At 36.4% G+C, this 65,874-nt stretch overlaps 1 protein-coding gene across 2 annotated transcripts; it reads right to left on the minus strand.

Annotated features, from left to right (window-relative positions):
• Positions 1 to 21,648: 21,648 nt before the first annotated feature.
• Positions 21,649 to 59,526, minus strand: RBM26 (RNA binding motif protein 26). 2 transcript variants are annotated; one of them, XM_087726600.1, is made up of 22 exons: positions 59,051 to 59,526; positions 52,071 to 52,189; positions 51,289 to 51,425; positions 50,253 to 50,341; positions 49,190 to 49,407; positions 48,172 to 48,453; positions 46,531 to 46,770; positions 43,209 to 43,346; positions 41,842 to 41,982; positions 40,768 to 40,876; positions 39,545 to 39,704; positions 38,153 to 38,317; positions 37,170 to 37,301; positions 36,200 to 36,271; positions 34,867 to 34,995; positions 33,515 to 33,589; positions 32,092 to 32,259; positions 31,137 to 31,241; positions 29,743 to 29,952; positions 28,720 to 28,806; positions 25,330 to 25,443; positions 21,649 to 22,487 (listed from the first exon to the last, which is right to left on the minus strand). In XM_087726600.1, the coding sequence occupies exons 1-22, from the start codon at positions 59,119 to 59,121 to the stop codon at positions 22,398 to 22,400; spliced, it is 3,051 nt and encodes a 1,016-aa protein (XP_087582726.1). In that variant the 5' UTR covers positions 59,122 to 59,526; the 3' UTR covers positions 21,649 to 22,397. The 2 variants fall into 2 exon arrangements, with proteins under 2 accessions (XP_087582726.1, XP_087582727.1); XM_087726601.1 differs by having other exon boundaries at positions 48,172 to 48,432; positions 59,051 to 59,525.
• Positions 59,527 to 65,874: the final 6,348 nt, after the last annotated feature.

Raw genomic sequence — 65,874 nt, forward strand, 5'->3', positions numbered from 1 at the left:
AAACATGGATGCCATAAATATTTTCATAATGCTTCCTGATACTTTGAATGGGCACATTGAAATAAAAATAAGTCATAGAAATTTTGGTTTTCCAGGTTGGACTTAAAACCAGTGGAATTCTTATACAGAAAAACGAGTACTCCCGCATACTGTGATACTGTCTTCATCTGAGAAAGAAAAATCAAAGAAATATGAATATGAGATTGCCATATGGATCATCAGCATAAAATGTCAACTGGACCATACATAACATTACGTGAAAGAAGTAGAGTGAGTATAATATATATGTGTGTGTGTGTGTGCGTGCGCGCACGCGCGTGTGTGTTGTATTTGTGCTGATAAATAAATAAAGGGAGACTAGCATAGATCTATTTCAAGCTATTTAGCTCTCATCAGCTAGCCATACCCTTACTGGGATTCGAACCTGTGCTGTATTGCATCTTAGGCAGATGTGTTAACCACTAAGCCACGGAGTTCGACTCCTTATCAGCCAAGCCAGGGTGAAAGGTATCTATTTAGAGTTACAACCCCCGGTATGCCCAAATATGGGAGGAAGATCACTACTTCCATTCTCTGTCCATCGGCTCATCACAAGAGACCATCCAGACAGAAACCCAATACTTTTACTGTTGCCTTTTTGTTACATTTGTGTTGTGTTTGTGCTGATAAATAAATAAAGGGAGACTAGTATAGATCTATTTCAAGCTATTTAGCTCTCATCAGCTAGCCATACCCTTACTGGGATTCAAACCTGTGTTGTATTGCATCTTAGGCAGATGAGAGCGAAATAACTTGGAAGCACACAAAGTACTTATTCAAAACACTCTTGTTGAATAAATTCAGTTGTCACAAATCCATAAGCAGGTTCCAGAAATGAAATAAATTTACTTTGTTCTGTCTGTTGTATAATTGGTCACCAATTATTAAGGGCCATCATACAGCTCGCCCTGCTCATTCATGTTAGTGCTTTCGTAATTAAGGAGAAATTATTTCCTAGGGAATATCAGTACAGGGTTGAACGCAATGTGCTGAACGCAATGCAAAATGCAAATGCACGTCGCCGTGCAATGCAAAAATATAGACCAATATTCTAAATATAAACCAAAGGAAGCTGGAATGCTTTGATTGGATTGCCTGAATCCATCCTACTTCCTAAGTACTGTAAAATAAAAGTTAAGGGCATTGGTCTGAGAAATTAAACCTTAGGAATCCAACCTGATTTCTTACATTAAGAGCGAGACTGCCTTCAAGGCAATTTGTAACAAGAACATCAGTGTTTGAGTTGGCCTAGATAAGGCGGAAGCATTGTGATCCTTAAGATTCATAACCTATGGATGAGACATAAGCGATAAGTCAGAAATGTGACTGAAACATTCAGAATTCTTCAAATTGGTTTGTTAGAAGAGTTTATAAAGCTTGATTGCATAACCCAGCCTTCTCATAAACAGACAACCATTCATCTAAAATGTAAAATACAGATGCAGCTTCCTTTTCTATAGTTTTCTGTAGAAAATCAATATAACACAGGGCATTGGCTTTAGATTGGAAAGACATGAATTCATATTCTTATTAATCTGCTAATCTTGATGAATAATTATTTTCAGTTTAATGTATGTTCAGTGATAGGAAGATAGCTTCCTGAACCCAACAGAAAAAGATGAGGATATCAGTATTAGTAGTCGTATTCTGACAAAAAATACAACTCTAAAAGGTGTATGTTGTCCTTCATTTATTGTATTTCCTATAATTCACTGTTATTTAAACGGCAACATGTGGGCTTAAGACTTTTTAGTTACATCTATTGATCAAGAGATTAAACATAATTGGATTTATTTTAAGCATGTTATGCTTCTGGTCTGCGCTATATTTTCCCTACAAAAGGATTGCAAAAGGGCATTTTTGTCCTCAAAATAATAACAACACTCCAGATTTAACAATTGTTAAGAATGGCAAAAGAATGACTGCCAAACAAAGCAAAAATAATATCAATAATAATGACCACTTTGAGTACAATTTCAAAATATCCGGAGCACCACTTGAACCCCATTGGCATTGACAAAATCAACATCACTCAACATCTGCCTATCTCAGCTTCTTGAGAAGAAAGAGGAGGAGGAAGAGGAGGAGAAAAGTAGTAGTAGTAGTAGTAGTAGTAGTAGTAGTAGTAGTAGTAGTAGTAGTAGTAGTAATAGTAATAGTAGTAGTCAATCCTTTTAGTGGACTTCATGCTGGCCAAATCTTTGATTATCAAATGTTCTAAAATAATTTCCATTGCTGTTATGAAGTTGCAAAGAAAATTTCCCAAGTAATTGGTCTTGACCAATGTAAATAATGCCCATCCTTTTTATTTACATCGGATTCTCCTCCTGAACTGCCTACTGGGTTGCGTGGAAGTCAGAGCATAGCAAAAAAACGAATCCCCATCTATCAGTATTAATCTCACACTTTACTGAGGCGCCATCCATTTATCTTTCCGACACAAATTAGAAATTCAAGAGTTTTAACAAATGAGCCTGCAAATGTAAACTTATTAGGCCATATATTTTTACTACACACTGTGCAGTGCCCTCCACAAAGCTGTCCCTTCAGAGGGTGTTTTTCTACTTTGTGTTATTGATGGCAGCTAACTAATCACATTTTTAATGTTGTCTTTGGGGAGGGTTGTTTGAGTGCATGGGCAAACTAAACTACCCAGAATAAATCTACCTTATTAAATGGTTGAAATTATGTGTCTTTTACGATGAAGAAACTCCCGAGCATTGTTACATTTGCTAACCTGCTTTTTCTCCCCTCAGAAATCAGAGACTTGGATTAATTAAAATAATACATCAAAACTGGGGATTGTACAGAACATGTCTGGGTATGTGAGAATAGACAAGAAAAATTGGTTAATTGGTCTCTTTATCCCTCTTCACATGCCACCTCCATTGTAACTGGAGAAAAGCTTAAAGCTCACCAAACTATCATTCTGGCCAAAGGATTAAGGGGCCTAGAAAGCTACAACTTCTCACCCTCAAGACCATGTCAAATGGAGGACCAACTTGGCATCTTTCACTGAACAGGGAAAAGGCTTTGCTTCCTCCAAGGAGACAGAATATTAATAATTCTTGACATTTCACATTATCTATCTATTTAAAAGCCAAATACCACTCACTCATCATGAAATCTCTAGAACCGTAAAGCCTACAGACTTGAAATTTGGCATGTACGTTTCTCTTGCTTCTAGGTGCTTGCTAAGAAAGGATTTTTTTTGAAATGACCATCAGATCATTAGTATTTTATACAGTAATTAACACGCTCTGATGCTAAGGCGTTCTACTCCCCCTCCCCACCTGAAACGAACTCTGTTCCAACTGCCAGTTGTTTTATATTAATACGCTCTGATGCTAAGGAGTTAAGACATTCTACTCTCCCTCCCCACCTGAAAAGAACTCTGTAGTTGCCTCACATTCCGTTACCTCAGTTCAAACTGGCAGACATTCCACTGCTTCACTCGAGAGCGGTCTGGTGCTTCTTACAGCACTAAACGTCGGTACCTCACCAAAATGTCTAGTGTCCAGCCTAGTGAAACCATAAAGCCCTCTCCTTTCAGAGAGGTTCCCCTGAAAAAGTTGACTCTCTTGTTGCAGTTACATGAGTCTGAAAATCTGTCATGCGAGGGTTTGATTCCTCAGGGGACCAAGTCGGTTCCATAAGGATGGATGGATCAGAAGGTTGTACCTTGAGGTTCCTCAGCTGCTGCTCTTCTGGCCTTGCACTGTGGTTTGAACCTGAACAGAGTGCTGGAGATTGTCTGTCCTTTGGCATTGCTGGATTCAAATCCAAACTGCTATTTCAGACGGAGTCCATCAATCATCCATTGCATTGATTGCATTGGGAAGAGAATCCTTTCTATATTTGAAAAATGTGATAAAGTTCTTGAGGAATTGTACTATTAATTTCAAGTAGAAGTTTGCACTAAAAAATTGTGTGTGTGTGTGCGAGAGAGAGAGAGAGGGAGAGTGGGAAGGCGAGAGAGAGAAATTTAACATATTATTTCAGCCTTTTTAAATCTGATTCCTTCATATTTGTCTTGAATTAATATCTAGGCTAATGAAGGCTTCCACTCACCACAGCTTCCAATAGCCTTACTCTCACTTCCCTGAAAGTAATGCCTCTAGAAGAAACAGTTTAGCTTTTTATCCTCACCTTTCCTGTCATAATCCTAATATGCCTGATTAGAATTTATTCAAATAGCAATTAGAATTTACTTTGAGGATGGATGTTCTATTTTTGAATAAATTATTCTCAAAATAGCTAGCCAGTGGACAATACTAAGCTTCACTCACATTTGGGTTTACACATCATGCTCACATGGCTTGTTTTGGCTTGGCATAGTCTGCTATGAATGCATGTGGTACAATTTCAAACAATCCCTTATAATCATGAAGCCAGCCAACTGTGGCTTATTAAGCAAACTTCAGCTTATTGAAGTGTGTAAGTCATATTCATCTCAGACCTCTGCTGAATGGATGGGACCAGGTGAGCTACCTTGTGGTTGTGCCATTAACGGGCAGCTGGAAAAATGTTTTCTGGAAATGAATATTTGTTTGGTTTGGATGGGGTCATAATGACCTCCCTTTTACTTCAATGCTCTTTTAAAAGACAGAAGATGTAAGTGGCTGGGTCTTCTTGATCAGCAATGTAGGGTATGCTATGCTTCTGTTGTCCAGGGCAGCCACAAAAATACTTTATAGAAATACCTCATCCATGTTGAGAAGAATGCAATTGAAAAATTGGAATCACTTGTTGGAAGTGACTCAAACAGAGCCACTCAGGGTTGTCAGATGTACATCTTTGTATTTTGATTAAAATCCTCTGATAATGTCAATGCCTCTCAAGGAGAACATTTTTCTGCACCCTGGTGGCGCAGTGGTTAGAATGCAGTATTGCAGGCTAACTCTGCCCACAGCTTGGAGTTTGATCCTCACGAAGCTCAAAGTTGACTCAGACTTCCATCCTTCCGAGGTCAATAAAATGAGAACCAAGATTGTTGGGGGCAATATGTTGATTCTGTAAAACCGCCGTGAGAGTGCTGTATACCACTATGGGGCGATATAGAAGTCTAATAAGTTATTGCTATTATTTTATTGTTGAATGTTTCTGTGATCCAATCACGTCCTTATAAAGTCCACTGTAAAAAGCTTGAATTCTTCCAAATCATCCTGAGATCCTGTTAGTCAGAACTCACTCCAATCTCTGCATATATTAACTGCAAGAAATGGATGCCCTTGCCTCAATTAAGACGAGCACAGGTGCATATTTTTTTACATTTTTTAGTTCCACACGAATTTCTTTTTGAATTGCATTTTGTGAAAGCTGGAAAGCTTTGGATGTGTGGCCTATTATCTAGCTCTCCCAATTGACAAAAATGGGAGTGATTTAAATAAAATTGATTTTACTATCCCTTACTCTTACAATGTAGCATTTAATCAACAGCTGTGATTAATAAGGGAATCATGAAGTTAGTTTAAGATTTTTAAAGATACTATTAAAAATGGGAATTTAGCAAACTGAGCAAAACTTGAAACATAGAAATCAAGCCAAGTCAAACTTTTATAAAAGGGCACTTGTTAGGAATACAATCTTTGCATGCTTTTTATATCTTTTCAAACAGGATGCTTAATAAAATTCTCTCTTCAGTTAAATTAATTCATTGTAAATCGAGTGTATAGGCTTTATATAAATCTGCAGCATCCACTAATGTGTCTACTAAATTAAAAATGTAAATGTTTTGTGACTTATCTAACAACTGGATTATCACTTCATAATTTTTGTATCTGAGTTATGCCATATTTTCCAAGTTCACATTAACCCACATGAGCTAATGAGTTAGCATTATGTTCACAATATGACCCAGGAAATGCAATATCCCTTCCATTTTTTTAAAAAAAATATTTTGGTGGTTTACTGTTTGTTGCTAAGCCTCTTCCTGGTTTTTGAATAGATTTTTACTATGTGTTTGTACTTCCCAAAAGGTTTTTCTAGCAGCCAGCTGGTTCTTCCTATGACAGCAGATCAGATCTGCTGTCATCAAGGGAGTTGTAGGATGAAAACCATACTGTCAGTGGAGTCTGAAACGTTATTAAGAAAAAATATTAAGACTTCCCAAAGTGGAAGATCTTATGTTTGTTGGAGGGCTAAGATTTCTGAACTTCTAATGGGAATGGGATTGTCTGTAGAAGTACCCCTTCTTCTTCAGAAAAATCTTTGTTGAGTTAGCGTTAATTCCTCAATAAATTTATGTGGTACAGACGGTCCTCAATGACTGAGCCCCAAATTTCCATTGTTAAGCGAGACAGCTGAATGCATTTTATCCCATTTTAAGACCTTTCTTGCTAGAGTTGTTAAGTGAATCACTGCGGTTGTTACATTAGTAAAACGGGGGCAAAGTGCAATCTGGCTTCCCCATTGACTTTGCTTGTCAGAAGGTCACTAGAGGTGATCACATGATCCTGGGACACTGCAACAGTCATAAGTATGAGCCAGTCATCAAGCGACCGAATGTTGATCTTGTAACCACAGGGATGCTGTGATGGTTGTGTGAAAAAACGATCATTCGTCACTTTTTTCAGTGCCTATCTCACTGTAGCTTAAGTTATTTGAATATGAATGCCTTTGAAATTACTAGGACAAGGTTTGAATGAGTTGTTAATTCCAATTTAAGTCAGCTAAGTAGATGTAGATTCAACCCTTGGAATCCAGTCGATGGTTGGCCAAAGATTTATGTTGCAATTAATACTGAGAAGGTAGATTATGAATATATCTGAGATCTAGTGTAAGCAAAACTACTTTGACTTTTTATTTTTCCATCAATTGCTTCCCCCAAGTTACAACACCCATTATAACAGCACATTAAGCACACAGGGTTATAGGAGGAGAGAAATAGTAAAGCTTTATTCTAGAAGTAGAACACCAGCACAACAACATTCTGATTGCATTCTGGTCAGTGATTGTAATACAAATTTCCATACAAATTTTGTTAAAATGAATCACTGCAGTTGTTAAGTTATGAACATGGTGGCGATTCATCAGATTCACCAATGGGGAATCTGGCTTCCCCATTGTCAGGCGGTCGCAAAAAGTGATCATATGATCTCAGGACACTGCAATCGTCAGAAATACACGCGGGTTTGCCAAGCATCCGAATTTTGATCACATAACCATGGGGATGCTGCAACGGTCGTTAAGTGTGAAATGTGATCTTAGGACCCCTTTTTTTCATTGTCATTGTTAACTTTGAATGGTCATTAAACAAACTGTTGGAAGTCAAGGGTCACCTGTATTTCATAACAATGCTGTCATGATACCATTTTTATCCAGTCAGTTGCACCAGGTTTCTGATCAGGTTAACTAGGAGCTAGTTACAAGCAGGCAAACTTTCAATGTAACTTGGCGTGGAACTTCCAAGTTTTTAACCAGCGAAGAGAGTTCCAACAGTGAGTAGATTTCTAACAAAGAATCAATCATAGTCCGTAGCAATCAAGCTGTATGTGTGTGGAGGCTTTCCATTTTCATACCCAGTCAGAGAGAGTAAGCCTTGGGGAGGGAGAATATTTGCGCAAGTGGACAGGGGCAAATGAGAAAAATCCCAGCACAACGCACAGGGGTACTAATGGAAGCGAGGGAAAGAACTGCTGTTAATCAAATGTCAATAGTTGTCTAATAGGAGGGTAAGAGGAAGCTGCAGGCTTGAGACCTAAGGGAACGGAACAAAACAGTTTCCCACTAATATTTGTTCAAAAATTAAATAGATTGCTAGACTTGGTACATATCTTATGTCACTTCTGTACAAACACTCTGTCGGACAATTTCATACTCTGGACAAGAAAAAAATAGAGTCCATCTAAAGATACATCTGATTCATTAGCTTTCGGAAACTCAGTTCATTATGAAAACTAACGTTCTGCTACCTGAGGTGGAAAAATGAATGCATGTACAGCTCAAATGATGGCATCGCCTGTCTCTGAAAGACAGTTAAAAATTCAGCCCTTATAGGTATAATATCTACATTTTAATTAAGTTCTTTCATTTAACCATGGGTTTTGAACTAATAGGGAAGAGACAAGGTTTTTTCCCTAACATTGTATATTCTCTACAGCATCATACTTCAAAGTATGGTCTGGCAACTCCCAGGAATCCTTCAGGCCCTTTCAAAGTAAAATATTTTTAAAAATTCTTATTTTTAACTTACACACACACACACACACACACACACACACACACACACACGGGGCAGGATGGAACCTGTTTCAGATATCTACTATACATTGAATTACTTACCAAGTATACTTAGAATTAGCAATTACAGATAGAATATTATGCATACATGTTTCATACATACATGTCCAGTGGATTCAGTTCACATAATGAGCTCAATTAAAATGTGAGATAATGAAGACAAGAGTTTCAACTTGCATTCATCTGAACATACTTGTAAGTCTTCTTGGGCTTGTGACTGCTGTTTTATTACATTTTCCGAGGAAGGTGTAAAAAAGACTCTGATTATAGAACATGTGAAAACAGCATTCCTTAAAATTTGTTTCAGATTGGCAGTGAATTATTTTAGCTGACTATGAATGAAAGTACCACTAATATATCAATAGTACCATGTGGAAATTTGCAGACTCATAACAATTTTATTTTTCATGGAACACATTTTGGTGATGAGAGGCTTAAAGCTTTAAAGAGATCTGTCACACTTCTACAGAAAATAATCTATAAAGTCAAGCCAATTTGAATTCAAAATAATTCATACAGGGGAAAACTATCCATTTATATCAAAATAGCGTAAGACAGAGGAGTGAGGAGTGGAAGAAGAGAAGCAACTGGATTTCAACACACAACTACAAAAGGAAAAAAAAATCAATTTAAGAGATGTGTCTGCAGTTGTCTTACCCGGGTTTTTAATTATGTGTTTGTTTGCCATGGTGGCCTAATTTAGTCAAGTAGATGAGGCAACATTAAAAGCTAGTAGAAGAGGTAAGTAATCCCTTGGGTGACCAGCTTGTGTGTATAGTTTAGAAGGTACATGCCCAGTAGCAGAAAGCTACAGCAAATTTGAGATGGGGGCTCGCATGATGAACAGCAAAAAGCTAGCAAATCAAATTTTTCACAATTAGTTGAACAACAACTGTGACAGGTTTGGCGCTTAGCATTTTCATTTGTGCACTCAAATTTGGTTATCTGTCCTCTTTTATGCAAATGTGATGTGACAGGAGAAGCTGAGAGCACTCAAGCAGGCCGATCACTCACAACAGGAGCTGGAGTCATACAGCTGAGAAGCTTGGATTAAATGGACTGAGAGCTGATGGAGAAGTGACAAGAAACAGGCCTGGAAATCTCATGAACTCATTTAAAACTTCTTCAAAAAAAAAAAAAAGACACATAACTTACAATTATCTTTCACATTCGTACATCAAAAACATAAAGATAAGAAACGAAAACCAGTTCAAGTCTGTTCTTCATTAAATCCAATACATTGTATTAAAAATTATAATTGGGTTATGCTTTGCTTTAAGAATGGCGTTGTGTATCAATGTCTAAAGAAACAGATGAATGAAAGAGAAAGGTTGGAAACAAAGAAAAACATGGCAACTTGAGGTTTACTAAACTATAATTTGTAGAGCAATTCACCTTCCCTCTATGTATACACAAATAGAATTTGCCAAATAAATCTCAACGGCACTTGAGAGAACACAATTGCAGCAAGACCCAATTAAGCTGGGAATTATGCTTCCAGTCTAAAACCTCTCTATTCAGAAATTAAACCTAGAAATTTAGCTAAGAACTGCAATGTTAGATATCTGTAAATTTTTACTTAGGAAAAGCTGATGTAATTTTGTTTGAAAATTATAGGCTTATTACTTGCTCTTTTATTTAATAAAAAACATCTCTTTGGGAATGCAAACAGTCTATTTGTAAGTATCAATTTACATATCCTGCTGGGTGGCTACCAACTCAGATATGTTCTAAAGAGAGGAACTGAATTTCAGATGGTGCAATTTTACTGGGGCAGAGTCATCTTCAAAATTAAGTGATCAACCAACTGCCTCTTTCTCCAGCTTTGGGAGTTCTAGCTGCATCCTGAATCTATCTCAAGACTGCTCTGATTCTCAATATATCATCTTGAATTCCAACAACCATTTTTTTTGTCTTCCATCACTTTTCAAACATTTTGGTTTGTTCATCATCACCTGAGAACTGTCTGGAGAACAAGACAGTTAACACCATTATCTGAGCCTGAGCTTGCTTTAAGAGTAATTACAAAATCCAAATTAGGACAACGTAGCCAAGTTTGGATTTAATTTAGTAAGTAATGTTTTTCATAATCCATGGAAAATAATGTTTATGTAATACCAATAGTCATTCTCTAATTGTGGGTGTGTTTGCATATGTCAGAAACTTTACCAGAAAAGTAGTTTTAATAAAATAGCATAACATTAATTTAAAGATTTCTGTACTTAAATTGTTGAGCCATTTCCAGGACCATAAAAATGATAACAAATTCCATTTGCTTGGCTCTGTAGTGATCCTGTCAGCTATTCATGCCAGTGAGACCTAGAAGGCATCAGCAAGTATTAACAAGAGACTTGGCACCTTCCAACAAAGATCTCTTCGTTGAATCCTAAAGATTCAATATTTTGACCGTGCTCCAAAAGGGTTTCTCCTGCAAATTACCATATTTTTCAGACTATAAGACACACTTCCTGCCCCCCCCCCAAAATTGGGTGGAAATGTTGGTGCGTCTTATAGACCGAATATGGTCCTGTTTTTGGCCTCCCAAGACACACACACACACACATCCTGTTTTCATCAAAAACGGGATGTATGAAGGGTTTGAGAGGGCTGCAGAGTGCTCCTGGGGGATGGGGAAGAAAAAATAGTACGTGTGGGGGGTTCAGCAGGCCAAAAGGGGCCCAGTTTTTGCAAAAATAGGACACACAGAGGGTTTGGGAGGCCTGCAGAGTGCTCCTGGGGGCCGGGGAGGGCAAAAACCGGACACATGGAGGCTAAAAACTATTTTTTCTTGTTTTCCTCTTCTAGCTACGTCTTATACTCTGAAAAATATGGTACATAACATAGTAGTCCCCAAGAGACTCCAGCTTGCAGGTCATATATTCCATATGGAGAATGACTGAATTCCCAAGATGGCAATGAGATGGATCCCCTTGATGCTGAAGGACACCCTTGAAATACAGGGCGAAGAACATTCATAGACGACTTAAAAGATTTGAAACTTCACATGGGAAGATGTTGATGTACTCACCCATATCTGACATTACTGGAGATCCCTTGCTGTCCGATGTGTTACATAGCACACAGGAGGATCTAATGTTTGTGCTAACATTTTTAGGACAGACTCAACCAGTGCGCACAGAAAACAAAGCAGATTTTATTATACTTGAGAAATCAACACTACGACAATTGAAAGACACGTGGTCTTACTCTTTTACTGTGAACCTTTTCTTTTTAATTTTTTGTTTTGTTTTGAAACTGAGCATCTAAATAATCTAGCTTTCCAATAACTGGAAAGGTAACTGTAGCTAAGGGAAACAATGACAATTTTCAGTTCGGATGTATTCAGTGATTTTGATAGCCAAGGATCTAAAGCACTGTTTCCATATCTAAGTCAAACACAAGGACAGAGGGAGCCGGGAAACAGAACAGAAAAGAATAACAGAGTTTGAAGGGACCTTTGAGGTCTTCTAGCCCAATCTCTTGCTCAAGCAGGAGACCCTATACCAGTTTCTTTTTAAAAGCCTCCAGTGATGGAGCATCCAGAACTTCTGAAGGCAACCGGTTCCACTGGTTACATTATTTTTACTGTCAGAAAATTTCTCTTTAGTTCTGGGTTGGTTCTCTCCTTGGTTAATTTTCAACCATTGCTTGGCCACTCCAGCCTCCAGATCATCTTTGTTGCTCTTTTCTGCAGTCTTTCCAGTCTCAACATCTTTTTTATACTATGGCGATCAAACCTGGATGCAGTATTCTAAGTGTGGTCTTACTAAAGCTTTATAAAGTAGTACTAATACTTCTTGATGATACTTTGTGATCTTGATTTATCCCTCTGTTAACGCAACCTAGCATCACAGGCAGAAATGAAAATAAAAGGATGCTTGAATTTGCCCATCTAAATTTTTTAATTACATAAACTATTTTTCTATGGCATGCATATTAAGCATGAAAAGTAATCTGAAGATATACTGACTTGACGTAATAGCCCATAAAGCTGGATCTGTAATTTTCCTTCATTGCAAAAATCAAATCAAACTACAAATTAAAGTTCTGATGCTTGCTATTTCTTTCACTGGAAGAGAAGGAAACATGTTTTAATGCATCCCTAAGGAAAACCCAAGACACATTAAAAACAAATATTAAACACACTAACAACATATTGTTGCGTATTTATGGTTATTTTTAGATACTTAGATTAATCTATGATCTTCTTTAATGAATGTGGGGAAGTTTTGTGCAACTCTGCCTTTTTCTCCTATTTTCTGTCACAGATACTGTGATGATGAGTATGATAATCTGTCTCATGAGAACAAATGGGACAACTTTGCCATCAGCTAAAAGTTAATTTCTTGTTCTTGTTGTAGTAAATGTGCTTTGCAGGACCAGATTAAGTGTCAGCTCATCTTTCAGTATCCTTGTTATCAACATAAGTTTCAGAGGAAGAAAGGGGGAAAAAACCTCCTCTTGAACATCCATAGGATTTTGGAGTGTGTTAAGTGGAAAAAGTTTTTTAGTTTGTTAACTAGGAATAAAAATGATTACACTCCAATCCACTGATCAAAGGGAACAATAAAATTAGATTACAAATATGATTAGAACAATGAGGACCTACTAGAAAGGTTCAGAGTCACCTAGTGTTCCTTTATGTTCTCACTTGCAAAATGTACCGGTACTCAAATTTTGACTTCTCTTTAATTTCTGGAAGTGGGTGTGGAACATCTATTATTATTTTTTAAAAACACTTAGATTTTAAATAATTTCTACATGTGGAATCTTCCCATGGTTAGTTGAGATTGCCTGTGTTACCTGCGACCCATTCTTCCTTCATTTAATTAGCATTTAATCATAATCAGCTACACAACTAAGACAGCGATAACTACTAGCCCAAAGATAGTACGGTAATCTGGATAGAAGAATGTGTATAAACATCACAACAAAGAGCAACGAAAGTGATTAAGGGGCTGCAGGCTAAAATATATGAAGAACGGTTGCAGGAATTGGGTATGTCAAGTCTAGTAAAAAGGACTAGATGCGACAGGATAGCAGTGTTCCAATATTTGAGAAGCTGCTTCAAAGAAGAGGGTGTCAACCTATTTTTCCAAAACACCTGAAGGCAGGACAAGAAGCAATGGATGAAAACTAATCAAGGAGAAAAGCAACCTAGAACTAAAGGAGAAATTTCTTGACAGTGAGAATCATCAACCAGACTTCGGAAGCTGTGGGTGCTTCATCACTGGAAGCTTTTAAAAAAGAGACTAGGCAGCCATTTGACTGAAATGGTATTTGAGAAGGGGGCTGAATTAGAAGACCTCCAAGGTGCCTTCCAACCATATTATTCTATTAAATACACAATTCCATTATATGAAAAATTGAATCACATTTAGTAAATTAGAAAGAAAAAACACACTAGGTTTTGGACCTTAAGAGCAACCATTTATTATCAATTATTCTGTAGGAAACAATAGGTAAACAAATCTTCAACTATGTAACTACTCTTGAATCACCTGGGACTTGTCCCTCATGTTCAAAATAATTAAACAAAGAATTGAATTTTAATATCTATTGTTATTTTCTGGGAAAACAGAACTATACCATCCTCAAAGATGAAAGATCAGCAATATAAATGCTACTATGGAAAAGAGAAAAGTGTACTTAATTATTTTCAATGATAAGAAGGCTCAAATAAGAAAAGCAACGTAAACATAAATTTCAATTATGACAACCATGTGTTCATTTAAAAAAACAACAACAAGTGTTTTGTTTAGAAAGGCCAGTGTAAAATTCCCAATTATGATACATTCTAAACATTCACTCGAGAGTTTCTATCGAAAATAGAGAATAGAATCAATTCACATCTTAAGACATTACCGAGCTTCAGAGTTAACTTTGTTCTTTCAACTGTTAGAAAGGCTGTAATCTTAAAGATGATCACAAATCCATTACTTCACATACAGTTGCGCATTAATCACATAATTAATTTTAAAAAAATCCAAACTTTGTAGCAGGGAAGTTGCAAAGTGATGTTGATCTAAAAAAAGACTGCAGCAGGACCGACTGACTTATAGGAAGAACTACAAAGAATGTGATTGTAATGTTGACCTTGTGCACTGATTTTTCTATTTCTTCCACATTATTAGCTGGCCTTACCTGTCCAAATTGGCAATTAATTTACTACAGACTAGGAAATGAATCACAACACATAGAGGAAGGAGCAAAACACCCCACATCCCTACTTCATACATACTAAAAACAAGTTAATGTTTGCCTTCATGCATAACAGCTACTTTATTCTATACCACCTGCCGATCACCTCCCATAGACCGATTAGATCTCACAGGTTAGGTCTTCTCCGGATTCCATCTGCCAGCCAATGTCGGCTGGCGACTCCCCAGGGGAGAGCCTTCTCTGTCGCAGCTCCAGCCCTTTGGAACGACCTCCCCGTGGAGATCCAGACCCTTACTACCCTCCCGGCCTTCTGCAAAGCCGTTAAGTCCTGGCTGCTCCAGCAGGCCGGGGGGCTCTCGAAATATCCAGCCCCTCGGAAACTGTGACTGTTGTGTATTTTAAAGTGTTGTTTTGGGAATTTATCCCCTTCCCTTGTTTATTGTAAGCTGCCCGGAGTCCTTCGGGAGTGGGCGGCATACAAGATCAATAAACTCAAACTCAACTCACTGAAGTAACATTTATAAAAGAGAAGTTGTTTCTATCAGATAAGTATAGGATTGTGACACCAAATTTGGACCCTTGCCTAATATTTATCCATTTTAGAAGTTTTTAGACATTATCATTAATGCCTATTACTGAATTAAAGACAGTTTTCACATATATAACAACGTCATTCTTTTCAGCTGAAACTATTGACAATCACACATACATTTTTAATGTAAAAATGGAAGTACACACAATTTCTTTCAGGAATACAAATAGCAGCACTTGTCCACTGTGAGAAGAGTGTGAGTGAGTTAAATGGTATTGGTGCCTCAGTCTTACTGGGACAATTTGAAATAGGAGAAAAACAGTGTCTCTTATAGATAATTTACTGTAGCCAATTGGCAGGTGGGAATTCTAGGAGCATGGAGAAATGGAGAAAAAAGTCCTGAAGAGGATAACGAAGAAATAAATTTTATAAACTACATGGGCCATTTATCTTACCATTAGGCAACAACTGGTATGCAGTCACACTATTAGAAAGGAGACGAAAACAGGGAAGGAGGAAAATAATCAAAAGCATAAGCAAATTATTGTACTGTTAGCAGACTCCTGCTAAAAATTTAAAGAGTGTCAAATAGCAGAGTTCTCCGATTGCTCCCCTATATAAGTCCAGATGTACTATTTTTCAAATACAATGATCTGAATATTAAATTGGAACTGATTGAAAAAAGAGAGAAATGGAGAGAAAATATATCCCAAATAAATCCTTGCTTTACTAGGCAAGATTGCATATACTAGCCTTATTCTACTTGGCCAAACTAAGATTTAGAAAGGTACCCATATACATACACATATAAAATACACATAAAAATAAATAATTCTGGAGCACAAGAAGGCTACAATTGGGCGATTGTATGCCCAAAATCCTGCTAGGTCTCACTTTGGGAGAAATGAATAAAGGCCTCAAATGATCTTAAATGAACTCAAATGATCTTAAAGGAAACCAATAAATAAATAGTTTATTTATACGATTTATAATACCTTTTCTGCTTTATTTCCATTTCTTTCAAATTTAGGATGATGAAGTAAAAATAGAAAAGGTACTATGATTCTGCACACTAGAGATGGCAACATACAAGATATCTTAGAAGACACGATCTATTTACAAAAAACTTGTCAGACTAAAAAATAAAGTTGGATCAGTACTTTGGACACTGCCAAGCCAGAAAATTGCAGCAAATGATGGAATAGCTATAGAATATGGCAAACAACTAAAGAAGAATCAGTGAAAGTTCAACTAAACTAAACTTATGCCTGCAAATAAGTTTGGAAGTTTGGATACCCATCTTAGCAATGCACTATCGCTGGTTCACATAGAGCCCACCTTAGAATAGGTATTTTGTTCATGAGCAATGATCTTGTCCAAGAACAATCACATCTTTTCAAATGCAATTTCAAGAAAAATGATTGCAATGTATTAGGTACACTGTTCCTTGCTTTAGTCAGTACACACACACACACACACACACACAATCACACAAAAAATAGTTAAGTTAAAACTTACAGTAGTAATTGCTACCTTTTTTAAAAAAGGAAAAGAATAAACTGGAAGTGGAAATATTAATTGCGAGAACAAGTAGAATAATGAAGCAAAAATTAACTATATACAAGACAAGAATTAGCTCAACATTAATCAACATATTTTTCTCTGAGATGTTAATTAACTATTTAATCTCCTCGATTACAGAGATCATATTTCAAAACCTTATCATCTAAATATGAAAAAGTTCTGTTAAAAGCTGGATGTTGAAACCATCAAAAATTGTACAATACAATATCATTTTTTTTAAAAAAATATTTATATTAAAATCAGAAATATTTAGCGAACATTACGACATAAGGAACTAATCTTTATTGCCAAATGTTGGCAAGTAAGGAATTTTCTTATGGTTATTTAGAATAAAATGCAGATCGCTAAGGAGATAACGGGGAAATAAATCTTTTTAATCAGAAGATAGGTAACCATGTTAAGACTATTGCAACCAGGCATCCGAACGTAAATTTAATCAGACAACATATAGACTATCACATATAATTTTGCAGATTGAACAATACTTTTGACTGCATTTCTCCTCAAAGCATGAAAATGCTCCTTTTCTATTTTTCTTATTTTCATTTCAATGACTGCTTCACAATTTGACCACCATGCTCGCAAGCATTCTGTGCAGCTTCTATTTTCTAAGATGTTAATATGAACATCTAAAAAATAGGGAAGAAATGTCCATATGGTTTATTTTGAAAATGCCCGAAAAAGGAGTAAAACATTGGAAGCAGCTGCTAAATGAAAAAGTCAGGTTTATCATAATTGAGAGATTATGAACAAATAAAACTGTGACAATTAATTGGAAAACTTGTACTTTTTTAAAGAAGGAAAGTCGTTGTGGGCTCTTCTCCAGAATGAAATGCTTTTCTATGATTCATTGAAGTCTTCTGAATTTCTTTCACTAATGTGCATGAAGAGTAATGTACATGATTGTAATGTAGGTGAAGCTTGCATTTGCTAAGGGATATTAGTATGAGTTCCATTAATGATTTCATAATAATGATCTTAAGCAATGATGGATCCCTGAGAGGAATACACCGGCTTAGATAAAAATAGTTTTAAATGAGTTCTTTGTAGGAATACATACCGTATTTTGCATAGCAAAACATAAACATTCGTTTGTTAGATTGTAAAGGTCTGATGATAAACTGACGCATAAAAGAAAATGAAATTAGCTTTAGTTATGTAGACAGTGCCCCCTAGCCTCCAATGTGCAGAATTCTTTTAAAAATACATGCAGCATTTATAAAGTGCTAGCTTTTTATTTCATTCTCAAATATATTACCAAGAATAATTACTTTTGCTATTAACAGAAAAGCTCCCCCCCCCCCCCCCGCAATTACAAAAGTCATGGAAATATGAAAATGATTGAAATTAAGCATTCTTATCTGCTTTTCTATTTTTGCATAACCTGCATAAAAGGTTATACTAGATTGGTGATTAAAACTTTCATTTAGGGAAAAAAATGTTGCTAATGTGAAAGTTAACTACTAGATTCATTAATATGTCTATCAGTCAAGTATATTTGAGTTGTTTTAGAAATTGTTTTATCATTTGAAAGAGAACTGAAGATGTCCATTTAAATCACAAGATTACATCTTTCCATTTACTTGTCAATAACATTTAGCAAGTTTTCTCAGTAGTGCAAAAAACCAGGAGAAAAATCATCAATCTACAGTAAAGCTCTCAGACTTGTAACTGTGCAAAAAAGCCATACTTTTTTCATATTAGCCTCAATACTGTAAACAATATATTTATCATTCTTACGCCCTTAGCCGCAAAATAGACTGGGAATAAAAATAATATTTCATGCCTGCAACTCAAAAATAGTCAGAGAGTAGATGCTATATTTGCATTTTTGAAAACATTTTGAATATTTCTGCCAACTTTGGCAGGAGGCTGAAAATATAAAAACATCTCTTTAAAAAACCTGCTTCAGCAATACAAAAATATATACTTTTAGATCAATTCCACACATTTCATTCAATGCATGCATTTTTATATCAAGCTTGTAAAAAGACAACTGGCTAGACTTTGAAGTTTATAAAACCACTTCTAAAAACGTTTTTTCCCCTTAAAGATACTTGAAAAGATTTATGGACAAAGATAGCTGTGATTTTTGTTCATGGAACAAAAACTGGGTAAAAGAAAATAACACAATAAAAATTATTACAATTAAAACAAGCAACTCCTGGTAAAGTAAATTAGCATTAAGCAAGCAAAATAAAAATGTGATTCCCAAGATTGAAAAGAAAAAAAGGCAGATTGCTAAACACCTTTTCCAATAAACTGTAACTGAACTTGATTAATTGGGTCTTTTTCATCTCTTTAAAGATGGATCAAAAACCACCTGATTCAAAATGTGGCATGTCAAGAGTTTTACTGTAGGCCATTTACAATCAGCCCATATAATTCGAACTCTATGTAAACTTATAACATAAAATAAACATTTGCTTTTCTATCACACCGATGTCTTAAAGTTGGCAATCTGCTATTGCTAATCCGCCTTGTGCCAGCCTTTGGACTCAAGGGGGAAAAGGAGCATGGGGGGGACAAAATGGCTACTTACCAGCAACTCATTATGGGAACTATTTCTTTTCACCTAGCTACTCTCCAGAGCTGCAGTAGGTTCGTATGAAGACAAGAAACTGCCAACAGATGTATTCAAATAAATAAATATAAGAGGTTAAAATAAGATAGACAGATAGAAAGGCAGATAGATATAGACAGACAGACAATCACCTTATTTTTCTTTGTCTGCAGGTGTATATATGTATCTATATATCTGAAGGATCTTTCTTCCTCCAGTTTAAAAATAATCTCTTTTTCTAAACAATATTTTATTCCTCCAAATTTTACACACTATATAGCCCTGATCAGTTGATCAGACTGTGCTGATTACTATTATTACAGATAGTCCCCAATCTATAATTATTAATTCAGCAATAGTTCAAGGTTTTCGTTAATGAGAGTACCAGAGATTCAGTTAGGAAGGTACCAGAAACATTTCTGCAATTAAGTGGATTTTTAAAAAAAATCCAACCAGGTTGCATATTTGTTTTCATTTGGATACTAACTTGGATACCACAAATCTGAGAAGAGCATTAGTAACATCAGTAAAGTGGTTATGTCACTTTTTAGAACTGTCATTAAATGAACTGGTGGTTAAATTGAAGACTACCTGCATTTCTCCTAGACATAAATCATCACAACAAATTGTGAAGAAATGTTGCTTAATACTATTGTTCTTTCAAAATAATCCATTTCCCCAGAGAATATATATAATTATACGTACCTGCTTTAAAATTAAGCCTACCTTGACTCAGGTTGTTTTCCCCCAGGAGCAAAGCATTACATGGCCATCCATTTCGTTTAGAAATTTAAAAATATTGTTTGCAATGTTGAAGCAAATGCTTGGTTCAGCATTTCTTAAGATAATGCAGCTAAATTATCCATGGTAGGCTGCATTGACTACCATTTCTCAACATTGCTTAGGGAAGATTCAAATGATGGGAATTTTTTTTTGCAGCTGAAACTTTCTAGTACTTCTGTGCTGAAATTCCTGAAGAACAAAAACATCTTATATTGCTGTCTCATTTATTTCAGTGTTGTTTGCAATAAAATGCAGCAAACGCGGCATCTAAAAGCATTCAGAACTTCAAGAAATAAACATAGAGTCATTTCAGATCCAAGTAGTCATTTATCATGGTGTGATTTTTTTTTTATTTTCATTGCTCCATAAAGAGACCATATATTTCTTACTTTCTGAAATTTTATAGAGCTGTGGTCAAATTCATCTCTTGCCAGAATGAGATACTTTCTAAGTGGTAACTCAGGCTCTGTTAAGCTGTATAACAATATAACACTTTAGTTATCAGCAATCTATCGATCAAATTCTGTAAAAAAAAATCAATTAAGAGATTCTAGAACCTACTTCTATTAAGAATGCTGTACTGCATTTCAGTCTGCACTGTACATCTTGAAATACTGAAGATTACATGTGGTCTTTTTTCCCCTTTGCCTAAAAGAAAACAGAAATAGTCTCTTGTAATGAAACACTCAATGTATTCTTGAAATATATCAGTTTTGTAATTAAGAGTTATTATTAGTCAACATTACTTAAAAGCACAAGGCTTTTAATCAAACCAATGCTCAGACCTGTTCTTGTTTAGCTTCAGCAAGGTCACTATTATACAGCACTTTGAAATTCTCATCTTTGGATATGCAAAATACTATATTCTAGGATGAAATTTGATAGGAACCTAGGTAAAATCATTTAAGGAAATTAATGGAAGTATGTTCTATTCCTTCCAGTTTCAGTTACTTATGATCTTTAGAAAAAATGCCATTGGTAAGTAAGGAAATATTCCTGGACTACAGGAAAGAGGATATAGGAAATTGTATCCAGAAAAGCAGGGTTCTTTGCTTTTGTTTTTTACAAATTTCTATCATGTTTTAGGATCCAAACCAATATTAAATGCTATCATCCCTCCTGCTCCTGTATTTTACGCTAGGTAATTTGACGCCTTCTCGGAAGGAGGTTGAGAAAGGGATAGGAAGCAGCAGGCCAAAAAAAAAAAAAAAAACCAGATTGAATAAGGCAAGCTCTCAAGTCACTTATCATGGTCATTATAATATAAAATACAAATCAAAAAGTCTTAGTAAAGAGCAAAGGAGAGCAACTTTCTGCTTATTTAACAAATACAACATTTAACAGAATTAGGATAAATTACGTTTTCTTGGTCTAAAGAGCTTCAAACTATGCACCGTTTCGATAGGAAACTCTATTTGGATTCTTTGAACTATTTTAAGCGATTAATAACTAAAAAAAGTACATACCAGTTTTGCAACTCATTTTGTTACAGATCTTTAAGCTCAAGTCTTCTTCGCAGGAGAAAGTGATTTTCGATTCCCCGGGCGTGAGGAAGATTTGCTTCAATGCAAGAACTCCATCTGACGTTAGATTGCCAGTTTAGCAGTTTAAAGTGTGTTTCAAAAGATTTTAGCGCACTGTATATATGTAAACTGAGCAATATGGCTTCAATGCCTTGTTTTCTGTATTGTTTTATTCATTATGAAGTGAAAAAATGACAGTGATTCAGCTCTTTTCTTGACGATTGGGGGGTTGGGATTGCCACTTGGAATGGTCTCTTGGAATTTTTTAAAAATCTTTTTAATTATTATTTTTTTTGCCATTATCATGGGCTGTGGGTATAATTTCATTATTATTGCTTTTTTTTCTTTTTTTTCCCCAAGACCATTCCATTTCTTTATTTTTTTAACATCTTAAGGTGATAAAGAGATATATGCAAAGCAATCATACACTGTATCGTTAAAACTCATACGTAAAATACGTTCACAAATCCAACAAAAGGCTAGTACATAGTAAAGCCTAAGCATACTACTATGCAATATTATGAATACATAACTTTAGAGACTTCAGTTTAGTACTGTTATCTATTATTTCCGAAAACATTCACAAAGATCTTAAATGCAAATTTTCATTCCATACTTGGAATAAAACAAACAAACAAAGAATATTCTATGTTATAGCAACGTTTGGTCATTTTGATGTGTGACCAATTGTTTTTAAATTACAAAGAATCCAAAGAATTCTGTAATGTTTCCATAGAATAAAAACATTGCATATGTTCCTAATACGATGTCTGTAGCAATCATTTACCGAAATGTAAATGCAACCTGAACATCAATCACTCAAAATACAGGCTCAATCAGCCGCTTGTTTCTCATCTGAAATCCATCTCTCTTTCCATCCAATTGTCTTGCAGTACAAATATTCAAAAGTTCTTTAGGAAATGTTAATGCAATGTAGCTAAATCTCTAGCGCTGTCTCTGATCAGTTGAATCATCTTCTCCATGAACGAGATTCATTGTCATCATCCTCTTCATCATCATCTTGAAGCAATGAGTCATCTACCAAGGATTCTTCCTGAAACTAAAAGAAATATTTAATAAGACTCTGCTGGAAGAAATACATCCATTAGAATCTGAGATTATGCAAATCAGAACCTTGAAAGGATAGGCAAGCACATTTTGTTTAATTTAAAAAAAATCATCATTACTAAAGGCAGTCCTCGGCTTACAACAGTTCATTAAGAGACTGTTTGAAGTTAAAAAAAAAGTCACTTATGGACATTTCTCACGCTTACAGCAAGAATCCCCAGGGTCATGCGATCCAAATTCAGATGTTTGGCAACTGACTCATATTTATCATGGTTGCAGTGTCCTGGGGTCTTCAAGGAAAATCAGTGGCAAAGCCAAATCCAATTAACAAGTTTCTAACCATGTTACAAACTTAACAGGTACAGTGATTTACTTAACAACTATGGCAAGGAAGGTAATAAAATGGGGCAAAACTCATTTAACAACTGCCTCACTGAGCAACACAAAATTTCGGCTCAATTGTGGTTGCAAGTCAAGGACTACCTCTATTTATTTCATTCAATATACAGATATCAAACTGAAAAAGGATCTTTGAAAACCAAGGAATATTTGGCAGGGGGGAGGCGTTTCAACTATTTGTCAAGCTGTTATGCTGGTGTAAGTGAAGTAACAAAATATGAAGAACTATGCAATTTCTAGCACTGAATGTATCCAAATTATTTAGGTTTTCAGTCAAATAGTTGATATCTAAAGTATACCTCAAAAAAGAGAAGGGCAAAATACGCACAAACCTACGTGAAGCTTCAAGATTGTGTTTTTACCTGCTGCCTTACCTGTAGTTTCAGTTAGTAAATCCCAGGTCTTTGTATATAAATGTATATAAATCATGACCTGGTGTTTTAAATGACAAGCAAAACAAACCAGTGTTTGAAGACCAATACTATTACGGACAAATGGTTGTCCTCTTAAAACCTCCAGTGACAAAACACCATAACATCTGGAGCCAAGCCATTCCAATGGTTAATTGTTCTATTAGGAAATTTCTGTTTAGCTTTTTGATTTCTCCTTGATAAGTTTCCATCTACTTCTTGTCTTGCCTTCAGGTGCTTTGGAGAATAGGTTGACCCCTCTTCTCTGTTTTGGAAGAATGTTATGTCACTCCTAGTCCTCCTGTTCATTAGACTAAATAGATTAGATATACCGCAATCATTCTTTGTATGTTTTAGCCACCAATCCTGTAATTTTTATTTGTTTGTAATGTTGCTCTCCTCTGTTCCCTTTCTAGTCTCATCATCTTTTTAATATCATGGTGACCAAAACTAAACACAGTATTTAAAGTGTGGTTTATGGAAACGTGAATGAGTAATGTGGGAAAACAATTCTTCTTTATTGTCAATGTACAAAATAAATACAACTAAATTGGTTGGACTATCCTCATAGTCATATTGTTGCATACCATTAGAAGTCACGCTGCCTAATAATCTCTCTATACATTTGAGGTACAAGGACTGATCTATGGAAATAAATTCAAATTCTATGGAAAAGATAAGGCACAGGAGCCTGAATTGTATAAAAACTGGATTTTGTATTGTGTCTTAGCGCTCCAAAAATCCCTTGATCACAAAAAAAAAAATGTAGAAAAATATTTAAATTAATTCATGTAGATTTTCTGCAATTTATATGAAATTCTAGTTTGGAAATAGTCAATTTTAAAGAAAAAAAATACAAAAGTAATTTCCCAGAGATGAAATATATATCTTTTAGAAGGTGCTTGCACAAAGGCCAGAGATTAAGACTATAAATAATAAAATAAATGACATGACAATGGAACAGCAACTCTGATAAAATTTATGGTTAAGTCAGTGGAATTCTGCACCCATAATTTACCCTACAACTGATATTTCTAGAATCTGGTTGTTACATACATTTTAATATTCATATGTAACTTTAATAGCAGTAATGGTGGATTTTTATCTTTGTAAAAACCTGTAATAAAATCATGCTAAATGGTTGAAGAAACTTTGATTGGAAATCTATTACGTATATGCATTTATTGAAGAGAAAAAAAATCTACTCACATAACTTGTTAACTAAAGTGTAATTGAAGGAACCAATAAATACAGGATAGCAATAGCAGTTAGACTTATATACCGCTTCATAGGGCTTTCAGCCCTCTCTAAGCGGTTTACAGAGTCAGCATATTGCCCCCAACAATCCGGGTCCTCATTTCACCCACCTCGGAAGGATGGAAGGCTGAGTCAACCCTGAGCCGGTGAGATTTGAACAGCCGAACTGCAGAACTGTAGTCAGCTGAAGTAGCCTGCAGTGCTGCACTCTAACCACTGCGCCAGATGTTTGTTACTAATGTGAAGATGTAACTTCAATAAATGCTACACACACACTGTACAATTCTAGTAGTAAGATCATACTACAATTTTAAAAAGTGTGTTAAAACGTTATACAAAGACAAACATTATGAACTTCAGAGCTTTCAATTTAGTACTGCTATCTATCTATCATCTCTGAAAAGATGTGTCTGGAGTTACAATGGCCACCAAGACTGCTGGGATTGCCATCACTAAGTGATATGATCACGTAACATCACACTTTATGCCAACATCCCTTAGTGATGGAGGTCCAGTCCAAATTGTGGCTTTAAGTTGAGGACTACCTGTGAATGCCATGTTTTTATGTTTCCTAATATCCATTTGTTACCAAGACAGCATTTTCTTTTAGGATACTGCTTTCTTAAATGTAAAAAGGGTGAGCGCTTCTCTTAAATTAATCAGTAGTATGCCTTCTTCAAACATTTATGATTGAGAAAAAGATGCAGCCTGTCCCAGAACAACCAAAGAGATAAACATTCACACTCCTTCATCTCCTTGTACACTTACTTCCTCGTCATCTGGCTCGGTCTCTTCAGTTTCCACGGTTGACATATTTGTTACTGGCTTGTTCCATGCTAACTTCAGGTCTTGCCCTTTAAATCGAGATCCGTGGATAGCGGCCTAGGGGCAAAAAATATTTTTAGGGGAAAAAAACACACACACACAAATATGCTATAATCAACTGCAGAAAAGGAAGAGAACCAAGGACCAGAGGAAGCACGGGAAAGAACAGCTCACAAACATTTCCATGCGCCTAAAGGACTGCATTTATTATGCTGCTACGTAGCAAGGCATTTAAAATGAAGTAAAATATATCAAGAGCCTTATGATATCTCACAGGGTTTGAGGTTTTATTTGGATTTATAGGCCGCCCTTTTCCCTGAGGGGACTCAGGGCGGCTTACAATCATTAGGGAGGGGGTGCAATTGAAAACAAACAATATGTGAACAAAATAAATAACGTAATAAAAACACAACTTGCATTCAACATTCAACACTTGGGTGGGGCAAATTAGAGACTTATCCCCAGGCCTGTTGGGATAGCCAGGTCTTAAGGGCTACGCGGAAGGGTGATGATGTCCCAAGGAAAAATAGTTAAAAAAAAGCCAGAGGACAAAATGCAGTTTTTTGGCATTCTTCTACTGATTTTATGATTTCTATTTCTAGCTTTTAATAGAGATAAAATAAGCCCTGCCTCTGATTACAGAAATTCATTAAATGCAAAATAGGCTTAATGCTCCATTAAATTATTTCAGAGTTTATAATCAAGTGTATGAAAGTACTTTCCATTTTTACAACTCTCCCTTCTATTCCACTACTATATATACAGTATATATTTAAAAAAGAACTTCAAATTAAACTTCTCAAACTTGCATCACACTGTATTAGACAGCCAACTGTTACTGAATTATTTCCTTATTTGTGCTTTTCTCCAAAATACTGATATTTACACAATGGGTTGATAAATAAATAAAAAATAAACTTCATGAATCTAATTCATCTTGCAGTAAAACATTCTATTTTCGGCAAAAGTCTGGCAATTGAATTGTTAAAAAAAATAAACCTTTGGGATATTCATGCCTTCAAGTATCAGATACATTAAGTGCTTGCTTTGGAAATAGTACCTCCAAATTAAAGTAACATGAACTAGCATAAATCAGTGTTAGCATCATTCTGAAATAATAACTGCCATGGTCAAAAAAAGATTTATGGTATAATCTGAAAGTACAGCATAATGTGAAATGTGGAAACAATTACATGTCCAATGACATCTGAACATGAATTGTGTGATATTAAAGTCCCTAGGCATAAATTTTAAATCTGTACATATAAATTTATGATAAATTTTAAAAGATACCACAAACCTATTAAAATGCAACTCGGGAGACTTTTTTGTACATGGTCTTGTCACAACACCACAAAGTGGGATTTTAAACACTGAGTATATATGACATTTGAGCTTTTAAAAAACATGGTAATCTCTGAAAAAAATTACAGCAACATAAAAATGTAACATTTCACGACTAGGGAATCATCTCAAACCCAAATGTATGTGATCATAAAATTTAACCTTTTTTCATTCAAGGCAGTAAAATATTCACTACCGTTCCTTCGAAGAAATCTCATGAAGCTGAAGCTGAAGCTAATTGAGAAATGAATTTCTACAGTCTCTTTTTCCACAGAATCAAATCTAGGATCCTAAGGTTGGAAGGAACTTTGAAAGCCTTCTAGGTCAACCTCCCAAGATAGGGAGTCCTCATACTGTCCCGGTACAAATGGTTGCCCAGTCTTTTCTTGAAAACCTCCAGTGATGGAGCATCCACAACTTCTAGAGACAAGCAATTGCACTGCTTTTAATAGTCCTCATTGTCAGGAAATTCCTTATTTGCAGGTTGGATATCCCTCCGACAAGCATCTACCCATTGCTTTTCCTCAGGTGATATGGGGAATAAGTCAACACTCTCTTCCCTGTGGCAACCCTTTTAAGTATTGGAAGACTATTATCAACTCTCTTCATATTCTTTAAATTTGCTAAGTTAGCAAATTTAAATATACCTAGTTAGCTGTTCTTTATACAATTTAGCCTCTAGATTCCTTACAATTTTAGTTGCTCTTCTCTGCACACTTTCTAGGGCCTCAGCATCTTCTTTTTTGTATCATGGTGATCAGAAATGGAGACAGTATTCTAAATGTACAGTATAGAGTGGTACTACAACTCCACTTGATCTTGCTACTATCCTTCTGTTGATGCAGTCCTGGACTGTGTGGGTAGCTACACCACATTGCTGACTCATATTTAAGAGACAATCCACCTGTGCACTTAGACCTCTTATAGGCAATACTCTTCCCTATCTTCATCTGGTTTTTCATGTCTAGATTTTATTTTTCTCACCAATTTCCAAGTTATATTTTCAAAAAATATACTGTGCCGTATTCAGTTTATTGACAAGTACAGATTTGACTTGTATATATTTTATTTATTATCCTTCATTTTTAATTAGGCTACCCCATCCACAGGATTATATCTGTGGCGTAATAAACTTGCAAATGTTCAACATTTGAGCGAACTGTGATTTGACACTAGTAAGTAAATTATTAAATTCATATGATCATATGCTGTGCTTTTATAGCTCCAACATTAAGGCACAAATCTTTTCAAGTTGAATTTTTTTACCAAAATATCTTTAATTTTTGGAAGATAAGTGATTAAATATATTAAAATCAATAACATTGATTATTAAAATTAATAACATTAATATTTTCTAATTTTAGAATATTCACACACTGGTGAATAAAGCAACAAAAGTATTGGACATAAGTAGACTTAGAACTATTAAGTTTCATATTGGACATTCTTGATTCTTGATTTATTTCAACTGAAATAAAAGGAGAAATGAAAGACATTCTTCACAGACGTCATTTCCACTGCCATTGCTTCAGGAAACAACTAAATGAATGCTAGAAATTATATTTTCAGAAATATTCATAGCCAACGTTCATTTTCTCTTCTGGTATCTTAAATTGTGATGCAAACATCTGAGGTGATTGCCCAGAAATACTATTTCACTAGATCTGTTGTATTTAATTAAATAATTTAAGCTAGAATAATATTCAGTAGAACAAATACTGAAAGTACAACTGCCTGAAATGAAGACTTTACCTAATTTTATCTATCCCTCCCTCTTTCCAGTGCTTAGTATAAAATACCCATGATACACAGCAGATATATTTGCAGAACTATCTTGAAAAGATTTAGTAACTGTCCTAAAAGTGAAAAGGATAGGAGTTAATCAGATTTTGGAAGACTGCAATGCTCCAAAGACAGGACGTATAAAAACATTTCACTTTCAAATATAAACATATTTGAAGAAAAAAAAGAGGGCAGGGATATACTTACTGCTTCTGCTTCTGCTCTTGTTTTGAATGTAATCACTGCATGGAGAGAAGAATCGTCTATCTGGCAGTCTTCAATTTCACCATATTGCTTTTAAAAAGAAAAAAAATTCTCATCTAGGCAACATATTTATTCTTTGCTAACTTTAAGCTAAGAGCATTTAGATACAATTTGTACTGACAATGATTCCAAATCTAAAATAACTGTAGAACTGTGCTTTTTTTTTTAAAAAAAAAGTTAAGTATAAAAAATGGTTTGAAAGGAAATTGAATATAAGAAAAGTTTAAGCATGTTTTTTTTAAAAACCTTGCAAGATAATGTTATCTGTTCATAATCTGCCTATTTGGGAGCAACCAATTCAGAGCAACCTCTGAAACCAAGCAACCAAGCTCAGAGAGCACCAAGTTCACACCCTAAGTTAAACAAGCAGGATGCAAGGTCTACATCTAGGATTTATGATGTCATGATGTATGGATCAAAGGCACAGACTGTATATCATGGAGTATGAACCCAACCCAACCCAACCCAACACAATCCAATTCTTTATTACAAATCAGTAACCCAGATGGAGTTTTTTGTGCAGCTGTTGCTAAAAATAGGATCGTCAATATCCGATTATGGATATGGCACAAGAGAGGACTCAAATAGGCTTCTTTATTTTCATTCTTTCCCTCACTGTTAACCATGCAAACCTGCTATTTCCTATCCTGTCCTGCCTTTTCCCACACCTGCAGAAAAATATGGCAATAGATGTTCTTCTTCAGATGTTCCTTAGAGTTCAACAAATTTAACTTGGCCTGAGTATTTCATCAGTCACAGTGAAAATGTCAGAGGTAACACACACCCATACACAAAAAATCACACATACGTACTAAGATTAGCAGAACAAGATAGTTCAAGCTTCTTGGATGAGAAGCGAAAGGTCCTCAAAGGAAAAACCAAGAAAGTCCAGTTGCCTCTTGAAAAAAGCATCTTTAGGATAACCATGACCTGGATGACCGAGAATCTCCATAGACAGGTACATACCGCAAAATGAGGAAGGAGATCTTCCCTGTCATTCTCCGTAAAAGCTGAGATTTCAAGGGCTCGAGGACGATGATCCACCACAGCGTGAACAGAAAGACTTCTTCCTCGACCCCGGCCTCGACCTCCCCTACCTCTCCCACGAGATACCCCTCGACCTCGTGCGTGCATTCCTCTCCCGCGGCCAGAGGAAAGAATGCCTCGTTTTGCTGCCTAGTAATAATAAAAAGTGTTCATAGAGACCAAAATGAGAGATATTCTCTGCATGCATTTTCAACTTTAGAACAATGCTCTGCATTATGTAATTTAGCAATAGCAATAGCAGTAGACTTATATACTGCTTCATAGGGCTTTCAGCCCTCTCTAAGCGGTTTACAGAGAGTCAGCATATTGCCCCCAACAATCTGGGTCCTCATTTTACCCACCTCGGAAGGATGGAAGGCTGAGTCAACCCTGAGCCGGTGAGATTTGAACCGCTGAACTGCTGATCTAGCAGTAGCCTGCAGTGCTGCATTTAACCACTGCGCCACCTTGGCTCTTTATAATCATACGTATAGCATTATCATCTTTGAAGTGTAGATGGCTCTTACAGATTGATGCCGTAAGGCTGGCTCATGAAATTAAAGCAAAGGTGACTCTGTTAACTGGGTGACGTTAGATCACCTGTTCTCTCTCAGCTGAATTTTCCCAGAGGTTTCTTGATGTGAGAAAAATTAGGGAAGGGAATGCTAATTATGCCACATTGAAAGAAAAATAAAAGGGTTCAAATCTAACCCAAATCTTTTGTCATTGATGGTTTAATTCTTTGATGATAACACTTTCTTAAAAGAAAGTGAAACTAAAGCAAATATATTTAAAATATGCCTTCCAAATATACATGCCATAGACTGAGCCAAAATTCAACTGAATGAACTGGAAAGGTATGTCTCTCTGTGTATGTGTTAATTTTTTAACACTTGTCTGCTGCATAATGGATGGTTTACGGAATTAATGAAAGAAACACCAAATTGTGCTGTTATTTGCCACTTAGATTCCCTTTATAAAACAGCAGAACCCAGATCAAGCTACATTTAACAAAGACCTATTTCTGTTAATATATATTTCTAGTAAGAAAAAGGGGCAGTGAATCGTAAAGGCCAGGGAAATAGGTGAGGGACGTTTCAATACTTCTAAACACCAATAGCACCATCTATGGGTACATTGTAAAAATGCCTCCTGAATAGTGACTTAAGTTAAAGACAAAATTGCTGAAGACAAGTGAAGAGAAATATCCAAGTCCAAGACCTCCAATAAAAACAAAAGTTTTACGGTGATTTCTGCTTAAAATAATTTTTGCATTACATAGACAAGAAGTGAAACATCTACAATGTTAACCAACAATAGTGAAATATACTTACTTCAAGCTGCAGTTCTGTATACTTTCTCCTTAATTCAGTAACTTCTTCTCCAGCCTGCATTTTCTTATATAAGTCCAACTCTGTATCCAATAGTTCTTTCTGCATCTAAAATGTTATGGAAGCAATTCAGTTTGCATTTTCTAACTCACACACAAATACCAGATGAAATAACTAGATTCCACAGGATGTATAACAAGGATGCTATATAGAAAAAGAAGTCCCCAACAGAGGTTATGCGCATTAGCAGAACACTAACCATAATTTTCTTTTTAATCAGTTTTAAATGAACTACTTTTATTTTTCCCGATTCTTAATTATGATTCTATAATGAAAATTAACTCCAGACAAATTATTTTGCTTGCTTAGCAGTATTACTTCAGACTGCTAAGCAAGCAAATAATTTGTTTGGAGTTAATATTCAGCATAAAACCATAATTCACAATCTGGAAAAATAAAAGTAGTTCATATGATGCAGAAATATTCAATAATCTACCAAGTTATAAAGCATTCGACCAGTATGGGAAAACTAGTGGGTTAAAACCCCATTCAATGAGGGAACATTTTTTTCCATTGTTCCCCAGAAGGGAAGAATGAATTGTAAACACTCACAAATACATACATACAATCAGATGTGAAAAAATAAAACTAATTAAATAAAAAAAGAGATAAAAGAGATCTGAAGAGAACAAAATGGGAGCCAGTTTGGTCTAGTGGTTAAGGCACCAGGATAGAAAGCAAGAGACCGTGAGTTCAAGTCCCGTCTTAGCTGTGAAAGTCAGCTGGGTAACTTTGGGCACTCTCTCTCAGCCCAGCCTGTCTCACAGTTGTTGTTGTGAGGAAAATAGAAGAAAGGAGGTATGCTGGGTATGTTCACCACTTTGAGTATTTGTAAAAAATAATAAAGGCAGGATACAAATAAATAAATTTAAAATAAAAATTTAAAAAATCTGTATACCTGTGTCCTTGTTTTCATGCTTTTTACCAGAGTGCTTGTTGAGGAAACTCCTTTTAATTCATCCTTTAACTTGGTGATACTGTTGGTTAATGTCTCCAGAGTTTTCATGATTTCAGCTTTGTCTTCTAACTTCATATTTTTATTTTTCTCCAGTTTTGAAATCAGCATCTAGTGGAATTATCGTGTTAGTAACAGGAATTATTTATGAGTACTTTTCCCACACATAAAAATATTCATTCTAATACCAATGTGGTTACATTTTCACACTGAGATCCTGGATCCAATTAAATGTTTCAATTTGAAAAAATTCATACCAATCAACAATAAAAAAAGGGAAAAAATGACCATTTACTACCAAGATATATTTTATTGGCTTACTTTCTCAAAAAAAAAAAAAATCTGTTTGAAAAATTCATTCACAAGAAACAAAATAGAACTAAAATTCTTCCAAACTCATAAAGTTTTGCTAATGTCTTACTCAGATTGAAAATATATATGGTATCTTACTGGAATATGAATATTGGTAGTTCTTGAGCAACTGCCTCATCAATGATTCCTCGCAGTTATGAGATGAAAAAATAACTTTGCAACTTATGCCCACATTTACAATCCTTGTGGCTTCTTTCTCTCATGTATTTGTCTATACAATCAGTACACGTTCTCCTGTGTCTGACATATTTTTTTTTCTTACCTCCTCACAGGTAGGAGAAATTGCCTAAGTAAGCTAGTCCTGACCTGCTTTTCTCTGCAGCACAGTATGTCCCCGTAAAAAGTGCAAGTTAATTAGTTATTAGAGCCATCCAGGTGTGCTGCTGCCCGACACTGACAAGACTCTAATCAATTTTATACTGAAGGCTTTTTTGCCTTCCAGGCAGTTAGTGGTTTGTAGCTACCAACTTGCTAGGCAAAGAGCTGGCCCTAATGTATTACTTTAGATCTGTATTTCCCATTGTATGCCTGCTTACTCTCTTGTAATCTCTTCCTCTCCAATAAACTATAAACATATTTTTTTCTTGCTAATAATCGCAGTGTTGGGATGAGCATTCCAAAGGGTGGGAGAGTGAGGGAAAAGGGCTATAAGATTTGCCCTTCTGCCCTGCTTCCTTGTGAGTCAAGTTCCACAAACTTTCCAGATTTGTTTGGGCTCACCCAGTGGTTTGTGGTTGTATCCGTCTGACACTGTAAAGCAAAGGAAAGCTGAAATAAAATAGTAAGCACAGTTGCATTCATATGATTTTTCACTTAGTAACTGCTTTTTTTGATGACTGAGTTACCATCCCAATTGCAGTTGCTAAATAGGGACTGATTCTCTCTCTTTGTTCTCTGATTTTTCCATTTAACTAGCTTTACAATACAATTTTTAATGACATAAATCTACCCTTATATCTTAAAGGTATATATTTGACTATTATCATTCTATTACCTTTTGTGTTTCAATATGTTTTTCCAGGATCTCTTGTTTTTTCTTCCTCACATCTTGCTGAAGTCTTAATGCCTCCTAAAAATATAAAAATCCCATGAAGAATCTCAATACCTTAACTAATGCTGCAATAATTAAAATGCCTCCAACTATGTATGTACAGGTAGGTACACACACACACACACACACACACACACACACACACACACACACACACAGTTAAATTCTTTAAATATTTTTTTTAATTTAAAATAATCATTATATCTGGAAAAAGGCGCAAACCATTATATTATATTTTCACTAAATTAATACATATAATTTTCTAACCATCACTATATCTGAAGAAGGTATCTGTGCTAGATATTCTCTTCTGGTGAATGGGATATTTGTTCAATTTATATGCAGAAAAACAATAATTTAAAGGCATCATTTGAGGAAACTAGGTCATCAATTCATTGAACAAAATCAAATATATTCAATTCCTATTATTGCAAGAGTCTATAATTTAACTTGAGATTTAAAGAACCCTAAAAATCTAGCAAAAGAAAAGAACTGTCCATAATTCAAACATGTATTCTTCAACATGAGATTGCCATCATGGTAGTATCATTGTTGAATTTGTGGAAAGATTGCCCACCATGTCCATTCTCTGGTTCCCTAGAAGAACTGCATAGAGCCATTCCAGAATAGTTGAATTGGACATAGTTATGAGGCCACTGCTATACTTCCATGGAAGTTTTATATATAATTACATGGATTGTCTATATGTTTACTTTTCTTCATACACTATATAATAATAATAAAATGAGGAAGTCCAGGTGCCTCTTGGAAAAGGCACCTTTGGGGTAATTGTGGAATTGTAACAGTATTTAATATCTTCTTAAATCTTATATCTTAGTGTTTTATTGCATTTCCCATTGTTTGGGAAATAAATATTATAGTTCAATTATATTTCATTGGGTAGCTAAAAGTAACCGTGAAATATAGCAAAACTAATATCATTTCTAATATATTGGATTTTTAGGATATATAGTCCATGAGGAAAAAACAAACAAACAACAAATAACACCAGGACTTTTATTCTAGTGGTTCCAGTGATAACTGAAATCACCATTTTTAAACTATTTGTAATCATGAGTGCATGCTGTGATTGGAAAACCACACAAATGCGCAAGCACACACGCACACACACACACAGTTTCACATAAATATATTTGAAATAAGCATATATTTATATAAAAAGAAATTCATAGGAAGAAAGAAGTATTTGAGTGCTCCCAATCATACTTAGAAGATCATAAATAATATGCTTCAACAAGAAAAATGTTGTTTACCCATAATCACATTAAATATACCTGTTTTTTCTTCTGTGCTTCATTGGAATCTAAGAGGGCAGTATTAACAACAGGCAAAGTTTTCTGAGCTGCCTTCAAAGCAGCTGGATTATATACTGTTTTTGTCAAGCCAGTAGAAGTTGACAACACCTGTAATAGAAAAATCTTTCAATTTAACTGAAAGCTAAAGGATAATTTTGAAACTTGTAAAATCAGCAGTCACAGAATGCTGTTGAGTCAAGATATGATTTTCCTACCGTACATTTAGAAAACCTCTAGTTTCCTCAAAGTAGAAAAAATGGAAATTTTAAAAAGGGGGTTGTCTTATTTATTTATTTATTAATCAAATGTACATAGCTGGATATCTCATTAATTTTTCTTACAGCTCCTTCCATATTATAATATATTACAATACATGGAAGGAACAGTAAAAAAAAACTAATAAATTGTATACATTAAAAGGGTATATTGAAATTATGAATTGTGGCTTGCTAAGGGAGTTAAATAAGTTTTCAAAATAATCTCCAAGAGTTTCATGCCTTAAATGAATTCTCTCTTACCAGCTTCTTTTTCCCCAAAAGCTTATGGACATTTTATCCAACTTAAATTATCCTGGATCACTATATGCATATTGGACTCATCAAGACAAAAGAATGTAAACTCACAAATAAAAGGCAGCAAGCTTTTAATGTGCAGTTTATACCCACACTATTCAGTATCTACCTACTCTATTACCCAATGTGCAAATTCCACTAGGTAAAATAAAACTGTACTGAGTAGGAGTATCATCCCAATACTGAAAGTCACATAACCACAAATGCCAAGCAAAGAGATGGAACCATTAAAGCAAAATATAACATAGCCTAGCAGGCATCATCTGGGTGCTTTGGGCAAGAACTCCCCTAATCTCTTCCTACCAGCGATGCTGACAGAGGTTTATTAAAATGTTAATCCAAAAAGGGTGCTCTTGCCAAGAGCTTTAGGAATTGCTATAGCAATTTCCTGCTGTTAGCATTACTACACTAAAGTCAGTTTTAAATGTCAAGCAATTTCATTTTCTCTATGTTAACAGATGCTGCACCAAATTCAACCTGGTTTTGTTAACCACCATCTTGGCATGCAACTCCATCTTGGCATGCAACTCCATGCCAAAACAGCAACTATTTAGGTTTCACTGATGATGCCTATTTGAAAAACAAGCATGGCTAGTAGCATTTCAACCACCTTCATGTCACAGCTGTCATGGTTTTAAAGAAACTGACAACTATTTTGCATTTATCACACATGAGCATCTGCTTTGAAGCTGACTCGGATTAATTATGAGATAGTTTGCTGAGCATTATAATTTTCTTACCTTTTCTGTAGTTGGAATAGATGGTTTAGGCACAAACCCAAGTCTATCCTTTACAGACAGTTTGGTTACATTCTAGGTGAAGAGAAAAAGGATCTGTTTAATGTTTGTAATACATGTTTTTAAATACATTTTTGTCTCACTTTTAAGGTAGTTATCTAAAACCCAACCAATTCGGTCAAGATAAATAGAAGATTATAGACGGGTTTTGCAAAACACCCATTCCCTTCATCTACAGCATTTTGGGGCATACTTCAAAACATACAGTATACAACTTTCTGCTGGATCAAATACCAACTTGGGAAAAAATTAAGCTGCAAGCTGATTTAAAAACTAGCGAGCAGACAATACAATAAACAATGAAACAGGGCCTATTTTAATATACCATTTCCATTCGTGGCATAAAAAACAGATGAGCAAAAAGCAGTGATTCATTAAAACTCACGGTGGCTGCTCAAAGCAAAGTCTATCATCCACAAGAGATTTGGCAATGCAGATAGTCCTCAATTTATGATATGCCACACCCCATACTGAAATGTTTAAAGTTTTGTTTATATACCCAACTTTCTAGATTGGCCTCCCCCCCCCCACAAATTCATGTAACATTTATTTTACTAATGAAGTTGCTTTAATTAATTTTTCAATGAGCTTGAGAGCCATTATATCCTTTCTCTCTCTTTTTTTTTGCAATGGGGAATTTTCAAAGATAAATAAATGAATAAAAACCTTACTTAAGTATTAGAATGCTTTAATTCTTCAGAGGCAACAAGATTAATTAATCCCTTTAAACATTTTTGGTTATTAATTATTATCAATTCAAATATGCAATTTTATTAAACATGCGAATTAAACATAAAAATCATTTCCCTTTTAACATGTTCCGTTTACCATTTATATTGAACAGGTGCTTCTGGCAGAGAAGAAACTATATAGTTTGGTTTTTCAGACTAAGAAAGTTAAGAGTCACATTCACCTGAACAATTTCTGCACTGGCACTCTGTGCTTCAGCAGGTTCAATGTTACTGATAGGCACCGGGCCTAATCGTTCCTTGACTGACTGCTTCACAACTGGCAAAATGGGCTGCTGGACTAAAGGCTGTATTACCTTAAAAAGGAAACGAAATCTTCATAATAGTTCATAAAAAGTTCAACTCCGAGTATGACTGGCTTCTAGACATTTTACCATTATTCCTTTTTCCGTGATGTTCACTCATCTATTTTGGCATAGTTATATTTTCAGTAAGTTTCATAAGGCCATAGTCCTGAAACTACTCAGATTAGTTAAATCTAAAAACAACAGTTTAAGAATAAGTGTTCTTTAACCTTTTCTCTTTATGCTAACAAATTCTGTATGACTGTGTTAATATCCTCAGATTATCTTTCCAATAAATAATTATATGGTCTATATAATACTTCAGAAATGGATTAGGGGATGAGTGTTGTGCAGTTTATCACCAAAATATACTCAAAGTTTACAAATAATATTTAAGAGCCATGCATGCTTAAATATGTGTTTTACAGAAGTGGTTGAACCTCATGAAACATCTTTGTAACATTCATTAATAAAGCAATCTTATTATTTTTTAGGCTTATATATAAGAGGGGGGAGGGATGTTTTAATGAACAGCAGAGACATTTTCGGCATAAGACTGAGAGAACACTGAATTATGAACAATATTATTATTTTTTAAATGAAACTAGGAAGGGCAAAGAACATCTTACAAGAACAATCAGGTACTAAAATGCTATAAGCTCTAACTGACTGTTTTTCTTATAGTAAAACAATCAAAATATTTAACTGATTTATATTCCTAAGCAAAATTCTTATTCAAATAAAAAATATTGATTTCTTATTATTGATTTGGAAAATTCAAGACCCAAACTTCTTGAAAACCATGCTAAAGTAGATTTTTAGCTTAAAAGAGCTATCCAAATTAGTCAAATTTTATTCTTTACCTTCGGAACTGAAGTTGTAATTGGGGGAGTACTGCCTTCTCTATGCCAATAGACTTTGATAAATCGATTATTTAAGACTGCTTCTGTACTCGATATTGCTTTTTTAGCTTCCTCGTGGGTAGCAAACTGGATGAGGGCACCTTCTGGATCTCCCTGGTAGGCAACCTATGATTTTTGAAGGAAAGGCAAACACAATGTAGAGATGCAGAGTGAGTCTTTTCAAAGAAGCACAAGATTGTCAAGGAATGTCATTCAGAGAATATTTAGATTATTAAGACACTTAAGAGTTCAAGCAAATTTTACTAGAAATCTCATAAAATATAATTTTTAAGTAACTTCGTCTAATTTGTAATTCCTAGTCGGGAAGTGGAGAAGAATATTCAGAATGTACATTTCTGGGCATTTTACTGAGCATGTTTTTGGTACAAACAAACCAAATTTTCTTGCAATTTTTAACCCCCACCCCCCCCCAAAAAAGAAAACCCAATCCCAAATCATAAACTTTTAACTGGGTACAAAATGAATCAAATGTTTAAGGGAAGGCCTGCCAAATGAACTTTTTAATTTTTTTTAATTGCAGTACAGCAAATTGTAATACAGGTAAGTCCTTTACCTATGACCAGAACTGAGCCTAAAATTCGCAGTGAAGTGAATTACTGCAGTTGTTAAGTTAGTGACACGGTTGTTAAGTGAATCTAGCTTCCCCATTGACTTTGCTTGTCAGAAGGTCACAAAAAGGGATCACATGTCCTTCGGACATTGCAACTGTCATAACTACATGCCAGTTGTCAAGCATTTGAATATGGATCTTGCGACCATGGAGATGCTGCAATAGTTGTGAGAAACTGCTGTATACTATAAAGCAGCCATAAGTGACTTATTTCGGTATCTTTGTAACTTCAAATGGTCATTCAATGAACGGTTGTAAATTGAGGACTGCCTGTATAGATTGAGAAGGAATTAGTACCTGTGCCACTTTACAAATACGGAGACAGGCAATCCAATGCCTTTCAAATGTTTGGAATTCAAATTCCCATCAGGCCCTATCAGCAGGGACAATTGCAAAGAAATGTGGAATATTTAGGTCAAAATATCTGGAGGAAATAATGTTACCTTGGGATAACTGCAACAGATTAATTCCCTGCCAATATTTAACTTCTGATTAAAGCTCTCTATTTAAACAGATGTTACATCCATGCTAAATTTTCAGGGCTTTATGTATTAGAAAAAATACAACCGTCATGATCCATGTTCCAACTAGTAAAGAATTTTAAATATAATATTTCAACAATATAGTAAAAAGGTTTACAGCACTGTTTCTCAACCTGGAACATTTTAAGATGGGTGGACTTCAACTCCCAGAAATCCCCAGCCAGCCACGCTATCACCTACCTGCAAATTCACTAAATTTCCAAATTTGCAGAAGTGTTCATTTAGTTTGCTGATATTATTAAGCTCTGGGGGAATTCTCCTCAGTTCAAGTTTTGTGTTTTCATTCCCAAATTGCATCTTCTTCTGGAAAGCAGGACTATTTGTTCTATTAAAATTTTGTCTGGAAAAAAAATATCAAATGTTTAAAGTTACTAATAGAAATCAATTCACAAGAGGATAGTTAAAATGTGGAATTAAATGATAAATAATCTGAATTCCAGGAAGCATCAATTTTTAAACTGTTTTAAAGCAAGAAAAGCTTCAGTATACCAGTATCGGCAGCTACCCAAGTAAGAAAAATCAAATATTAATTCATGATCAAATGCCAGCCTCTATCACATATGTCTATAGATAAAATATCCATGATCATAAATGAGTACATTCCTCTAGATTCTCATGTTTTCCTCTATAGAAACCCCTATTGTGCTTGTTTAAAAATCTTAAAGATTTAATCTTGTGTATATTAATGTGTTCGGTCCCCCCTTCTCTGCTCTTTAACAGACGACAGGCAGACAAACCTAAGAGGAACTCACTTTATCAGTCCTCGGCTCAAACTGGCTGCGAGCCCAAAATAAACCTAAATAAAGTCTCTGCCTGAAGATAACGGAATGCAAAACAAATCTCTCTTACGGCAAAACAAGGTGTACAAAAAGAAAGCAAAGCACTTCTCCAAGTGTCTCTCACAAATAAACCACGACCTAGGATCAATGAACGTTGAACGAACGAATGAACGTTGACTCCTGCAATCAGGGCGTGGCACCATCCATCCTTTTATCACCAGAAGACACCACTAACGAGCCCCAGCTGCATTGTTAATCTTGCATCCCAAAAAGACTCACAGGAAACGTCTGCTGAGTCACAACATTAATGTATATTGCAAATTGAATAAACGAAGATTAATTCAGTGTGGAATGAGGAAGTTGTTGACATGTATATTAAAACTGAATGGAAACTAATCAAGGAGAGAAGCAACCTAGAACTAAGGAGAAATTTTCTGACAGTTAGAATAATTAATCAGTGGAACAACTTGCCTCCAGAAATTGTAAATGCTTCAACACTGGAAGTTTTTAAGAGATTAGATAATCATTTGTCTAAAGTGGTATAGGGTTTCCTGCCTAAGCAGGGGGTTGGACTAGAAGACCTCTAAGGACCCTTCCAACTCTGTTATTCTGTTAACTGCTTACTTGTCAAACCAATTCTTCTTTGCTGCAAGTCCATCACCTGCACCGATAGTTCTCTTCCGGGACTCTGAATCCACTACAATCCTCATACTGCTTTTATTGGGAGGTTTTTCTGGAGGAAGAAAAGAGTACACTGATTAATTTTTAAAGGCTGTTTGTGCATTTTATAGTAGAATTTTCTCTCCTGATTACCGTCAACCGACTTACTACATTTTCACAGCATATTAAATGCAGGACTTCTTTAAATCCAGGTTCCTTTGATTCAGTGTTGTCCAAGATACACTAAAACCACATGCTTCAAAAGGAAATGCAAGTAACCACAGAGGGCAACTACAGAGTGCACTGCTTAAAAAATATAATTTCTTTACAGCTGTAGATATTTAGCAGATGATTTGCGACCTGAAGTCCGAGAGGGATTTCTTTGGGAAAAGGGCCTCTCATAAAGAAGTACAGAGAGTCCTTGATTTACAGCAGTTCATTTAGTGGCCGTCCAAAGTTACAATGACAGTGAAAAAAGTGACTTGTGACCATTTTTCACAGTTACGACCTTTGAACCATCTCCATGGTTAGGTGATCAAAATTTAGAAGCTTGGCGACTGGTTCATACTTATGACCAATGATGTATCCCAAGGTCATGTGATCACTTTTTGCAATCTTCTGACAATGTCAATGGGGAAGCCAGATTCACTAAACAAACAGCTTCCATCAGGTATCCTATCCTATGCCTTCCACCATTGTTCATCTGATTAGGAGCTTCCAACACCAGTTGATTAAAGGTGTATGGTTTCAAAAGAGAGCACAAGGTAAATGGTTTATTACATTTCCATTAACTCTTTTAAGCCTTACAAGGGCGTGCTTGCTTGACTTGGAAAAATGCAATTATGATGAGGAGGATGGTACCACTAGAGAGGATCCTTGCTACTTCAGTTCCCACCACATTTGCCAATTAGTAAAATTGAATGACATAAAGGTGAGCATTTGAGAGGAGATACAAGCCTTGAGGAATAAACGTAAGACCTTCTAGAATCCCGTGATACTACTCATTTACGTTTTAAAGCAAGAAATCTTTCATGTTACCTCTTGGTGGCAGGTCCATATCACCTGAGGTAAGTCCTATCAAATTTGGTCTTTGGGCATGGACTCTGTGTCTATACATGGGTCTTGAAGTGCTGGTTATACTTGGTGCTTCAGGATTGTAGCCATCCGTGTCGTATGTTTCTGGCAAAAAAATATATTATCTAATCATACAACTATAGAAAAACTTAAACTATATACTGCAGACATGCAAATCAACCCTTAAATGGTTCATATCACCAATCTGGTTTAGGGGGGGGGGGTTATTTGGCACATGTGCACAAAAGTAGCTGGATTTCTAAACTGAATAATTTTGAATTAAATTGAATAGTTTTAAGAGTGAATTATTATCCTACTAAACAGATGTATGCTAAAAGCTGTGCGCATATCAGCTTTTCACACCTCCATCACAGATATAAACTTAATATAATTCATATAGGAGCAATCAAAATTAGAACACAAAATAACTTTTTTTCACACTTTTTTTTCTACCCCAAATTTTCTTTAAAACATTTTTTTTTGTAATATACAGTAAACTCGTTTGGGAGCTTTCTTAATTTCAAAAGCTTTTGCCCTTTTGAGGGGAAAATACATTTAATGCTCCATTAAGTCTGGAAGCCTAGTTTTCACAATTTCACAATTCACAAGATCTTGTGTTTTGATTACAAAACTGCATCCAACACAGAGTCTTATTAAAAACGTAGACTGTGCACTATTTTAGCTAGAATTATTCTTTTTGTCACTCAAAAGGGCCTTTAAAAACAATAAACTATATATGATGGCATTCAATTAAGGTACAATCAATCCCAAATGTTTTACCTCCCTCCATAAATTGAAAATCTCTAAAAGTTTGGGGCTATTTTGGGAGCAACATAGAGAAGACTGTAGAAGAGAGGGGCCACTGACAGAGCCCACTCTGAGAAGGGAATATGACAATTCGCTGTGGCCAACTTGCCACAGCCAAGTCGCTGCAGGAAAACTCGCCATGGCCATCTTGCTGCGGGATAAGAGTTACGCTACTATCAAAGAAATGGATTAAAGAAAGGATTCCAAAGGAGGGACAGAATGAAATGTGAATGGCAAAAATTAAAATAATTATTTATTGTAAATAATGAAACAATTGTTAAAAGTCTCCCACAGTGAGTTGTCCTATGGCGAGTTGTTCATGGTGCGCTGCCTCACAGAGTTCGCTGTGTCAAGTTGGCCATGGTGAATTGGCCGCAGGAGCTTGGCTGTGGTGAATTGTCCCATTCTCCTCTGAGAAGGTGGACTACTCCTCACATCACTTTTTTTCTTCCAAAATTCTAATACTCCACTGCACATCATGTTTCCCCTTTCATTTGTTAAAAAAAAAAAATCCAGTACTACACCTGTGAAGAGAGAGGGCGGAGCAGGTGGCGGCTGGTGATGAATACCCGTGGTTACAACTGTAGGAACGGAGCTGGTAGCAGAATTTGGGGGGGCATCCATGCCGGAGGGCTGCAACGGTGGTAGTGGAGGTGGTGGTCCTACCAAAAATTTAAAAAATAGTGAAGTTATAAAAATGGCCCCCCAAAAAAGCAACCATGTACCACCCCCACCCCCACACATACACACAAGATCTGAGCATCTTGTCTTTTAAAATCTTTTGCATCTTCAGAAATAGACTAGATCAGTGGCCCCCAACCTTTGTGGTTTGGCAGCCCAGCTGAGGAGAGAGAGAGAGGAACTGGGCCACACAAGCGGTGGGCCAGCAGCTCAACTTGTACAAGCAGCAGCCCGGCACCCGCATGCGCCCATCAGCCTTCCACTCATGCAAATTGAGCTGTGTGTGCACACGCGTGCTCCAGCCAGCCACTCATGCAGACCAGTTCCAAATAGGCCACAGGTCATTAGTAGGCTATGTCCTGGGGGTTGAGAACCCCTGCACTAGATAATCCAGGTTGGGTCTTCATTTCAGGGCTATTTCCTTATCCAAACATAATAACCAAATGACCACAAGTAGACTAAACAGTAGTGGGAAGTGGGAGTGGGAACAATTTCTGACTTCCCTGTCAACTTCCCCATTGGCTTGCCTTGCAGAAAGCTGGCAAGGAGCACTGTAAATAACTACTCCCTGAACATGACTGGGCATGATAGCACTGAAGAAACCAGAGGTTTTACAAATCTCAATCCCACAAACATTGTGGATTTTAGCTGCATTTCTAAGTTAGCCTCTTGGAAATATCTTGACTGTTGCCCCATGATGTTGATTATTGCCGAATTAAAGATTACAAATAATCAGACATGAAAGTTTTAGCAGTAGATAGGTAGCAGTAGGAAGTAAATAATGATTAGCATGTTTTTTTTCTTTGAGACAGCAATAGTATCAGGGTAGATATAAATCTTTTATGAAAAAAAAACTCTGCAATAACTAGGAAATACCTGTCGTGTCATGTTAGTGGACCATAGAAACAATGTAAAATGTGGAAAAAAATAGTTGCAGCAGTTCTAACTATGAATTATTCTCATTGTTAATTCCAACTTGTTGCCAGCTGTACAACTATTTCATAATACAAGTGTTAGAACTGTAACTAAAGAAAACACAAATTATATCACACTTTTTTAAAAAAAAAGCTACACTCTGGTATGCTTTGCAATCAATCTAATTTTAATTTTTTAAAGCTTCATTTGAATCCTGCATATCTAAAAAGATATCTCCTTCTATATATTATCATAATGAAAACGTGTGTTTTGGAAGAAATGGTTATAAAATGTAGAGTAGGAGTGTTTATTTATTTCACACATTTGATAGACTGCCAACTTCTGTACACATACGCAATTAACAAAACCGTAAGAAAAATACATTCATAAAAGTAGGAGCAATTAGTACTAAATAATCATCTGCAAAGCAGCGGAAACATCATTAGGTTCCAAAAAGCATAGTAAACAGAAAACTGTAAAGAAATTTCCAAAACCCTAGGACATTCCAGGCATTCTATTACTCAAGAGGCAAAGCGTCAACATGAGGTATTGTATGGGTGCCCCACCAACTTCACTCCATGTATATGGTCTCTCATCAAGCCTTCCTTACAAGAATGCATGGAGTAGAACAAATCTTGCCAGGAGAGATAATCCTGAATATAGCCCAGAGCCAAGCTACCTAAGGTTTGAAGGACAATAACGCACACTTTGAATGAGGTCGGTAGCAAATTAACTCATGGAACAACACCACAGGTATTACAGGGCTGAATGAATTAGCTGTTCTTGACCAAGTAAGCTTCCAAGTTGTCGTCAAAGACAATCCATTAAAAATATATATATATATATTGTAGAAATTAGGGGACTGGAGGCTAAAACATATAAATAACGGTTGCAAGAACTGGGTATGTCTAGTTTAATGAAAAGAAGTACTAGGGGAGACATGATAGCAATATTCCAATATCTCAGGGGCTGTCACAAAGAAGGAGTCAAACTATTCTCCAAAGCACCTGAGGGTAGAACAAAAAACAATGGGTAGAAACTAATCAAGGAGAGAAGCAACTTAGAACTGAGGAGAAATTTCCTGACAGTTAAAACAATTAATCAGTGGAACAGCTTGCCTCCAGAAGTTGTGAATGCCCCAACACTGGAAGCCTTTAAGAAGATGTTGGATAGCCATTTGTCTGAAATGGTATAGGGCTTCCTTCTAGGCAGGGGGTTGGACTAGAAGACCTCCAAGGTCCCTTCCTGGTGTGGTGTGGTATTGTATTTTATGAGAAATCTAACCACAAGTTGACATGGGTATGGTTGAACCAGGTACCATAGGCCTGCAATATTAAGAGTGGACAAATACCCTACCTTCCATTCAGGTCCTGATGAAAGTCATCCAGCAGAAAAATGTAATTTCCTTCTCATGGCCTGGCCTGAACCCTGACTGAAAAGGGTACAGAAAATTTCTTTCCTATAGGATTCTCTAAAACTGAAGACCTCCAACCTTCCCTGAAAAGTGAAGTTTAAAGACTGGTACCTAAGATTGATGTTCTCAGCTAGTCTCTTGCCTCTACACTGATTCAGCACCAATGAAACATATAAATCAGAAAGGGAACTAACCAAACTCATCCTCTCCCTAAGGCACAGTGTAATATATAAACACTTTTGCCTATCCATGTCTCAAATGTGCTTTTTTCAAAAGGCAACTGGACTTTTTTTTTTCCCTTGAGGAAAAAGACATTTCACTTCTCATCCAAGTAGCTTCATCAATCACTGATGAAACTTCTTGGATGAGAAATGAACCGTCTTCTTCCTCAAGGAAAAAACACAGTCCAATTGTCTTTTGAAAAGGCACCTTTGAGACAACCATGACTGGATAACTGAGAATTTCCATGGGCATCTCAATCCATCCATGTACAAAGGCAAGCACATTCAGTCTCAGCCAAGGTCTCAAGGAAAAAAAAATCACCACTTATACCCGTCCTAACCATGGCATTAGGACTGTGGGGTATCTACAAAAAAATCCAATGGGTACATTTTGGAAGGGCTTCACTAGTTTTGCCAGGTATCCATTAAGACAAGTGAAATCCTTGTTTCTCCACTCCCATATTTTAGAGAAAACGGATCTTATTTCACACGTTTTGGCATTGACTAGAAATCATATCAATTTCAACAAAACCCAACCGTGACTGGTAAATTCTACCTGAACGTATAATGTGTAACATTTGCAGCCAGCAGATTTATGGAATTTATAGAACCTACCTGTAACAGGTGGAAGACTAGGTGGTAAAGGGCCTGGTGGTGGGACAGGAGGTCTAAGATTTACAGGAGGAGGAGTAAGAATAGGTGGTGGAGGAGGAAGCCCCGGAGGAGGAGGTCCTTCAACAACCGGAGGCTGCGCTGGAAAAGGTAGTATTCCTGGAAGGTTCACATCTTCTACAACTACAGGGTCACTTCCATGATCAAAGGGACACATATCTCCTCTCATACAAAAACCTTTCTCTGAAAAAAAAAAAAAAGCAAAATAAAGTTAAGAAAGCGTGTAGCATTCTGAAACTGCATGGCATTCCTAATAAACGTTACGAATGTGGCCATGCAATAGCTGAATATATTATAATGCAATGAACGTTTATTTTTTGATATCGTTGCACAATAGTATATAAAATACTAAAGATAAAAATCATCTGAGAATATTTAAGATATTTAACCGTTAATATCTGAGGGGTTCAGGAAAAAAGGAGAAATATAAATAGTTCTCGACTTACAATAATTCTTTAATTTTTTCATCTTTCAATCTTTTTTTATTGGTTTATAATACAGCATACAAAGAAAATACAAAAGTAAATAGTAGGGAAAATAGGGAAGGAAAAAGGAAAAGGGAGGGCAAGAAAAAGGGGAAAAGAAAAAAAAAAGCACTGACTTCCTACTCCCTTTGGTGCAGTAGACTAAGGCAGGGGTCGGCAAACTTAAACACTCCAAGACCCACTTGGAACCGTTTCCCACAGAAAAGAAAACACCGGAAGCCACAAAGGTCCTAACCGGAAGCACCCTGTTCTATTTTGGAGCTGACCAAAAGTTCGGTTCCCCCACCATAGAGTCTCCTCCTAGCGCAGCGTATTTTTTCTTCTACCTGTCATAACCGAAAGCCCTATCAATTGTGGAGACAACTGGAAAACCTTCCGCTTGCCATAAAGTCTTCTCCTGGCACACTATGCTTCTCTCCCACCCCCACCAGAAGCTCCTCTCAAAATTGTGGCGCCGACCGGTGACGGAGCCACAGCAGAGGGAGGAAAGAGCCACATGCGGCTCCAGAGTCGCAGTTTGCTGACCCCTGGACTAAGGCATTACAATGCAATGAACTTTGCTTTACACAATAGAATATAAAATACTAAAGACAAAATCATCTAACCAGAATATTTAAGATCTTTGATCATCATTATCTGAGGAGTTCAAGGAAGGAGAAATATAAAAATAGTACAGGTAGTCCTCAACCGTTTGAACCGTGACTGTTTGAAGTTACAACGGCACTGAGAAAAGTGACCTATGGCCGTTTCTCACTTATAACTGTTGTAGCATCCCCATAGTCATGTGATCAAAATTCAGATGGATGCTTGGCAATGGACTCATGCTTATGACCATTGCTATGTCTCGGGATCATGGCATCCCATTTTGCGACCTTCTGACAAGTCAACGGGAAAGTCATATTCGCTTAACAACCATGTTACTAACTTAACAACTGCAGTGATTCACTTAACAACTGTGGCAAGAAAAATGGGGCAAAACTCATTTAACGAATGCCTCGCCTACCAATAGTAACATTGGGCTCAATTGTGGTCGTAAGTCGAGAACTACCTGTACATGCATCTTTCTCTTTAATACTTGGGTCAAATTTTCTGGGCTTACCGTCATAGTCTCTGCACCGTTTCTTTGGTAGGGGAGGCCTTCCATAGGAATTGTGTTCCAACTGTTCTTCATGAAATTCTGACCAACTTTCAGTAGTACTATTTCCATGATGAGCAGGAGCAATGACAGTTATAGTGCTACTTAGTGTAGGGACAGGATAGTGAGCGGATGAAATGTTTGTTACTGAAGAAACCGCAGGGTAACTATTTTCTAATGGCTCCGTTCTGTCCAAGTCATACTTCGGCTTCCCCAGATCTCTTTCTAGAAAACAATATTGGAGAACTGTGGACGGTGACAGAATAACATAAGCAAAACAGCAACAATTATGCAAGCTAATCAATCCTCGCAAAAAAAAACCCTCCAAAATCTAATTGTGACCAAAACACCCCCCCCCCCAAAAAAAACCTAGTGAACATTTCAAATAATATAATAAATTCTAAAATCTAAATTCTTTCCCGTGGGCATCTGTAGCTTTCTATTAATTTGAAAACTGGACATTTTTTCCTGAGTTAGACAGATATTTTTAATTACGGCAACAGATAGTGCTTGTGATGGAATGTTATTTCGTTTTCTGGGAAGGAGTGCATCCAGACAACGTTCCTTCACAGCGCTCTGGACAATGGAGCCAGAATACAGGGCAGTCAAATACATGTTGGGCTTAGAAGGTCTGATAATTCCATTCTATTTCTAATATACAGGAAATGGAAAAAGCATGTTTGGCAGCCGCACCCAACCTTTGGGACACCAGAAACCGGTTCCGTGGAGAGGATTTTCTGTGGACTTGGGGGGGGGGGGGAGGGATGGCTTCATGTGCTGCCTGCATCCTGCAGATGGCGCTTTGCTTGTTTGCACCGCCCAGCTTCTGGACCCTTGATGTAAGGGAAAGCTAAAAGCCAAATATCTGGTCCATATTTCAAAGCAAGGGCAAAGAATATCTGAGTGGACTTCCCTACATGTACATCTATTATTATTTAAATAAAGTATACTGTGCACATTAATGCTTGAGGTTAATAGTTACCTCTACTTCTTGTTCTGCTTCGAGTGCGACTCCTACTTCTATCTCTATCTCTGTCCCGCAACCTTTCTTTGCTCCAGCTTCGACTACGGCTCCTGCTGTAGCTTCGGCTCCTTCCCCTTCTTCTATTGTAGCGGTCCCTATAGGATTCTCTTCGTGGAGGATTCCGATCATAATCTCTCTTGCGAGAACGGTCGTCTTTCTTTCTGTCATCCCTGCTTCTAAGTATTTTGGACAAGAAAACTTAAGAATAAATTTAATATATTTTAAATGGAAAATTCATATATAAAAAGGCTATGTATATTAACAACATTCGAAATATATAACATAAAACTTTGCCAAAGAAGTTGCTGGTAGGAATGCAAAATTCATCAATTTGAGAAGGGGATTTTCCAGACAACTCTAGAATATTCCATTCCAATTTTGGAATATGCTGCTGCAATGAGGGTTCAGCAATTCCTGGAAGTAAATCCTTCAAACCAAGAGTGGTTCAAGGTTTTTCAGATGTAGGTTCTTTACAATGTTCCATTTTCAGACGGATGAGTTATAAACGCTCCTAGATACCCATCCAACAAAGATAGATCGATAGATATAGATAGATAGGCTAGACAGACAGATATATATATAGACATAAAAGCACTATGTCTATGACAAAAATAATGAAAATAACAATGTTACTTTCTTTATTTACTTTGCAATTTTAGTGCAAATTTAGTGCTTGAACAGCCCTTAACATATACGGTACTGGCTAGTTTTGTTAACTATACAAAAACAAAAAAGAAGTCCAGATACTGGCAGTTTTCTAAAATGCAATTATTCTATTGTGAATAAGTTATATGTCATGAAATGTGCTTGCTTGCTTGTATTTCTATTAAAAATGTAACTTCAAAACAAAAGAGTTTCATTTTTAATTCTTTGTTTAAAACACATTCTGCACAGATACTTCTTCATTTGTACCTTTGTAAACCTTGTGATATTGACATAAACCAACATCTCAGCATCTGAGAATTTGTCCTAAAAATCAGAAACTTTTATCAATTGCAAGAATGAGAAAAATAGGTGTTACCTGGTGTCTCGGTATCGTGAACTTGACTGAGGAGGACTATGATTAAGCCTTCTAGAGAATTTTTTCTCTCGTTCTTCTTCCTTAATTATCTTGATAAAAAGGAACATGAAACAGATCTTTTATCTAACAACCAAATGAAAGATAGTGAAAATGAAAGGAGCAGAGATAAATTTCTTCTGCATCTAACCACTTGGCCAAATAAATAAATACCATATCATAACAGTAAGTTATAAATAAACCATGAGGGATATTTTGTGCTGCTGTGCTCTATTAGTACCCCTTACCACCTGTTTCTCATAGCATTACATAATCTGATATATTTTAAGTTTTATATCTCTATCTTATAAGTTGTCAGGACTATGACTGAAGTCTAGAAGATGTTTACTAGAAATATCATAGTTTTAACAAACTGCCATTCATATGTACTAAAGTGAGAACAGCAATGAAATCTATAAATCAGGTTACAAGATACAGGTAGCCATTTTAGAACTATTCATTTAGTGATCATTTGAAGCTACAATGACACTGAAAAAAATTAATTTATGACAAGTTTTTCACACACCATTGCACCATCCCAGTAATTATGATCAAAATTTGGACATTTGGCAATTGGCATGTATTTATGAGAGTTGCAATGTCCTAGGGTGATGTGATCACCTCTTCAAGCTTCTGACAAACCAGATTCACTTAACTTATTACTAACTTAACAACTACAGTGATTCACTTAGCCATTGTGGCAACCAAGATCATAAAATGGGGCAAAACTTACTTAACATCTATCTTAGATGTTTTTTCTTAGATGCAATTTCTTAGCAACAGAAATTGTGGGTTTAATTGTTGCTCTAAGCCAAGGACTACCTGTATAACAAGGGTGTCAAACTCATGTCATCACAGCAGCATCATGTGACGTATCAGGACTTTTTTCTCCTTCGCTAAACCAGGTGTAGCCAGCGCGTGACGAATCTGGACCACGGGGCTGGGAATTTGACAGCCCTGCTGTATAGCATAAGATTAACATGATACAGCTGATTATTACCTCTTCTTTTTTTGCTTCTTTTTCTTGATGCTGAAAGAAGTCTGATTTCAGGCTTCCTGAAGATGGCAGCTCGGGTGGAGGTAGATAGCTCTTGGTATTTACGGCATCAAATAATTTTTCTACAAATATCTGTGTCTCTGAAATGAAACCAAAACAGTATACAGTACATAACAGGGAACTTAAGGAACATCCTTAAGGGCTATTATTATTGAAATATTAACCTTTTGGTACTTTATCATTATTGGGACAATTCTATTTTCATAGAACCAGTTCTAGGATTTCCAGCTTTGGAAACAACATAACTTTATGTGAATTCTGCAATGCGACATTAAATGTTTGTGGCAATGACACAATAATAATAATAACACATTCAGCTCCTTAGGCAATGATATTTTCAGGCAAAAGTAATCTTTTAGAATACTTAGTGGAGGAAAAAGGTTCATTCTGAACAGTCAAGGGAAGGAAGAAACACATACTAATTGCCTGAGAGTTGTTTATTTTATTCTAGGCAGTTGTCTAATAACTTTTCAAAATGTATTATTTGGAGAATCCAAAAGAAAACTTCATGATGAACTTATTTGCAAGAGCAGCATTCAAACATTAGTCAGTCAAACCTTATGTTATATGTCATACTGTAGTTTTATATTTCAATGGGGAATTAAGACATTGGTATAATAATGTCCAAATAATTAATGTCCAAAATAATTAATGTCAAATGGATTAAATCTTAAATGAAATTAAAATTTGAAATTAGGTCAAGTTTTAAATTCACAAGAACTTACCCTTCTGAAGAAATACATCCAATTGATCCACACATAGTGCTTTAAGTTCTTTCTCACTTTTATCTTTTTTCACCAAAGCAAGAACATACTTAGCAAGGGCTGATGGATCTGCATCACATCTACAAATGAAGAACACAACTCATTCATAAAGGCATTTTTAAACCTCACTTCCAGGTAATAGATAAAGTTTAACATATCCCATATGGGTAATGTTTTGATGCAAATTATATCTAACAAAATCAGGTTTAATTTGTAGCCGTAAGGTAATTAAAGTATAGTGAAGTTTATTCCAAATATATAGACACACTTTACTTTTTCCTACCTCTTATATTAAACAACACTTCTAAAAAGCTCCTTTCAATTGAGCACTTATACAATTTGTTTTACCAGTAGGTATTATCATTAGATATCTAGCAATTATTTATGTAGTGAGTAAACATTTAAGGGAGAAGAAAGTTCCCCTCATCAGAAATACAGACCAAAGAACCATTCAATTTTATTTTACTTCTTCAAGAAAGTTGTAAGCTTAAGAGATGTATACTTAAAGATTATTTAGGATGCTGAATTAGGGAGAGGATTTTATCAAAGTAATGTAACTTTGAAAGGCAGGCAGCACTTCTGTAATCACAATAAGGAGTTTAGCCTTCTGAGAATATTGATGGGATGACAGTAATATCTATTTAGATTCAACAATCTTGTTTTATATTAACGCTTCAACTGAGTAACAACATAATGTTCTCAATCTACATTACAAAGATTCCACCAACCCACTAACATTAAAGTCACGAGCAAGCAGACTTCAAAGACGATTTTCAAAGAAATGGAAGCATTTTCAAATATATCAGATATATCTGGAAGGCTGCATGTTCTTCTAAATTAAAAATTAACTTTACAATAGTTTAATGATATCTCCTGAACCATAACCTTTCAGCAAAAATCAGTTATAACAAAGAAGCAATATTTAATGCAAGATTTATTTTAAACATTTAACGTAAGGGTTTAGTATAAATTCCTTCTATATCTTAATGACATAAATATACTTCAGGGCTTTTTCTTCTTTAATTTGGAGTTGAATTAAAGACCACAGAACAGACGCTTATAGATCTTAAAAAATTTAGGTTATTTTTTTAAAGCAAGTTTTATTGATGTGGGTCCAAATTATCTGATATATATTTTGCATATTATAATGCAAATAAATTATTAATAAATTCTTTATTTTTAAGTTGAATTTTAAATGAAAGTCATAAGTACCACTAATCATAGCATGATGTATGAATATAAGACTGATTTCAGCTGAAAATAAAGGAAAATACCACATAAGATTTACTTATAGTTTGTAAATGACTTCATTTTCTGACATTATATCACTTAGTCCTTAAAACTAATACTTGCAGTTTATTACATTTCTAATATGAGCTTTGTCAAAAGTAAGAAAGTTAGTATAACATGTGTAATTAGACTGTAGGGATAATTCTGAAAAACGTTTTTTCTTTTTTCAAATCTAAACTATTAAACTATTTGAAAAAGCCCCATAAAATAATTTCAAATGTATGTTTCTTTCAATTACAGATATAATTTTAACTAACCATACTGATAAATCTATGGTCCTTCAAGTCTTGCTGAAGTACAGCTTCAAACATTTTGTATCACTAACTCCCCCCCCCCCCCGCTTTACATTCAATTCAGTGGTGGGATCCTCCTGGTTTAACAACCGGTTGGGTGATCGCACGATTTTGCCCGGACCAGTCCGAACTGGTAGAATCCTACCCAATTCAAACGTGTCCAATTCTCAGAAACTAGTTGGACAAGTTCTGTAGTTTTATTAGTATGCTTTTTCAGGATTGGCTTGCTATTATCTTTCTTAGGCCTGAGAGGAGGTCACTAGTCCAAGGTCTCCCAGTTGGCTTTGTGCCTAATTTGGGACTAGAACTCGCAGTCTCCTAAATCTCCCTATTTCTAGCCTGATGCGTTAATCCAGGGGTGTCAAACTGGTGGCCCATGGGCCGGATACACACACGCAGTGCATGCCCACCCCGGCTCCACAAAGGCAAAAGACGTTGCGATACATCACATGACATGATCGAGCTTGACACCCATGCCTTAACCACTACACCAAACTCTTTAGGGTATACTGGACATTTTAATTCACAGGATCTAGAGATCCATCACTTAAGCTGCAACCAAGTGGAGCTTAGCAACAACAGTATGTTGCTCTATTAAGTTCTGAAGATTATGAATTGATGTGTAGGAATGAACATGTATGGAAATGAAATAAGTTGTGATGTTTGTGAATTTATATACATAGAAAATGTGTTTACTCCTGATGTAAGAAATAAATCCATATCCAAAACTTTGTTTACATAAAAAGTTTCCTCACTGCTTCATTGACAACTTGTTAATCTTAATAAACTGAATAAAGAGCTGCAGAAAAGAAGCAAAATAGGTAACAGCTGCATACTTCAATTCCTGGCTCTAATTGCTATAGTTGTACTCAATTTTTTGGTCCGCACACTTTTTTAATATTTCTGATAATATTAAATATAAATGTTGGCAGTATTAAGGAATCCAGTTCTTAATGATTATTCTTGTTATTTCAGGGATCCCAAAGCATATCAGTGTTTGTCTGAATGGATCAACCATACCATCTTCTCATAAATAAATGTAGAAGATTTGTAAGACTAAATGGCAGCAACATCTGTCACTCCACTGATCCCTAGGGTTGATTTGACTATTTTCTTCCCTCACTGCTCCATGAGCATCCTTCCTGAAGCTGCATGAAGGTGACTATCCCAGGCAATAGTATATCAATTTTCAGTCAACAATATCTGCGCTCCACTGCTAAAATCTCCAAACAACTAAAAGCTAAGAGAATTTGATCTTAACAACAATCTTGGGAATATGTAAAATATTTTCTGAAAATGGGAATTTCATTTTGAAACCTTGTTACTCATTCTCAATTTCCATGTTATTACTGATATTTTGATCTATCTTTAGATATTATTCATAAGTATTTTTTTTGCTTGCTATATTCTGATTTTTGATGGTTCCCTTTTTTAAAAAAATGTTTCCCTTTTAATTGTTTTCTCATATTTTAAGCAAAATTTTGATTCTAATGTTGCTGGCTTTTTCTTACTTGGTTATATTTTCGCTTATACTATACCACTCTTATTTGCCAGATAAGATACAAAAGGAGTTACAATTAAAGCATCATCTTACTCATATTCCCTTTATAATGATTTACAAAATCCCAGGGCATTTAGCAAGCATAAAGAACACTGTATTTTAATGAGCTTATGTTTCCACAATGTCTACATATAATGAAAATGTTCAACCATCCAATATTAACAAATAAATGAAGAACATAATGCCAAAAGAGGAAGTTACTTTGAAAATTAAAAAAAAAATGAGAAAAGCCAAAGCAACAAGTTCAAATCAGATAGAAATGAAACACCCCAAGGAGTAGTGCAGTAAATCAACACTTTAACAACATTAAAAGTGTTTGCCCAGCCTGCATGGATAACATCTCCAAGGACATTTCCAGCTTGGGAGAAAGACAGAAAACAATAGGAAAGATTATTCAGAATGATACATCAAAACCTATTCTTGTAATAAATTGTAGCTGATTTACTGCTAGACGAAGAAAACCTTCAGCCTAATAAAAGATAGGGCAGCCATTGTTCTTCACAAACAGTTGTGAAGATTGATAACAAAAAAGTTATCTCAGCATATGTGGTACTTAAAAGTCATTTTATTATACATACACATGCATGCAGAGAGAGTACTTAATGAGCAAATTAGAGCTTACTAAATTCACATATATGCCCCCCCCCCAAAAGTCTAATCAAATCATGTACTAAACTGAATTCTGAAGAAAGGTGAAAGTCCTAATTACTATACAGATAGTGACCATTCAAAGGTACAACAACACTACAAAAGTTATGACCATTTTTCACTCTTATGACCATTGCAGAATCTCGATGGTCATATGATCAAAATTCAGATGCATGGCAACTGGCTCACATTTATGACTGTTGGAGTGTCCCAGAGTCATGTGATCATCTATTGAGACCTTGACAAGCAAAGTCAATGGGGAAACCATATTTATTTAACAATTGTGTTACTATCTTAATAACTGCAGTGATTCACTTAACAGTGGTAAGAAAGGTAGTAAAATAAGGCAAAACTCATTTAATAAATATCTTGCTTAACAACAGAAATTTTGGGCTCAACTGTGGTCATGACACTACTTATATATCAAAATATCGATGCAAGAAGGATGAGAAGTCACTTTTTGAAAATTTATCTGTCAAGAAAATATTACCGTAATGCAATTTAATGCAATAAAAATAGGCTGGATTACAGCCACCCTGTATACACAGTTCCAACTGCTCTAAGTTTCACTATATACAAAAATTCTACTACACAAATATGGCTTGTGGTCTTGAAAGGAAATATAATGTATATAAATGTGCCTCTACACCCAAAATCTATGCATTTTCCTATTCTAGTACTGTACTTTGCTACTGTAATAATAGGTGAAAGGGTAGGGGGTATCCTAGGTACTCTCACAATCCAATATTGATTCCAAATTCAATGTAACACATTTACAAGTTCATTTACAGCATACATGATTTCTATTTACATGTTATGGTTTTCTAAAAAAAAAGAACATTCCTAGTATTATGTTTTGTCTATGATATTTACCCCTCTAGTGCTGAAAATAGTTTTGGGAATTGGGGAAAAATCAGTTCACAAATTGAGCAAAATATTAACTCTTCTAAACTTCATTGATGAGTTTGTATAAACTGTATCCATACCAAGATCCAAAGTATAATGGCATATCAAAATATTGTTCAGTTTCTCAAAACAATGAAATGAACATTAGTCCATGATCTTCCACATAGCTTTTGTACAGCAGTTAAATTAAATTGGGAGAAATATCCACCAGCATAACAAAAGTTTGCACCATCCTTTACTGCACATTACAACATGTATTTTTGTATATGAGTTTCTGAATACTGTAACAATATTTTCGACAATATGAATTTGATCTCACAAATGTATTGGCAATTAATTGATTCCAAGGTTCAAAAAGACTCTGTATTAGTAACTTCAGTCAAACACTCTTGTTGAAAACAATACGCAAGCCAAATAATTGTACAAGATCAGATTTTGCTCTGAATCTTATTAATCAAAGAATCAAAGAGAGAAGTAAATAATTGAACTAATCATCTAATTAAGCTCTAGTTTGATGGTTCTTGGAAAATCCTCCATGGAGCCATACCTCAATCCAGATTCCACTTTAACAACAAGAACCAGTTTTACACATGTATATGTTTTCTAGTCATATAGAAAAAATATTGATTGCTGGTTACTTCTTTATGTTTGTCACTGAGTGTTTTTATGAGGCTCTGGTGAAGTTACCAGGGAGCCAGTAACTCTGCAGGGTCTACCTTATTCGCATAGCAGAGTGGATTGCTGTGCCTCAGCTGAGCTAAAAAACAGCTCAGCTCACCAGCATTGAAACAACAGTAGGAAAGCCAGTTGAAAAAGCAAAACATGCAGATTGCCATATGTTTATCTCAACTATTTCCTTATTACCATAATGCCAGCTATAACCAAAAAGGATGACACAGGTGCTTCCCTCAGGGATCATCTAAGTGGCAGAAGCAGGCTTGGTCAAAGGAATGTATTGCTATTTAGTGCTATTTCAAAGGTTATTTCTATGTACTTTTGGTAACATGGATCTTTGCAAAGTAACACAGTTTTACAACTGAGCAGCAGCAAAAACCTAGTGGCAATGGAAATCAAGTAGGATCATGGTGTCAAAACTATAGAGAACACTGGGTAATCCACATGCTTTAAAATAGCAATAAATAGAAATACATTCCTTTGACCAAGCCTGCTTCTAGACTTAAGTTTAGATGATCCAGGAGTAAAGCAACTGGGTCAGCTAAATGTCAGCAGGATGCTTGGTCAAAGGAATTGTATCCTTTATTGCTATTTCAAAGCGATTACCCAAAGTTTTTTTTATAGTTTTGACCCCATGGTCCTGCTTGATTTCCATTACAACTAGGCTTTTTGCTACTTCTCAGTTGTCTCTTCTTAAAAACCTCCAGTGATGGAGCACCCATGATTTCTGAAGGCAAGCTATTCCACTGGTTAATTGTCCTAGCTGTAAGAAAGTTTCTCCTTAATTCCAGGTTGCTTCTCTCTTTGATTAGTTTGCAGCCATTGTTTGGCTGCAAACAAGTGCTTTGGAAAATAAGTTGACCCCCTTCCTCTTTTTGGCAGCCCCTCAAATAGTGGAATACTGCTATCCTGTTCCCCTAGTCTTCTTTTCTCTAGACTAACCTTTTATCTAGAGTAGTCCCTCTAATCCTTTTCCTTAGCCTTTTCTCTAGACTAGACTTTTCTAGATTATTCTTTCTTGTCTAGATTAGTCTCTAGTCCTTCTTTTCCTTAGACTTTTCTCTAGCCTGCACTTTTCTCTAGATTAGTCTCCGTTCTTTTCTCTAGTCTTTAGTCTCCACAGCCCTTCTTTTCCTTAATCTTTTCTCTGGACTATACTTTTCTCTAGATTAGTCTCTGTCCTTTTCTTTAGCCTTCCATTTAGATTAGTCCCCCCTCCTTTTTTTGCTTAGTCTTTTCTCTAAACTAGTCTTTCCTCTAGACTAGTCCTCCACCCTCCTCTAATCCTTTTCTCCAAGACTAGCCAAATCCAAATCCTGCAATCGGTTTTTCCCATGTTTTAGTCTCCAGGCCTTTCATCAATCTCATCTGGATAGCAGGGGGGTCATTTAAGGCTGTTTATAGCCCTCCAGGGACAGAGATGCCACACTGCTTGCATGGACCCCCAACTTTTCCAGAGACACCCCAAACACACACACAGGCAGGCACGCACGTGTGTCCGGGTGCGCACATGCGACCCCCCCATAAGGGGCCTCAAAGGGGGGTCGGGGCTGGTTGGGTTTACTCACATGGGCTCCAAGGTTTTGCTGAGCCAGGATTTCAGCGCCTCGAAGTTTTCTATGATCATTTTAACCACCATCCAGAGCGGCCCCAGCCCCGCCTCCCCGACCAGCAATGGCAGCAGTGGTGGCGGTGGCCGCGAGGGCCCCGGGGACCCAGCCGAGAAAGGGGGCGGCACCGCAGCAACGACAGTTGACGCGACACTCCTCGCCACAAGCGGGCCGGACGCAGCTGCTGGACGCCCAACAAAACCGCTCGTGGGGGCGGGGGGGGATCTGTGTGTGTGTGTGAGAGAGAGAAACTCCGCTCTCGCAGCTGGGCCGTGGCAGCCGCCCGCGAAACCCGGCTTGCCAAGGCCGCCGCTTACGCGTTTTTTTTTCTTTTTTGGCTTTTCTTTTTTTCTCGCTCCCTGCCCCCCACCGGCAGCGCGGACGGCGGCAGCGACTACGGAGATCACCGCGCCAGAATAACTAAGATGGCGACGCGGGGCTGTCGCGAGAGGTGGGGGAACCTCGCGAGAAAGAGGCCGGGGTTGAAGGAGGAAGAGAGGCCGGCGGGAGGAGGAAGCGGGGAAGTCGCGTAGGGCGAGCGAAGAGAGAGAGAGAGAGGCCTGAGGGCCGTTGCTAAGCGACGGCTGCTCTCGAAGGAAAGGTGCAACCTCATTAAGGGTCCTCCTACCGGGCTGATCCGGAAGAGCGTCCAGTGGCCTCTTAGAAAACGCACCAAATTTATTGTCACTTTAAATGTACCCTAATCAGCATCCATTAAAATGAAATTTCGTTCCATTCAGCTCCCGAATGATATTATGCATATAGCCAAGCTTTGTCGGTTCTTGACTGACAAATGAAGAGGGGGGGGGGGACTGAGCGCCTGAAAATTCCTATGTTTGCTTTAAAACCTTGTGTCCGTTCCTCAGCCCGTCCCCCCGTGTAATTCTTAACGCATAAATAAATAACGCTCAGACTTCACGGATCTGCTGAAACCAGTACTAACTAGTCCATTTCCTGGCTTTCAATCGCTTGACATCTCACAACTACTTTTAAAAGATGGATGGATGGATGGATGGATGGATGGATGGATGGATGGATGGATGGAGTGAGTGAGTGAGTGAGTGAGTGAGTGAGTGAGTGAGTGAGTGAGTGAGTGAGTGAGTGAGTGAGTGAGTGAATGAATGAATTCTTTATTGGCCAAGTGTGATTGGACACACACAAATTTGTTTCAGGTGCATAAACTCTCATTGTAGATACAAGCAACATAATCATAAATACTATCATAAATCATAGATGCAACTCTCAGTGATAGTCATAGGATACTAAAGCAATCAACATAAATCATAATAGGATACTAAATAAAAACAATTGCATGAATCATGAGATATATCTTTTAAGGTATAATGAAATAGAGGTAGTCCTTGATTTTGGACAGTTCATTTAGTGACCATTCAAAGTTAGAACGCCACTTTAAAAAGTGACTTATGACCATTAAGTGAGACAAATGTCTCACTTAGCAACAGAAATTCTGGGCTCAGTTAGTTCACTTTATTAGTTCACTTTATTTGTATGCCGCCCTTTTCCCTGGGGGGACTCAGGGCGGCTCACAGTTCAAAAGGGGTGGGGGAAGGACAAACAATTTACAACATAAAAACATTACATTATTTAAGAACTCAACAGTCATACAATTCGAGTAGTGGTCTTAAGTCGAGAACTATTTGTACATCTAATATTTAAAAGATTATTTTTGATTCTGGAGTTTCTCTAGAATACTAATACTAATATCCTCTCTCTATTAATCTTGTATTTACATCATATAAAAATGTAACATCTTTCAACATAATGGAAAAATCCACTCAAATGCTAATTTTTCTCTGCCCTATAACTAGGTGTAATAGATTGTAAATAGTTCAATAACGTATCTATTCTTTGTTTTTAAATATTTTAATGACTGCAAGTGGCCCAGATCTGCTGAGAGTTGAGCAGTATATAAATGCAATAAATTATTATTATTAATAGTCATTCTGCTAAGCTTCAGAAAAAAAAAGAGTTCTGATTTGCAACAAAATGAATCTAGCTGTTTTTAATCATCATCTTGCAGCAGTAGTGCTATCAAGATGGGGTATAGATGAAATAAGTGTATTCAGTTGCTCCTGTGGCATAGAGATCAGCTACTTTTGATTACACCATTCTCATGTCACAGGGTATATTCAGTGTACAGTTAGTCCTCAACTTATGACCACAATTGAGTCTAAAATTTCTATTGCTAAGTGAGACAGTTGTTAAGTGCATTCCCCCCCCCTTTTTTTACAACCTTTCTTGCCACAATGGTTAAGTGAATCACTTCAATTGTTAAGTTAGTAACACAGTTGTTAAATGAATCTGGCTGCCCCATTTACTTTGCTTGTGAGGAGGTTACAAAAGGTGATCCTTGACCACGGAACACTGCAACCATCAGAAATGTGAATCAGTTGCCAAGGACCTGAATTTTGATCATATGACCACAGGGATGCTGCAATGGTTGTCAGTGTGAAAAATGGTCATAACTTTTTCCAGTGCCGTTGTAACTTTGAATGGTCACAAAATGAACTGTTATAAGTGGAGGATTAACTGTATTGAATTATCCACATTTTTCTTCTCTTACCTGCTAAAACAGTTGTGACTTTAAGAGCTAGTATCTGACCTGACTTTTCTGTTGCTTTCCCTCCACTTCCTTTTTTTTTTTTTGGTGATGCAATTTTAAATTTTAAATTAGAAAATAAACAGCTTGGAAGTCTTTTAATCTGACGAATGGGATAATAAACTAGTAACGACAATTATGTTAAGTGGTAATGAATATTCTAATAAGATCTGCTAAAGAACACATCAGAATTATAGGAAAAATTATTAACTTCCTGATAGTGACACTAAAAGGAGACAAGAAAAACATTTGTCATTCCAGCAAGTAGCATGTTTTTACCTAAGCTAGCATCAATACTCATGATGGGTACAGTACCAAAAACTAGTGCTTCTCAGTGGTTGTGCATGGATACCTGTTTTACAAGCTGTGATTTGTGTTTTTCCAAAATATATAATATGGAGAGTTCTTGAGTTTATTAGTCTTTGTGTGGTATGCCATTATATCTTTGTTCTTAATTAAAAACAACAACAGCTCTCTCTCTGGAGGGAGGTATTTAAGGAGAGAACTGTTGGTGGTGCTTGATCATTTGCAATTTGGCTCTTCTCTGCTTCATTTCATTTCATTTCATTTTATTATATTTATATGCTGCCCTTTTCCCCCGAAGGGGACTCAGGGCGGCTAACAAATCAAGTCAGGGAAGGGGGAACTCTCCACGGGGAGTTCGTTCCAAAGGGTCGGAGCAGCCACAGAGAAGGCTCTCCTCCGGGTAGTCGCCAGTCGACACTGGCCGGCGGATGGAATTCGGAGGAGGCCTAATCTGTGGGATCTTCCCATATGCCAACTTCTCCATGGCTTTCTAGACACATTTATGAGGCATTATTACTGAAATCAATACAATAAATGTGTCAAGTGAAATAAAAAGAATCCCGTTGGGTAGTATGTGAAGCTACTAAAATCATATGAAGCAAGACCTCGGAGAATTAAAGACATACCGGGGATGGACCTGAGCTGAAGATCTTGGGCTGAAATTCTCCATGTTTCTGGAATGCCTCAATATCCTTGGTGACAAAGAACTGCAAGATAATTGTTAAGAATATAGTGACAGAACTTAGAATTTGATGACATCAGCCTCCAGCTATGGATCTGATGGGGTGGCTGCAGTTAAAGACTAAGATTTAACACACTCTATTAGCCAGATATTTTTATGCCCATGAAGCATGGAAATGGAGCTAGGAACATCAACATCTGGCCGAGGAAGGAAGAGTGGATGGCAGGTAAGGCATACCCCATTCCTCCCAAAATTGTAAGAAAAGAAGGAAACGATCCTGTAAAAATTACAGGTTTTAAGAGAAAATGCTGGTCAAAAGATCTCAGGTTTTAATAGAAATTTGTGATTTGTAATACATTTATTCAATAAAGTTTGATGATTTGGGGGAACAAAGACAAAGTATTTCAGTGTTTAAACTCCAAAGCAAAAATGCTTAATTCTGATTTTTTTTAAAATTGGAAATCAGGCTGGTGTGACGTTCCCGTGGTTCGCCCATGAGGCCAATGTTGAGAAAAGACAGGAGACGAACTTTCTCGGGATGGAGCGACCCAGATTGGGGGTCTGAGAGCCCCTTTTATTGAGATAGGACAAAGGCAGGAGGAGCAATAGCATGTGCTTAAAAACAGCCTGTAAAAGTACAATTTCTAATCTACTGCTCAGTCTATATATGGTCAAATCCTGGACGTCAATGGTAGGGCACATCTCAGAATGTTATGTTATGCATTATCAGGATGTTATGGCGTTCTAGGAGTTTGTTTTCTCCTGTGTGATTCAGCGTGGCTCTGCAACTATATTACAACAGGCTGGTGTGTTTGGAATCCAGATATTGGAAAGAGCTCTTCATAGCACTGTTTGTATATTAGCATGAAATTGCCTACTTTCAAATTCTAGATGTTAATTCAAGCTTTTTACAATTTAGTAAGTTACTCTTTGACAAAATTCATTTTATTTCTGCACTTCTATACTAAATAAACAGAGTAAATTGGCTTTCTTCTCTTCCTAATATTTTTGCAGGTTACTTCTGATTCACTTCTGTTTCCTTCTAATGGCACAAAAACATTCTTTACTAGGTCTGTAAATCTGAGATATGAATTGGGTAAATCACTGCTAACATAAGCAAAGAAGGCATTAGAAAGATAATTGCAGAGGTCTGCAATGCAATGCTGTTGTAAACACTTCAGTAGCAAAAATATCTTTGAATATTTAAATCTTGATTTATTTAATTAAATATTCAAAGTATCCACTTAGACATGCCAAATATAATTCAGTACAAGAACATCCAGTAACAAAATATTGCAGCAGATCATAATCTATGAGAACAAAAGTCAGAGGCTAATTCAGAATTGCTTTTTTAATTTTAATGTATAACAGGATTACAAAAAAAATATGCAACAGTTTAACAAACAGTGAATGCACAAAAGTAATGCAATCTAAGCAGAACAAACAAAAATAATGCTAAACATCTAAACATATTGTATTTTGTGTTAAACATTAGATAGTAATCGGTGGTTCACAAAAAAATGCCTTATAATTGTGGTTATTGCACAGGAAAAAAATGATCATACTGCTCTGTTGTGGGTAAAATATGTAATCTATATCAGTGAGAAATTTAACTGCCTCATTTTATTCGGTATCCTGTTTTTGACAGTGCCTGAACACACTGGTGGGATGCAACCAGTTTAACAACTGGTTTGGTGAGTGCGCGCTTTACGTGTACCTTACACACGCTTTGCGTGAGCGTGCAGCATTCAAAAAATGACCTTTTTAAGCTTCAAAACTTACCTTCTATGTCAGCGCCAGTGAGTAAAACAGCTGATGCGTGGCACACCGCTATGAATCAGCTGAGATTAAAAAACCAGGGAAATATAGGACAGGAAAGCGCAGAGGCAGGTGGGCGGGCCAAATAATCACCAGAACTACTGGTTCGCCCGAACCCGTCCGAACCGCCTGAATCCCACCCCTGCCTGAATACATAAAAGAAGGCTTATACAAGTAGCTCTTGACTTACAACAGTTCATTTAGTGACTGTTCAAAGTTACAACATCCTTGAAAAAAATGACTGATGACCATTTTTCACACTTATGACCATTGCAGCATCCGCCATGGTCTTGTGATTTACGTTTGGATGCTTGTCAACCAACTCATATTTATGATGGTTGCGGTGTCCCGGTGTCATTTGATCCCCTTTTGGGGCTTTCTGACAAGCAAAGTTATTATGAAACCAGATTCCCTTAACAACCGTGTTATTAAATTAAGAACTGCAGTGATTCACTTAACAAATGTGGCAAGAAAAGTCATAAGCTGGGGCCAGTGGTGGATTCCGGATCCCGGCCCGGCGTCACCCACATGGACGTGCGCAGCGCGCGCATGCGTTGTACTTGCCTGCGACGCTTCTGCAAGCCTCTGTGATGCTCCAGCTGCTCGGCGGAGCATCACGCAGGCACCATATGTGCCATGCGTGTGCGCGTAAGCGCCAAAGGCTTAAAGGACAGGTAAGGAGCTCGGGAAGGCGGGTGGGCACTCTGGAGTACCGTACTGGAACGGTACTCAGTGCTCCGGGCAGGCTCCGGTACGCCCGTACTGAGACTTAGCGCCTGCAACCCACCACTGGCTGGGGCACAACTCACTTAACAAATTTCTCATTTAGCAACATAAATTCTGGATTCAGTTGTGGTCATAAGTCGAGGTCTACCTATACGTGAGAGTAATCACTTCCTCATTTTTGTTTTCCTTTTTTTTAATTAAAAGTTTTAATGAGTTTTACAATTATATACCTTTCCCCTCCCCTCCCTCCTCCCCCCCAATCCCACATCCCCTCCCCCCCAACCTCCCAGAGCAAATACAGGTATAAACATTTAACAACCATACACTAAAATAAACTAATTAACTTTAGTGTCATCCCTCGCTTGTACTTTAACTCCCCTTTTGTAAAGCCAACTTTAGATAAGTTGTAACATTCCTTGTTAGTTCATTCATAAGCTATCTGAAATTTCTTAGTCCCATATTTATTTTGGATATAATCAATCCAGGTCATGTGATCACCTTTTGACAAGCAAAATCAATGTGGAAGTCAGATTCACTTAACAACCATGTGGCTAACTTAACAATTGCAGTTATTCATTTAACAACTGTGGCAAGAAAGGTTATAAAATGGGACAAAACTCATTTAACAAC

Source organism: Thamnophis sirtalis, unplaced genomic scaffold (assembly GCF_051295495.1).
Source record: "Thamnophis sirtalis isolate CommonGarterSnake01/CBP01778 unplaced genomic scaffold, rThaSir2_p1.2 scaffold_12, whole genome shotgun sequence".
Classification (NCBI taxonomy): Eukaryota; Metazoa; Chordata; class Lepidosauria; order Squamata; family Natricidae; genus Thamnophis; species Thamnophis sirtalis.

Bases quoted from the DNA above. Each gene is read 5' to 3' on its own strand.
- RBM26 (XM_087726600.1), bottom strand. From the start codon at position 59,121: ATGGTGGTTAAAATGATCATAGAAAACTTCGAGGCGCTGAAATCCTGG. The intron at 46,771-48,171 runs GTAAGCCCAGAA...TTTTTTTTTCAG, and splicing joins ACGGTGCAGAGACTATGACG to AGAAAGGTTTTTGTATGAGA. The intron at 32,260-33,514 runs GTAATAGAATGA...TAATTCCACTAG, and splicing joins AACATATTGAAACACAAAAG to ATGCTGATTTCAAAACTGGA.